Below are 72,089 nucleotides of genomic sequence, written 5' to 3'. Positions count from 1 at the left end.
CTACAGTTGGTAAGTTTTTTTCATCCATAGTTAAGTGTTAGTTTAGCATCCAGTGCGATCGGCCCTTTTTTCCTTTTGCTTGTTTTCTGTTTTTTGGTACTTGGCGTTATTTTTTGAGAAAAAAATCATGTTTTTACCTGAACGCTTTGTCCGGAGTGGTCCGTCTGCATTCCTGGGAGAACCACCTCGCATAAAGATCCGACCCAAACGTGACGATTACACCCTACTACATTTTTTGGAGGATGTAAGCTGATATGACAAATGTACATCCGACAAAAGACTTCGTTACACGAATTTTCGTCTCAATCCTTGACAAAAGACTGGGAATATTATCAGAGTTAATTTTTGTGGCGTAGCTGGGTTGGTAGAGCGGCCGTTCCGTCTGCATCCTGGGGAGACAATCCGCGCACAAAAATGCAATCCCTGAGATCCAGACAAACACCAAACCATAACAATAACTTCCATCCATCCATTTTTTACCACTTGTCTGTCCCTTTTGGGGTAGCAGGGGGTGCTGGAGCCTATCTCAGCTGCATTCGGGTGGAAGGTGGCGTACACCCCGGACAAGTCGCCACCTCATCGCAGGGCCAACACAGATACCCAGATAACGTTCACACTCACATTCACACACTAGGGACAATTTTAGTGTTGCCAATCAACCTATCCCCAGGTGCATGTTTTTGGAGTTGGGAGGAAGCCGCAGTACCCGGAAGGAACCCACGCAGTCACGGGGAGAACATGCAAACTCCACACAGAAAGATCCTAAACCCGGGATTGAACTCAGGACCTTCGTATTGTGAGGCACATGCACTAACCCTTTCCCCGCCGTGCTGCCCTTTAACAATAATGTATTTCTTTAAAATGTAAACTTTAAAAAAGCTTACTCCTTTAATGGCTGGTAACAAAAAAGTAGGTGATTTTTTTAACTTTATAAAGTTGAAAAAAACTGACTTTTTAGTTGTTGGTATAAACATACAGGAATTCTAGTCCAACCATCAAATGTGAGATAACAAAACAAAGGCATTTTGACTTTTGGCTCCAGAAAAGTTATAGGAATGCTGTCACAAAAATCTACAAACCCCGTTTCCATATGAGTAGGGAAATTGTGTTGGATGTAAATATAAACGGAGTACAATGATTTGCAAATCATTTTCAACCCATATTCAGTTGAAAGACAACATATTTGATGTTCAAACTCATAAACTTCATTTATTTTTGCAAATAATAATTAACAAATACCCGCACTCTTTTTTTTTAAACAAAGCCACGCTGTTGTAACACGTGCTGAATGTGGCTTGGCATTGTCTTGCTGAAATAAGCAGGGGCGTCCATGAAAAAGACGGCGCTTGGATGGCAGCATAGGTTGTTCCAAAACCTGTATGTACCTTTCAGCATTAATGTTGCCTTCGCAGATGTGTAAGTTACCCATGCCTTGGGCACTAATGCACCCCCATACCATCACAGATGCTGGCTTTTGAACTTTGCGTCGATAACAGTCTGGATGCTTCGCTTCCCCTTTCGTCCGGATGACACGATGTTGAATATTTCCCCTAAAAAATTGAAATGTGGACTCGTCAGAACACAGAACACTTTTCCACTTTGCATCAGTCCATCTTAGATGATCTCGGGCCCAGAGAAGCCGGTGGCGTTTCTGGATGTTGTTGATAAATGGCTTTCGCTTCGCACGGTAGAGCTTTAACTTGCACTTACAGATGTAGCGACGAACTGTATTTAGTGACAGTGGTTTTCTGAAGTGTTCCTGAGCCCATGTGGTGATATCCTTTAGAGATTGATGTCGGTTTTTGATACAGTGCCGTCTGAGGGATCGAAAGTCATGGTCATTCAACGTTGGTTTCCGGCCATGCCGCTTACGTGGAGTGATTTCTCCAGATTCTCTGAACCTTTTGATGATATTATGGACCTTAGATGTTAAAATACCTAAATTTCTTGCAATTGCACTTTGAGAAACGTTGTTTTTAAACTGTTTGACTATTTGCTCACGCAGTTGTGGACAAAGGGGTGTACCTCGCCCCATACTTTCTTGTGAAAGACTGAGCATTTTTTGGGAAGCTGTTTTTATACCTAATCATGGGACCCACCTGTTCCCAATTAGCCTGCACACCTGTGGGATGTACCAAATAAGTTTTTGATGAGCATTCCTCAACAGTATTTATTGCCACCTTTCCCAACTTCTTTGTTTCATGTTGCTGGCATCAAATTCCAAAGTTAATGATTGTTTGCACAAAAAAAAAATGTTTAACAGTTCGAACATCAAATATGTTGTCTTTTTAGCACATTCAACTGAATATGTGTCACGTTTGTAAATCTGATTTCATGTTTGATCATGTTTTGTTTTGTGCGGACTCTTGTTCTGTTTTTTCACTTCCTGGTTTGTTTTTGTTTGACAGAATGTTCCCAGCAAAAGCGCTCCTTCGCAGGAGATTTGGACGAGGCGTCTTTGGCGGTGCTGAGCGCGATGGAGGAAATGCTGCGCTACTCTTCCCTCGCGCAAAGAAAGTTGACGTTGGGGCCAAATAGTGAAGAGGTCCCCATGGACTTCATTTGGCCCGAAGACGACGACATGTTGCCGTCTTCCCGGAAGCGTCGCCCTCGACGGAGGATGTCGGGGAAGGCTTCCAGGTGCGGAAAGGAAGCGTCGCGCCAGCAAGCTCCTCCCACTCAGAGCGGAAGTGGACCGCGTGCTGCCCGGACTCTCCAGGACATCGTCACGCCACCGTCAACAGACATCACAGACAAGGATTTTTTTTTCTAACCAAACCAAGACAACCAAAGAAAAAACAAAAAATGGACAATGTAAAGAGGAAGATTCTGCCCTCCTCCTCACCGCCCAAGTCCACGTCGACCACCAAGCCCAAGTCCACGTCAACCGCCAAGTCCACGTCGACCGGCAAGCCCAAGTCCACGCAGACCTCCAAGCCCAAGTCCACGCCGACCACCAACACCTGCCACGATGACGACGCTCCCGCCTCTTTGTTGGCCACGGGTGTGACTGCTACGTGGGCATCCACCACGCCAAGGATGTCGACCTCCTCGTCGGCCACAGTGGTGGCCACAACGTGGTCGTCCGCCCACCTCGGTCCTCCACGCGTCGCCGCCACCTGACTCTGCCCCGTTGGATACAGGGACACGTGGTTTGTCGATCCTCCGCCATGTCCCTCTCCCGCCCTCCCATGACTCTAGATCATTGTGGGACATCTGGAAGCTGTCCTTAATGGGGGGGGCTCTGTCACGTTTGTAAATCTGATTTCATGTTTGATCATGTTTTGTTTTGTGTTCTGGATTCTTGTTCTGTTTTTTCACTTCCTGGTTTGTTTTTGTTTGACAATATGGGTTGAAAATGATTTGCAAATCATTGTATTCTGTTTATATTTACATCTAACACAATTCCCCAACTCAAATTGAAACGGGGGTTGTATATTTTAAATTCAAACTACAAGTTTTCCCTCTTTGAAGTAATCCCCGTCGAGTCTACAGCACTTTCCCCGCCATCTCTGCCTCACCTTCATCCTGGATAGATTTCCCGGGATCCTGCACAGCTTTGTTGTCACGGCCACCTTGATGTTACCCACGTCTTCACTAACGGGTCTCCTTTAGATTTAAAAAGACGAAGAATCCCACTGAGCCGGGTCGAGGATTCATCTCCAGACGTGCAGATTGATGGTCTGGCGCCATGGCAACAAGGATGTCCCTCACATCAAAGAATGTGGTCAACATCAACCGTCCTGTAACTTTTTTTCCAACACCTTTAACGAGTCCATAAAAATGTCTCCGACTGAGCTGCTTGGAATTTTTGCCTTACTGCGACGGTGATCTTGCAAGTGACGACATGGACACATTTAAGTTGGAACGAGGGTTGTATGGTATTCTGGTACTAGTAAAGTACAGCGATACTAATGGATCATAAATGGTACTATACTGCCTCTAAAAAGTAACGGTTACCCACCTTTTTCTTTTTTTTAACGGCCAATTGCAGCCCAAGAGACGTTATTTTGAACTCAGGACCTTCGTATTGTGAGGCACATGCACCAAACCCCTGACCCACCGTGCTGCCCCTTAACAATAACACATTTCTTTAAAATGTAAATTTAAAAAAAATATAGTCCTTTAATGGCTGGTAACAAAAAAGTAGGTGAATTTTTAACTTTGTAAAGTTGACAAAAACTGACTTTTTAATTGTTGAAAGTTCAATGTTGATCCGGTGGCCATGTACTGCTTGCCTGTGTATCGGCTGGGGACATCTCTGCGCTGCTGATCCGCCTCCGCTTGGGATGGTTTCCTGCTGGCTCCGCTGTGAACGGGACTCTCGCTGCTGTGTTGGATCCGCTTTGGACTGGACTCTCGCGACCTTGCTGGATCCATTATGGATTGAACTTTCACAGTATCATGTTAGACCCGCTCGACATCCATTGCTTTCCTCCTCTCCAAGGTTCTCATAGTCATCATTGTCACCGACGTCCCACTGGGTGTGAGTTTTCCTTGCCCTTATGTGGGCCTACCGAGGATGTCGTAGTGGTTTGTGCAGCCCTTTGAGACACTAGTGATTTAGGGCTATATAAGTAAACATTGATTGATTGATTGAATGTTAGTGCGGCCCGCAAGTTTTATATGAATGGCGCTTGGTAACGTTGTGTTATTTGGGTCCAAAATGGCTCTTTCAATGTTCTGGGTTGCCTACCCCTGCATTAGTGGGAAAGCGGCAAATGAGTGAAAGAGACAGAGACGTTCCCATGGAGACAAGCGTTTTCCTACGTGCTTGGCTGCAGTCACACCCAGACACCTGTCCGTCAGTAATAACAGTCTCCGATAACCTGGACCAATGTTCCATTAAAAATATAGAACATTACACACGGCGCTTAAAAATCTATCAAAATATTTTAGTCTGACTTTGGTAAGCTATGAAGCCGCTCCGCTTGGTGGATTGTACTGTGCTTCAACATACGAGTATTATTATGGTAAGATATATTATTTGCCATTTTGTTTGGCTGTATTATGCAAAAGTGACATTTCTTACCTTCTGGTACCCGCTGATCTCTATTTGGGATCTGCATAAATCCTGAAAAATTGCGCGTCGTCTGCCTTTGTAGTCCGTGGAAACACCGTAGTCCACAAGCTTCTTGTTATGGGGCATACATGCTCCGCGTTTCCATTTATAATATAATCAATCAATGTTTATTTATATAGCCCCAAATCACAAATGTCTCAAAGGACTGCACAAATCATTACGACTACAACATCCTCGGAAGAACCCACAACAGGGCAAGGAATACTCACAACCAGTGGGCAGGGAGAATTCACATCCAGTGGGACGCCAGTGACAATGCTGACTATGAGAAACCTTGGAGAGGACCTCAGATGTGGGCAACCCCCCCCCTCTAGGGGACCGAAAGCAATGGATGTCGAGCGGGTCCAACATGATACTGTGAAAGTTCAATCCATAGTGGCTCCAACACAGCCGCGAGAGTTCAGTTCAAAGCGGATCCAAGACAGCAGCGAGAGTCCCGTCCACAGGAAACCATCCCAAGCGGAGGCGGATCAGCAGCGTAGAGATGTCCCTAACCGATACACAGGCGAGCGGTCCATCCTGGGTCCCGACGAGCGGTCCATCCTGGGACTCGACTCTGGACAGCCAGTACTTCATCCATGGTCATCGGACCGGACCCCCTCCACAAGGGAAGGGGGGACATAGGAGAAAAAAGAAAAGAAGCGGCAGATAAACTGGTCTAAAAAGGAGGTCTATTTAAAGGCTAGAGTATACAGATGAGTTTTAAGGTGAGACTTAAATGTAGTGTAAAGTTCTTACTTATATCTGTCAGTAAACTCGCCATGAAAGCGCTAAAACATACCAATGTAGTGACTTTACATTATTCACCCAAGGAACTTCAGTTATTAGAGAGTTAATTCGGACAGTTTTTCACGGGACACATTTCAGGTGGATGAGGACATTGATAGATTTCACTAAAGTCTGAATGTCATTGATTGATTTCAGTAAAGTCTGAATGTCATTAAAACAGTTAGCTCCATTTTTCGACACTTCTTCCACTCCCGTCCTTGCACGCTACACGGCTACAACAAATATGACGGGAAGAAGACGCTGCGGAAGGTGAGCCACGTAAATAAGACCGGCCACAAAACGGCGCATCCTGAAGCGACTGTCAGAAGGCGGCTTGAAGATGATCTGTAAAACATAATATATGTAACATTTTGACCAAAGAACCACCATAACATGTTGTGTAGACCACAAGGAAGGGATTTCAATTTAGAGAAAAAAATAATAATATGACTCCTTTGATGCGCCCTATAATTCAGTGCACCTTATATATGAAAAAATATCTAAATTAGACCATTCATCGGCAGCGCGCCTTAAAATCCGGTGCGCCCTATGGTCCGGAAAATACGGTAATTGTGAATTAGCCTATGAGAAAAAAACCCCTATCTCTTTCAGTCGTTCACGTTAAAGGCCTACTGAAAGCCACTACTACCGACCACGCAGTCTGATAGTTTATATATCAATGATGAAATATTAACATTGCAACACATGCCAATACGGCCTTTTTAGTTTACTAAATTGCAATTTTTAATTTCCCACAAAGTGTCGTATAGAAAACGTCGCGGTATGATAACGCGTGCGTTTTTTGATGTCTCGGGTTGTAGCGGACATTATTTTCCAGCCCGATCCAAGCTATAAGTAGTCTGCTTTAATCGCAAAATTGCACAGTATTCTGGACATCTGTGTTGCTGAATCTTTTGCAATTTGTTCAATTAATAATGGGGAAGTCAAAGTAGAAAGATGGAGGTGGGAAACTTTTAGCCTTTGGCCACACAAACACATGGTGTTTCCTTTTTTGAAATTCCTGCAAGTGAAGCTTTACTATGGATCAGAGCGGTCAAGCGAACATAGATCCCGACTACATGTCAACCGCCAGTTTTCGGTGATAAAATTGTGGTAATAAGTCGGCTCTTACCGGAGATCAGCTGAGCTTCTGTCCTGCTGCAACTGCCGTGACTTCCCTCAGAGACTCTGGCGTCAACACACCCGTGGCCACACCCCTCCAACTTTCAGGTACTATTTAATCTCACTAAAAGACTAGCAACACAATAGGCAGATAAGGGATTTTCCTGAATTATCCTAGTAAATGTGTCTAATAACATCTGAATCACTCCCACTGCAATCGTCTTTTTTTTTAACTTTATTATTTTTTTTCTAGCCCTTCACTCTAAATTTCCTCATCCACGAATCTTTCCTCCTCGCTCAAATTAATGGGGGAAATTGTCGCTTTCTCGGTCCGAATAGCTCTAGCTGCTGCTGGCCATGATTATAAACAATGTGAGGATGTGAGGAGCCCTACAACCCGTGACGTCACGCGCACATCGTCTGCTACTTCCGGTACAGGCAAGGCTTTTTTTATTAGTGACCAAAAGTTGCGAACTTTATCGTCGATGTTCTCTACTAAATCCTTTTTAGCAAAAATATGGCAATATCGCAAAATGATCAAGTATGACACATAAAATGGACCTGCTATCCCCGTTTAAATAAGAAAATCTCATTTCAGTAGGCCTTTAAAGTTTGCATGAATGCTTGCGCTTTAATTCATATTTTTTTATTAAGTGGAAAACGCATACAGTTGAGCCTCAGTGAATTTACAGACTAAGTGCTTTGTGAAGCCGACATTCTTGTATATTTTAGCATTTCTTCTCGAATTGACTGCAGTCCGTCATGTCTGTGCTGCACACATGCATATTGTGACGCTGCACGGATGCTGATGTTCCCTGGTGGTGTGGTGGTGTGGTGGTGTGGTGGTGTGTGTGTTTCAAGGAGCAGCACTTTCTGCTCCAGTTGTCTTCGTCCTTGCCGGTCTGCTGCACTGCAGGTTCTCAAAAACACATTGAAGATAAAAAAAAAGAGACGGAGGCCACATCAACCACTGAGAGCAGTCCACTCATGTAGACTGGACCATTATTTTGCTCTCTTTAGCACTTTCAGTCCAACTCCGCAGATGCCAAAGAACTGTCAGGGAGAATTAAATTGTCCCCAGAAATGCCGCAAGATGAAACACCACGGCTTGTTTTTTGTTCATTATGATAAATGTTTCACTGGGATTCTGAACCTATGACTTTATGATCAATATTATCGGCTGATAAATGCTTTAAAATATATTATGGGAAATTATCGGTATCGGTTTCAAAAAGTAATATTTATGACTTTAAAAAGCCGCTGTAAGGAGCGGTACACAGACGTAGTGAGAAGTACAGAGCCAAACCTTAAAGGCACTGCCTTTGCGTGCCGGCCAAATCACATAATATCTGCGGCTTTTCACGTACACAAATAAATAGAAGGCATACTTGGTCAACAGCCATACAGGTCACACTGAGGGTGGCCGTATAAACCACTTTAACACTGTTACAAATATGCGCCACACTGTGAACCCACACCAAACAAGAATGACAAACACATTTCGGGAGAACATTCTCACCATAACCATAAGGGCTTCACGGTGGCAGAGGGGTTAGTGCGTCTGCCTCACAATATGAAGTTCCTGCAGTCCTGGGTTCAAATCCAGGCTCGGGATCTTTCTGTGTGGAGTTTGCATGTTCTCCCCGTGAATGCGTGGGTTCCCTCCGGGTACTCCGGCTTCCTCCCACTTCCAAAGACATGCACCTGGTGATAAGTTGATTGGCAACACTAAATTGGCCCTAGTGTGTGAATGTGAGTGTGAATGTTGTCTGTCTATCTGTGTTGACCCTGCGATGAGGTGGCGACTTGTCCAGGGTGTACCCTGCCTTCCACCCGATTGTAGCTGAGATAGGCGCCAGCGCCCCCCGCGACCCCGAAAGTGAATAAGCGGTAGAAAATGGATGGAAAATAGATTCTCAACACAACAGAACAAATATCCAGGACCCCTTGCAGCACTAACTCTCCCGGGACGCCACAATATACACCCCCAACCCCGCCCACTTCAACCTCCTCATGCTCTCTAAGGGAGAGCATGTCCCAAATTCCAAGATGCTGTTTTTGATGCATGTTAAAAAAATATAATTTGACTTGTGACTTTTTTTTCCATAACTTGAGTTGATTTATTTTGGAAAACCTTGTTGCATTTTTTTAGTGCATCCAGCGGGGCATCATAATAAAATTAGGTATAATAATGTGTTAATTCTACGACCGTTGATATCGGAATCGGTAATTAAGAGTTGGACAATATCGGATATCGGCAAAAAAGCCATTATCGGACATATGTAGTTATAATTATTGCATGATGTGTGTTCAAATGTTTCAGCATATTGCTCGCATGTCCTCTTCTTGATGAAATAGCGGACTTTTAATAATTTTTTTGATTTTTAAAATTCTGAGATGAGATGTCCAGGGTGTACCCTGCCTACCGCCTGAAAGCAGCTGAGATAGGCTCCAACGACCCCGAAAGGGACAAGCGGTAGGAAATGGATGGATGGATTTTTTAAATTGTTGCCATCTTTCCTTGTAAAATGTAGTCAACTGAAGAGTGCTTGTTGTGCCTGAGCCCCGCCATTTTGAGATCTGACGCCACGACGAGGAAGGACCGATAAGAAAACAGGCTTAAGCGGTTTCAAGGAACTTAGAACCGAGTCTGAACAAGAACATGTTTTAGATTCCCTTCCCTAACTTGAAGCATAGTGAAAGCTATGCAATCAAAACAATCGACTAAACAGACCATAATGTAAACTCGACATCACACTACAGTTGACTTATAAAAAGGCATACAAAATCAATGTTCCAGCACCAATGGCTTGAACCTAAATACAAACCCCGTTTGTGTTGGATGTAAATATAAACAGAATACAATGATTTGCAAATCATTTTCAACCCATATTTAGTTGAATGCACTACAAAGACAACATATTTGATGTTCAAACTCATAAACTTTATATTTTTTTGCAAATAATAATTAACTTAGAATTTCATGGCGGCAACACGAGCCAAAGTAGTTGGGAAAGGGCATGTTCACCAATGTGTTACATCACCTTTTCTGTTAACAACACTCAATAAACGTTTGGGAACTGAGGAATCTAATTGTTGAAGCTTTGAAAGTGGAATTCTTTCCCATTTTTGTTTCATGTAGAGCTTCAGTCGTTCAACAGTCCGGGGTCTCCGCTGTCGTATTTTACGCTTCATAATGCGCCAAACATTTTCGATGGGAGACAGGTCTGAACTGCAGGTGGGCTAGGAAAATACCCGCACTCTTTTTTTTACGAAGCCACGCTGTTGTAACACGTGCTGAATGTGGCTTGGCATTGTCTTGCTGAAATAAGCAGGGGCGTCCATGAAAAAAGACGGCGCTTAGATGGCAGCATATGTTGTTCCAAAACCTGTATGTACCTTTCAGCATTAATGGTGCCTTCACAGATGTGTAAGTTACCCATGCCTTGGGCACTAATGCACCCCCATACCATCACAGATGCTGGCTTTTGAACTTTGCGTGGATAACAGTCTGGATGGTTCTCTTCCCCTTTGGTCCGGATGACACGTTGTCGAATATTTCCAAAAGCAACTTGAAATGTGGACTCGTCAGACCACAAAACACTTTTCCACTTTGCATCAGTCCATCTTAGATGATCTTGGGCTCAGAGAAGCAGGCTGCGTTTCTGGATGTTGTTGATAAATGGCTTTCGCTTTGCATAGTAGAGCTTTAACTTGCACTTACAGATGTAGCGACAAACTGTATTTAGTGACAGTGGTTTTCTGAAGTGTTCCTGAGCCCATGTGGGGACGGCGTGGCGCAGTGGGAGAGTGGCCGTGCGTAACCCGAGGGTCCCTGGTTCAAATCCCACCTAGTCACGTCCGTTGTGTCCTGAGCAAGACACTTCACCCTTGCTCCTGATGGGTGCTGGTTGGCGCCTTGCATGGCAGCTCCCTCAGTCAGTGTGTGAATGTGTGTGTGAATGGGTAAATGTGGAAGTAGTGTCAAAGCGCTTTGAGTACCTTGAAGGTAGAAAAGCGCCATACAAGTACAACCCATTTATTTATTTATCATTTATGTGGTGATATCCTTTAGAGATTCATGTCGGTTTTTGATACAGTGCCGTCTGAGGGATCGAAGGTCACGGTCATTCAATGTTGGTTTCCGGCCATGCCGCTTACGTGGAGTGATTTCTCCGGATTCTCTGAACCTCTTGATGATATTATGGACCTTAGATGTTGAAATCCCTAAATTTCTTGCAATTGCACTTTGAGAAACGTTGTTCTTAAACAGTTTGACTATTTGCTCACGCAGTTGTGGACAAAGGGGTGTACCTCGCCCCATCCTTTCTTGTGAAAGACTGGGAAGCTGTTTTTATAGCCAATCATGGCACCCACCTGTTCCCAATTAGCCTGCACACCTGTGGGATGTTCCAAATAAGTGTTTGATGAGCATCCCTCGACTTTATCAGTATTTATTGCCACCTTTCCCAACTTCTTTGTTACGTGTTGCTGGCATCAAATTCTAAAGTTAATGATTATTTGCAAATAGAAAAAATGTTTATCAGTTTGAACATCAAATATGTTGTCTTTGTAGCATATTCAACTGAATATGGGTTGAAAATGATTTGCAAATCATTGTATTCCGTTTATATTTACATCTAACACAATTTCCCAGCTCATATGGAAACAGGGTTTGTACTTGGAAGAAGCTTAGTTTATTTTTCGCCACAATAGTGAGGATTAGGCTCTTAGAAGTTGCTTCGCACTGCGGACGACGAGTTTGTTGCAGCTCTACTCTCAAATTCGAGCCGGTGTTCCGGCATGACACGCAGCCTCCTGAAATTCATGCAACTTTTCCATGTGTGTAACAAGCAATATGGAAATGTAATTGTGACTCCCTGAGCATGCATCATTTTTGAAGGAATCGTTCTTGTGAGTACAACCATGAAATTATTTACGTGGACCCCGACTTAAACAAGTCGAAAAACTTATTGGGGTGTTACCATTTAGTGGTCAATTGCACGGAATATGTACTGTACTGTGCAATCTACTAATAAAAGTATCAATCAATCAATTAATGAAAACCTTTAGCTATGTAAAAACTGGGACACAACTCCGGTAAAGATCCTTAGACGATCGGCCATTGGTTAAAGCGGAACATTATCACAATTTCAGAAGGGTTAGAACCAATAAAAATCAGTTCCCAGTGGCCCATTTATTTTTCGAAGTTTTTTTCAAAATTTTACCCATCATGGAACATCCTGAAAAAAGGCATTAAAGTGCCTGATTTTCGCAATCTGTGTAGCCACCGTCCATCTTCCTGTGACATCATCCAGTGATGCCAACATGGCGGATAGCACAGCAAGATATAGCGACATTAGCTCGGATTCAGACTCGGATTTCAGCGGCTTAAGCGATTCAACAGATTACGCATGTATTGAAACGGATGGATGGAGTATGGATGTGACGTCTCGGTGGCATTGTGGTGACAAGTTGTTCTCTCGTGGGTGCAGCGGAAGATGGAACACAACGTGAGGGTGAGAATAAGAATTTATTTATATAATAAAACAAACTAAGAACAAAAAAACTTGCACAAAGGCACTAACCAAAAACCAACAGAACTAGCTTGGGAGCTAGAAAGAACAAAGGGCGCTAGCGTGGAAGCTAGGGACATAAACAAACAAAATAGCATATAAGCTAGCAAGTATACAAAAATAGATTTGCCACAATGTTGGAAGAGCGGCGTCAGCTGTTGCGTGTAGCAAGCAAGAGTCCAAGACTGAATGTCAAACAAAGGCGGGCATATATAGGGAGATAAATAATCAAGGGCAGGTGTGCGTGATCACACGGAAGGCAGGTGACACAAGTGCGTTGCTAGGACAACAGAAATAAACCAGGAAGTGCCACAAAGAACTGAGGAAGACAAACACTAGACAGAATGTGATATCAAACAGAACCAAAACCAAGAATATGCCATGATCCAAGACGTGGATCCTGACAATGGAGGCAGATAGCGAAAACAAAATTGGCTACGATTGAGTGTCGCAGAATATCCATACATCTCTGTGCCATGTCTGCCTTAGCATCGCCGGTAAAATGTGCAGGAGCAACTTAAATCCGTCGATTGGTAGGTGTTTGTTTGGCATTAAATGTGGGTGGAGGGAAAAGCTGGATGCAAATACAGCTAGCCTAAATAGCATGTTAGCATCGATTAGCTGGCAGTCATGCCGCGACCAAATATGTCTGATTAGCACATAAGTCAATAACATCAACAAAACTCACCTTTGTGATTTCATTGATTTTATCGTTGGAAATGCATCTGCAGGATATCCATACATCTCTGTGCCTATGTCTGCATTAGCATCGCCGGTAAAATGTGCAGGACCAACTTAATTCCGTCGATTGGTAAGTGTTTGTTTGGCATTAAATGTGGGTGGAGGGAGAAGCTGGATGCAAATACAGCTAGCCTAAATAGCATGTTAGCATCGATTAGCTGGCAGTCATGCCGCGACCAAATATGTCTGATTAGCACATAAGTCAATAACATCAACAAAACTCACCTTTGTGATTTCATTGATTTTATCGTTGGAAATGCATCTGCAGGATATCCATACATCTCTGTGCCTATGTCTGCCTTAGCATCGCCGGTAAAATGTGCAGGAGCAACTTAATTCCGTCGATTGGTAAGTGTTTGTTTGGCATTAAATGTGGGTGGAGGGAAAAGCTGGATGCAAATACAGCTAGCCTAAATAGTATGTTAGCATCGATTATCTGGCAGTCATGCCGCGACCAAATATGTCTGATTAGCACATAAGTCAATAACATCAACAAAACTCACCTTTGTGATTTCATTGACTTTATCGTTGCAAATGCATCTGCAGGATATCCATACATCTCTGTGCCATGTCTGCTTAGCATCGCCGGTAAAATGTGCAGGAGCAACTTAAATCTGTCGATTGGTAAGTGTTTGTTTGGCATTAAATGTGGGTGGAGGGAATAGCTGGATGCAAATACAGCTAGCCCAAATAGCATGTTAGCATCGATTAGCTGGCAGTCATGCCGCGACCAAATATGTCTGATTAGCACATAAGTCAATAACATCAACAAAACTCACCTTTGTGATTTCATTGACTTTATCGTTGTAAATGCATCTCAATCAATCAATCAATGTTTACTTATATAGCCCTAAATCACTAGTGTCTCAAAGGGCTGCACAAACCACTACGACATCCTCGGTAGGCCCACATAAGGGCAAGGAAAACTCACACCCAGTGGGACATCGGTGACAATGATGACTATGAGAACCTTGGAGAGGAGGAAAGCAATGGATGTCGAGCGGGTCTAACATGATCCTGTGAAAGTTCAATCCATAATGGATCCAACACAGTCGCGAGAGTCCAGTCCAAAGCGGATCCAACACAGGATATCCATACATCTCTGTGCCATGTCTGCCTTAGCATCGCCGGTAAAATGTGCAGACCAAACGATCGGGACTTTCGCATCTTGTGACACCGGAGCAACTTAAATCCGTTGATTGGTAAGTGTTTGTTTGGCATTAAATGTGGGTGGAGGGAAAGGCTGGATGAAAATATAACTACAAATGAACATACAACTAGCCTAAATAGCATGTTAGCATCGATTAGCATGCCGTGCTAATCAATGCACACTCCACGTAAGACAACTTGAATCCGTCCCTGATCGTGTTGTTACACCCTCCGGCAACACACCGACGAGGCATGATGACTCCAAGGTACGGAAAACAGTCGAAAAAACGGAAAATAATAGAGCTGATTTGACTTGGTGTGTGTAATGTGTTTGAGAAAATGGCGGATTGACTATCTATGTGACGTCACAACCGAGTGCGAATAACAGAAAGGCGTTTAATTCGCCAAAATTCACCCATTTAGAGTTCGGAAATCGGTTAAAAAAATATATGGTCTTTTTTCTGCACCATCAAGGTATATATTGACGCTTGCATAGGTCTGGTGATAATGTTCCCCTTTAAAAATATCATATAATATCATAATACAAAGGCGTTTAATTCGCCAAAATTCACCCATTTAGAGTTCGGAAATCGGTTAAAAAAATATATGGTCTTTTTTCTGCAACATCAAGGTATATATTGACGTTTACATAGGTCTGGTGATAATGTTCCCCTTTAAAAATATCATATCATAATAGAAAGGCGTTTAATTCGCCAAAATTCACCCATTTAGAGTTCGGAAATCGGTTAAAAAAAATATATGGTCTTTTTTCTGCAACATCAAGGTATATATTGACGTTTACATAGGTCTGGTGATAATGTTCCCCTTTAAAAATATCATATTACCGCAAAATTTCCAGAATACTCGTGAGATGGTGTTCCGTACATTGTGTTTGTTTCCACCCCCAGAAAATAGTGCACTCCAAATGGTTCTATTTTGAGGCAACTTGGAAGTCTTCTGTCATAACATAATTAGGGAATCGTTCATGATCGACTCCCAGTCAAAAAACAAAAACAAAGTGTTCCTAAAACATGTAAACGCAAGTTCAAGCTGCCTGTCATATTTTCTCTGCAAACATTGGCAAAAAAATAAATAAAACACCGTCCGATTGCGTTCAATCGGGCTTTGGGAAATATGATCGCCCCCGTTATGCTGGGATTAGGAATTTTAATAAAACAACCACGTCAAAAAATAGGAGCTTAAGAAAGGTCATGTTCGCAGTGAAATGAGAGTGCATGATTTGGAAGTTGGATAACGGGTTCCCTCGTGGCATTTTTTTTCACCTCTGACCTTTTTTAAAAGGCTTTCCCATGGTCATCTCTGTGTGGAAACCCTATCTGTGTCCTTTGGCATTCCTGATGCCATAAGTGCTCGTGGTAAAACGAGGCGCAGGCGGCACGCCACACCTGTTATTTGGATTAACGGCGCCCTGGAATAAAATCAAGTTTAAATAGACTGGCAGCTGTGTATACACCACCCAATTAAAATGTTTTTTTGGGGAAGACCGTTGAATGTCGGGGTTGTAGGAGCGTCGATGGAAAATGGTACCTAAAACTTATATCAAATCCTTTTTGAAAACTTTTTGCTTCAAATAATAATAATGGATTACATTTTCAATCGCGCTTTTCTATTATTAGATACTCAAAGCGCTCACAGAGAAGTGGGAACCCATCATTCATTCACACCTAGTGGTGGTAAGCTACATTTTTAGCCCCAGCCGCCCTTGCCAACCCTCCCGAATTTTCCGGGAATATCAGTGCCTCTCCCAAAAAATCTCCCGGGACATCCATTCTCCGGAATTTCTCCCGATAAGTGAGGACAGCCTGTCATCACGTCCGCTTTTCCTCCATATAACATCTACGGCTTTTGGAGAGTGCACAACTGCACACACAACAAGAAAGAAACCATTATATATGTCTCCGTTATCCATAGCTTTATCTATAACCCATAAAGTAGGCAGGCACGGAACTATCGCTCAGCGTGTGTTTATTCCAGCCGGCACGTTAATTCACTGACACACCATCCATCATCTTCCGTTTATCCGAGGTCGGGTCGCGGGGGCAACAGCCTAAGCAGGGAAACCCAGACTTCCCTCTCCCCAGCCACTTCGTCTAGCTCTTCCCGGGGGATCCCGAGGCGTTCCCAGGCCAGCCGGGAGACATAGTCTTCCCAACGTGTCCTGGGTCTTCCCCATGGCCTCCTACCGGTTGGACGTGCCCTAAACACCTCCCTAGGGAGGCGTTCGGGTGGCATCCTGACCAGATGCCCGAACCACCTCATCTGGCTCCTCTCAATGTGAAGGAGCAGCGGCTTTACTTTGAGTTCCTCCCGGATGGCAGAGCTTCTCACCCTATCTCTAAGAGAGAGCCCCCGCCACACGGCGGAGGAAACTCATTTCGGCCGCTTGTACCCGTGATCTTATCCTTTCGGTCATGACCCAAAGCTCATGACCATAGGTGAGGATGGGAACGTAGATCGACCGGTAAATTGAGAGCTTTGCCTTCCGGCTCAGCTCCTTCTTCACCACAACGGATCGGTACAACGTCCGCATTACTGAAGACGCCGCACCGATCCGCCTGTCGATCTCACGATCCACTCTTCCCTCACTCGTGAACAAGACTCCTAGGTATTTGAACTCCTCCACTTGGGGCAGGGTCTCCTCCCCAACCCGGAGATGGCATTCCACCCTTTTCCGGGCGAGAACCATGGACTCGGACTTGGAGGTGCTGATTTTCATTCCGGTCGCTTCACACTCGGCTGCGAACCGATCCAGCGAGAGCTGACACACAACATCCGGAATCCCATCGGCAAGTAGTAATGTCCAAAAAAAGACAGTGACAGAGAAAAAGACTAAGATGGACAATTCAACCCTATACTCACTCCTTTCCTGCAAATTAAATGTCACAGATGCTGCCCATACCTATGCTCCTTCAAAGGCTTTGCTACTGGATGCAAAGCATTGCACTTTCAAATACAACAATGAGTAGAGAATAGTGTTATGTGTGTATATATGTGTAAATAAATGAACACTGAAATTCAAGTATTTGTATTATATATATATATATATATATATATATATATATATATATATATATATATATATATGTATATATATATATATATATATATATACAAGAAATACTTGAATTTCAGTGAATTCTAGCTAGAAATATACTCTTCCCCCCTTAACCCCGCCCCACCCACCCCAACCCCACCCCGCCTCTTATGCAAACCTGATAATTTAACACTTTGTCATTGTTTAACACCAGCATCCAACACTGAAACAACATTTATAAGTAGGGATGTCCGATAATATCGGACTGCCAATATTATAAATGCTTTAAAATGTAACATCGGAAATTATCGGCATCGGTTTCAATAAGTAAAATGTATGACTTTTTAAAACGCCGCTGTGTACACGGACGTAGGGAGAAGTTCGGAGCGACATTAAACCTGAAAGGCACTGCCTTTGCGTACAGGCCCAGTCACATAATATCTACGGCTTTTCACAGTCACAAGTGAATGCAAGGCATAGTTGGCCAACAGCCATACATGTCACACTGAGGGTGTCTGTATAATCAACTTTAACACTGTTACAAATATGCGCCACACTGTGAACCCACACCAAACAAGAATGACAAATACATTTCGGGAGAACATCCGCACCGTAACACAACATAAACACAACAGAAAAAATACCCAGGTAACCTGTTACGTTTGGGCGGCATCGTGGATGCGCAGGGAGTGTCGCCTCTCGAAGCGCAGGATCACAGCAGGCAGGAATGAAGGTATGAACAGCTTTTTAATGTGAAGTTACAAAAGAACCCTTGTACCAAGAGCAAATCAAAGACGTGCCTGAGCACAGAAAACTAAATGCTAGTATAAACAGAAGACGAAGTTCGAAGTCCATAAAGCGCGAGCCAAGCGCGCGGAGGCAAGCTACATTTAGCAGGCAGCAAAATAAACATGGACTACTCACGTAACGGTTGCAGGTGCAAACAAACTGGCCAGAGCGAACTTAGGTAGCAGAAAACATAATTACAAACCGGTGTGTGAATGAGCCGTGCAGGAGGAGCAAATTAGGTAGTCATGGTGACGAATGTAAACAAGGAAGTGCGCTATGAAACGGGAGCGAATGAGTCCAAAACATGATCAAACGTAATAGGAAAATACAAAAAGGGGACAAAACCTACTAGATGTGTGATCCGGAAGCCGGATCACAACATAACCCTTGCAGCACTAACTCTAAATTCCAAGCTGCTGTTTTGAGACATGTTAAAAACAATAATGCACTTTGTGACTTCAATAAATGGCTTCACGGTGGCAGAGGGGTTAGTGCGTCTGCCTCACAATACGAAGGTCCTGCAGTCCTGGGTTCAAATCCAGGCTCGGGATCTTTCTGTGTGGAGTTTGCATGTTCTCCCCGTGAATGCGTGGGTTCCCTCCGGGTACTCCGGCTTCCTCCCACTTCCAAAGACATGCACCTGGGGATAGGTTGATTGGCAACACTAAATTGGCCCTAGTGTGTGAATGTGAGTGTGAATGTTGTCTGTCTATCTGTTTCGGCCCTGCGATGAGGTGGCGACTTGTCCAGGGTGTACCCCGCCTTCCGCCCGATTGTAGCTGAGTGAGGCGCCAGCGCCCCCCGCGACCCCGAAAGGGAATAAGCGGTAGAAAATGGATGGATGGATGGACTTCAATAATAAATGTGGCAGCGCCATGTTGGCATTTTTTTTTCAATAACTTGAGTTGATTTATTTTGGAAAACCCTGTTATATTGTTTAATGCATCCAGCGGGGCATCACAACAAAATTAACCAAAATAATGTGTTAATTCCACGACTGTATATACCGGTATCGGTAATTAAGAGATGGACAATATCGGCAAAAAAAGCCATAATCGGACATTTCTATTTATAAGTCATAAAAGACAAAAATCATCATCGGTCCCTATTTAGTGTTGGAACAGACATGATTATTTATTATTTTTCTCCAAAGTTGTTATTGCTGTAATTGTAATTTGTTACAAATGCTGAGTGGGACTGAATACTGTTTGTCTGCTTTCATCAACAAACCGCAAGGGAGACCACGGGCGGACAGTTCAGTTATTTCACCAGTCTCATCTGAAATCCGCTATAACGGAATCCATCTCAAAATAATTCAACCCATTTGACACAACTGATCTTTATCATGGATATTTCCTGCTCTTATCCGCCCCGCCTGCACCCGTGACACCTCCTGCTACGATTGTGACCCAAAGCCCGTGGGGACATGCAGAGAGAAACATTATATGCATGAGCACACATGGCGCGCTCAATCCAATGCACGAATCCATTTGGAGACTTTAGAGAGTTGAGTCGGTCGCAGAGACGCTCCCTGCTGTAAAATGCAACAGCGTAGACGTTCCTGTGTGCAAAGAGACTGGTTGCAGCCATCATGTCCATGCAATGCCTCGTTGCGCCTTCATTGTGGGTTCATTGTGTTGAATGCATAGTGCTGGAAATCATCCCGTTGCTAAAGATATTTTGTTTCTTCGCAGCACGAGGGCCAAATTTAAGGCCCGGGACGTCATTTTGTCTGGCCCGCAAACATCTAGAAATGTTATGTGTCAATAAGGTACTTAATATTTTCTCACTAAATGTAATTGACTTTTTTGTCTTTTTCATTTTGACAGAAAAAATATATGTACCGTGTTAAATTGCACCCTATTGTTACTATAACAATCTACAAGGTTAATATAGCTGGCTTCTCTTTCTTCCCCTCCATGTATCTGCGTTCTTTTGCACTTCAAGTTATCATTACGTGTATGTATTGTTGCATTTGAACAATTGTATTGATGATAATACAAGTAATTATTGTTGCTATTTCCTTTGGTATTTGTGTTTGTCAGATAGAGTTGCTGACGAACCCCAAGATGCAGAGAAGGAGGCAGGCATTGAGTAAGAAAACTTTAATTTAAACACTAAAACAAGAACAAACAAAAGGGTACTAACAAAAGGCGCGCACAAATAAAAAGGCCGTACAATCTTTCGCCAGAGCGTGCTGGAGACCGTACAAGAATACAGCCCATACGTTTCTCCTCAAATTGAGCCAAATTTAATTCTGTCTCTGTTTAATTCCTTGCCTTATGTCTTGTTTAATAGATATCATGAGTGTTTGAACCTGACAGGCGCTTTTCTAACTTCAAGGTACTCGAAGCGATTTGACACTATTTCCACATTCACCCATTCACACACCGATGGCGGGAGTTGCTGTACAAGGCTCTAAACACGACCCATCAGGAGCAAGGGTGAAGTGTCTTGCTCAAGGACACAACGGACGTGACGAGGTTGGTAGAAAGTGAGGATTGAACCAGGAACCCTCAGTTTGCTGGCACGGCCACTCTCCCAAATGCGCCACACCGTCTCTCGTACAAAAAATACACTTTTTTACCAAAACTTTTTTTTTAAAAGTAAAGTTTTTACTGTAAACTCAATAGTCTACTTAAAAATATAAATATTTTTAATTAATAATGAAATCCAGATGCAAATTCATACATTATTTACTGTTACAAGCGGCCCTCTGATGGCAGCCATAACTGCGATGTGGCCCTCAATGAAAAGGAGTTTGACATCCCTTACAGTCATTAGTGGAAAAACAACTTTTACATAATAATCTTTTTGATAAATGCTCAGCGATGTTTACTGGGGCCAGAACTAATCGCTGTATAAAAAAGATTCTCCAAACGATCGCACAAATGTACTTAAGGACATTGTCACATGTCTGTTTCAGCGGCGCAAGGGAACAACTAATCTGATTGTCTAAGAAAACGGATTAAAAAAAGTCTATAAAACTTTTACAAGGCCTGCTAATGCAGCCACAAAGGGGAAGATGGCTACTAGCATAATGTGTGGTTAGATCTCTGCCATGGTGTGCTTTGCATCAAAATGTTATTGTAGCCCCCCCCTGCTACAGCTGTTACATATACTGTAATATTGTACATGGGAATTGGGAATTGTCAAATATTGTATTTATTATTGTGGTCCAAAAGAGCGGCAGGGCACACTGGAGATGGCGGCGGGGAGGCGGAGATGGGGAGCGAGCGGCGAGGCGGGACATGCCGGGAGCGACGCCACGAGCCAGATCAGGTGCGTGGATCGTGCACCTGGACACAATTAATGAATCTTCTCGCACTGTTAAAAGGGGCGGCGGCTGTGAACGTGGGGAAGAGTGGTGGAGAAACGAGGAAAGAGCGAGAAGGAGACACGAGAGAACAAACAAGGCATGCGACGAGGGAGAGAGCGAGAGCAAGAGGCAGACAGAAGCGACGTGGACGGCTGAAAAGCTACACGGAGGAGCGAGCAGTGAGGGTGCGGACGGCTGCAGAGCAACCCGCAAAAGACTTGTTTACTTTGAAAAAATAAAGAAGTCTACACCTGCGATCGAATGGTCCATGGAACCCGCACGACGGCTTGAGTCCGTCACAATTATATAAGAATATAATATAATAATGTAAGATATCAGTATGTATTATATACTGTATATATATAATATGTAAATATAACATACATTCAATCAATCAATCAATGTTTACTTATATAGCCCTAAATCACTAGTGTCTCAAAGGGCTGCACAAACCACAACACAAACCACTACGACATCCTCGGTAGGCCCACATAAGGGCAAGGAAAACTCACACCCAGTGGGACGTCGGTGACAACGATGACTATGAGAACCTTGGAGAGGAGGAAAGCAATTGATGATACTAACATGATACTGTGAAAGTTCAATCCATAATGGATCCAACACAGTCGCAAGAGTCCAGTCCAAAGCGGATCCAACACAGCAGCGAGAGTCCCGTTCACAGCGGAGCCAGCAGGAAACCATCCCAAGCGGAGGCGGATCAGCAGCGCAGAGATGTCCCCAGCCGATACACATTGTTGTGGAAGTCGCTTTCTTCCGGGTTCTTTGGGCCACCAGTCACCAACATCACCACTCCTTCTCAGGGTCCACAATAATGTTTATTTTACAATAAACGCCAGATCGTACAAAGTCTTTATGTGCTTTTCAGCAATTGTGTTTCCTCGGTCGAGCACATGAATGGTTTCCCTACGAGTGGCCTGTCCTGCTCTCGCTCCCCTCGTGCTTCGCCAACCGCCATCAACAACTCCTCCGCTCCTTCCAGACTGCTGCCTTTAACCTTCGTCTTGTGTTAGGGTCGGCACCGACCCGTTTTAGTTTTTAAATGCATAAAAACACCACATACATTTATTTTTTTGCATCAAAGCTTTTTGACTTTGTCAGGAATCTCTTTGTCAACAAAATAAAATATTTTAATTTTTTTCACTAAGTTATAAAATGCTCTGGTAGAAATTATGACCTTGGTGTTGTTAGGGTCGGTTTCGATCCGGTTCTAAAAATAAGATGATAAAGCAATGATAAGAGCCAAAACTGAACACACTGACAGCCAGCTCCTCTCCCAATAATGTGAGCTTTAGTGGATTCTCATTTTACCTTGTTATCCTGTACAAAAACAAACAAAAGACGGACACTAAAAGTGTCACTTTTTGCCACTCTGATTTTGTTTTTTTTATTAGTTTTGGAAATAGTAATCTATTTCTCTTGGTTTCATTTGCTTGATTGGTTGTTTGTTTGATGTTGGATTTCTGTTGCTGAAAAAAATACTTTTTAGCCTTTTTCTTGAAGTAAATATATATGGGTCGAAATTGACCCGTAACACCATAAATGTTACTATAGTTAAAATTCTTAAAATGAAAAAATAAACAAAACACATTTATTTAAGAGATGTGTTCTGATATCCCTTAGTAATAGTTAGGTAACACAACAACCTTTTTTTTTATTTATATGATTCTCTTGAGGTTCGTTTTACCATTTTTAAAAATTGAAATTGAGGGGTATACTGACAAAATAAGGCCCAATGGCCCAAACCAAAAATATTAAAACCATTATTTTCAAGGATAAGGAAGCCTAACGAGGTAACCAAGAGATGAGAAACAAATTGGATGATAGATAATAGTTTTTAGTGTATTTTACAGCTGATTTAAAACATGGGTCAAAACCGACCCGTTAACATAAGAGATGGTAACAGAAAGCTAACACAAGAGGAAGGTTAACAGAGCGACAGGTGATTAGACAAACACTCTCAGCTGTGTCATCTACGCACCTGTCGGGTTCTGCCACACCCCGCTTTGCTGCAGGTCCGCAGGCCACGCCCAACACAATTGTATACAAAAATATGATATAATATAATAGATCAGTATATATAATATACTGTATATATAATATGTAAATATTACATATGTTATATTTTGTAATAAGTAATAAGTGCAACATGGGCTGTCACTCAAGAATTGGCTTGTACATGCCAGGCGTTGTCATGAATGTACCGTATCAACATAACATCAAGTTAAAATGTGAAAATTGTAATTAAATAAGTGCATTGTATTATTGTACAACACTCATAACGGAAAATATATAACTAATAATTGCCTAAAATACTCTCTGAGCACTCTGTGGGGAGTGCTCAGAGAGTATGGGGTATCGGACTGTCTTACTGTGGCGGTCCGATCCCTGTATGATCAGTGTCAGAGCTTGGTCCGCATTGCTGGCAGTAAGTCGGACACGTTTCCAGTGAGGGTTGGACTCCGCCAAGGCTGTCCTTTGTCACCGATTCTGTTCATAACTTTTATGGACAGAATTTCTAGGCGCAGTCAAGGCGTTGAGGGGTTCCGGTTTGGTGACCGCAGGATTAGGTCTCTGCTTTTTGCAGATGATGTGGTCCTGATGGCTTCATCTGACCGGGATCTTCAGCTCTCACTGGATCGGTTCGCAGCCGAGTGTGAAGCGACCGGAATGAGAATCAGCACCTCCAAGTCCGAGTCCATGGTTCTCACCCGGAAAAGGGTGGAGTGCCATCTCCGGGTTGGGGAGGAGACCCTGCCCCAAGTGGAGGAGTTCAAGTACCTAGGAGTCTTGTTCACGAGTGAGGGAAGAGTGGATCGTGAGATCGACAGGCGGATCGGTGCGGCGTCTTCAGTAATGCGGACGTTGTATCGATCCGTTGTGGTGAAGAAGGAGCTGAGCCGGAAGGCAAAGCTCTCAATTTACCGGTCGATCTACGTTCCCATCCTCACCTATGGTCATGAGCTTTGGGTCATGACCGAAAGGATAAGATCACGGGTACAAGCGGCCGAAATGAGTTTCCTCCGCCGTGTGGCGGGGCTCTCCCTTAGAGATAGGGTGAGAAGCTCTGCCATCCGGGAGGAACTCAAAGTAAAGCCGCTGCTCCTCCACATCGAGAGGAGCCAAATGAGGTGGTTCGGGCATCTGGTCAGGATGCCACCCGAACGCCTCCCTAGGGAGGTGTTTAGGGCACGTCCAACCGGTAGGAGGCCACGGGGAAGACCCAGGACACGTTGGGAAGACTATGTCTCCCGGCTGGCCTGGGAACGCCTCGGGATCCCCCGGGAAGAGCTAGACGAAGTGGCTGGGGAAAGGGAAGTCTGGGTTTTCCTGCTTAGGCTGTTGCCCCCGCGACCCGACCTCGGATAAGCGGAAGAAGATGGATGGATGGATGGAGGATGTCAAAACTATTTAAATAAAAACAATAAACTATTAATAATAATTAAAGTACCATTACAAAATTAAAAAATAAATAAATAAATAAAAAAATAAAATAAAATTTTTTTTGTCTACCTAATACCTGCATTATCCTTTCCATCCATACTCTTTCCATCCTTTGAAACTGAGCTACTGTCTGGAACTATTTCCCTTGTTGATCAATAAAGTTTGTCTAAGTCTAAGTTTTACTGATCAATAAAGTTTGTCTAAGTCTAAGTTCTACAAAGCTACATTTCCTGCATTGATGTTTCCACAGAGGATAACTGTTTCTTTCGTCCTTTTTGCCCATTAAAATGCATGCAAATGCACAATTTTCACAACAAAATATTATTCAAGTAAATGTAATATAATGTATGAATGTAACATTCGTAAAAACATAGATTATGTAATAGTATGTAACACTTATTTCTTTTTATATACAGTATGTTTCTGTATATTCATCTTTAAAGGGGCCCTATTATGCAACTTTTCTTACCTATTGGTACATGTTTTTGTTTATTTTGGACCTGCATAACTTGTAAAAACATGCACCTGGGGATAGGTTGATTGGCAACACTAAATTGGCCCTAGTGTGTGAATGTGAGTGTGAATGTTGTCTGTCTATCCGTGTTGGCCCTTCGATTAGGTGGCGACTTGTCCAGGGTGTACGCCACCATTACACCAGATTGTAGCTGAGATAGGCTCCAGCACCGCCGCAACCCTGAAGGGAATAAGCGGTAGAAAATGAATGGATGGATGGATAACTTGTAATCACACCATTGAGGCATGGCGGAGGTGTTTATAAAATACTCTCGTCTTCTTTTAAATTTCCTGCAAATAACGTTTTTCTTAAGTGTGTGGTCAGCGGATCGTTCCATATGTGGCAGAAATTCACCCGAAGAGCTTTGTACGAGTCTGCCATTGTTGTCAATAAGCTCCTTCTTTGTCTCCATCCTCTTGTTGTGGGGCAGACTGGCTCGTACATGCACATGCATCCTTTGTTTTTGCCATTTCTTGTATATATATATACATATATATGTATATATATATATAGAAAATGGATGTATATATATATATATATATATATATATATATATATATATATATATATACATATATATATGTCTATATATATATACATATATATCCATCCATTTTCTACCGCTTATTCCCTTTTGGGTTTGCGGGGGACGCTGGGGCCTATCTCAGCTACAATCGGGCAGGAGGCGGGGTACACCCTGGACAAGTCGCCACCTATATATATATATATATATATATATATATATATATATATATATATATATATATATATATATATTTATATACGGAAAAATCAAAGATTACACAGTCCTCTTACACTGACATCATTAAAAAATGTGAACATTCCACAAATCAACATGAAGTTGCATCATTCAGATTCTTTGCAAGTTCGCTTATGCCAAGTTCTGTGGTCACGTTTTGTTTAGTTATGTTCTTTTTGGGTTTTGGACTCTTTGTGCCCTCTTGTTTTTTTTGTCACCATGACGACCAATTAGTTCACCTGATTCATTTGGACTCACGCACCTGATTTGTTTAGGACTCACGCACCTGTGTTAATCATGTCAACATTATTTAAGCCCGTATTTGCCAGGTAGTCGACCTGGTGACATCACTCTTGATTCACCCCTGATACTCTAGACTCTGTTTATGCCGTAGCTCTTGATATGAAAGTTCATGCGGTCCTGCTCACGTCACCATAAGTGTAGTTTTGTTTGATGTCCATAGTTCTGCCTTTGTGTTATTTTTTGTTTTTCTTAGCCAAGTCTGTTCTCCGCTCTGTGCGCGCCTTTTTGTTTGTTCCTTTTTTAAGTAAAATGAAATCATGTCTTTACCTGCAAGCCTTGTCCAGTCCAGTCGCTTTGCACCACAGGAAAACAATCCTCGCAGGAAACTGCACGTTAGCCCAAGTCTTGAAAGTTTATCTATTTTTTTTTTTGCAAAATCAAATTTACGATATTATGATCTGTTGCCCGGATAACGTTTTGTAGGGTTAAAGACTTCCTTTGTTCTGTTTCAGCACACCTGGGTTTTGTGTTTTCTTGGTTGCCGTGGGTGCTGATTATTTTCACCTGCCGCTGATTAGTGTTGGAGACGCTCACCTGCTCCCGGGCACTAATCGGAGAGCTATTTATTCCTTCTTTTTGTCTGGCTGTTTTGTTTGCTTCATGCAACAAGTTACGTTGAATACCTTTTTGATTCCTCAGTTTAGCTTCGGCATTTCTTTGCCTGTTTCTATGTTGAGCTTTTGCTTTTTCCTTAGCTTGCAGTGCTATCGGCACGCTTTCCGGTACTTTTGTATTTCGACTGATTTATAGAGAATAAATCAGAAAACCTACCTGCACACTGCCTCCAGAGTTCCGTCTGCATCCTGGAAAAACCCATCTATCCATCCAGTTTCTACTGCTTGTCCCTTTTGGGGTTGCGGGGGGTGCTGGAGTCTATCTCAGCTGCATTTGGGTGGAGGGCGGAATACACCCTGGACAAGTCGCCATCTAATCGCAGTCCTGGAAAAACGATCGGCACATTGACATACGACCTCTCCGTAACAATTTGTGTTGTTAAAATGTCAGCACAGTCCTGTCACCAAATACATTTTTAATGTTTTTTTCTTTTTTTTTTTTTAAATGCCATTTTTTTGCTGAATAACTGTGACGTTCTTAGCGTGAACATGCAATTAGTATAAATGTCACATGGTGACATTTTAAGTGTTTGGTGACTCTTCGCTCAAAAATGATTCCTGTTACTTTCTGTCCTGTAATGTCGTGGTTAAAATAAACTTATTTAGATCAGGATTAAAATTGCCTGAGATGAATAAAAATACACATTTTGGGTAATTTAATAAGTGTATTACCAGATAGAGTTGAAAAAAAGAAAGAAAAAGTAGTTTATTTTCAACGTGGTATAAAAACAAAAAATATCCCAGATTATTTGAAATTGCCCATTGTGGAGGGGGGCGTGGCCTGCGGGGCTGCTGCGGAACAGGGTGTGCCAGACCTGCCTCTAAGACAGCTACAGGTGAGTAGATGGCCCAGGTGGACCTGTTATCTAATCACATGTCGCCTTTATTAGCAGCAGCCGGGATGAGACACACTCTTGGAGTTGGAGTGGGAGCCAGAGAGAGAGAGACACAAACAAAGACAAAGACATTTTGCTGGAAAGCAAAAGCCTCTCCACATTTATGAAAATAAAACAGTGTTGTACCCTGACGTCCAGGCTCTCCTGGAGGTGTTTTCCTTCACCGAGTCGAGTTCTTGCTGTCTTTGGAGCGGGGGGCTTCTGACCGAGGCTAGCTTAGCTCCATTAGCTTAGCAGCTAGCTAGCTGAAAGTGAATCAGCGAAACAAAGAGACAAACAAAGTGCGTTGTAAATTAGATAAATCTACAACATGTGTTGGAGAAGGGCTAAAGAAGGATATACAATTTTTTGAGGCACACAAAATGTAGAGAGAGCACTTAACTTTGACAACGAAGGAGTACAAAGGTGTAGAGCTGAACTAACAGCAGCATCAACATTTCGTCAACAACGAAAATGGAAGTTACTAAATAAATTGTTACAGAGCAAAAATAACAAAATATTTACCCAGTGATGTCCAAACCAAGTGGTGGGGTGTGTCCGCCATTCACATCACGTCTGTTTGCGGATAATTTTATTGTATTCTTTCAAAAATATATAAATGGTAAATGGGTTATTCTTGTATTACGCTTTTAGAATAATTATGTGTAAGTTATCACAATAGTTTCCGTTTTCGGAAACTTCCGGCGAGCAGACAGAGGCTTTCTTTGTTGTACCAAGCCAAAGCTTTGTGAAATTCCATTGAGTACGACGGGAGGAGACGGGAGGAGTTAACTATTGTGATCCAAGACCTGCCCAAGCTCGATCCAGGACCAGCACAAGCCCGAGGCATCTTTTTCTTTTGTGTTAATGTGACCGAAAACAATGGCTGTGTACATACCCCCCATTCCTTTAGAAAAAAGCTGTTGTTATATAAACAGGAAAAGTCCAAATAAAAAGAGGTGGCGTACAATCTTTCGCCAGAGCGTACTGGAGACTGTACAAAAGTACAGCCCAGACGTTTGTCCTCAAATTGAGCCAAATTTATTTCTGTCTCTGTTTAATTCCTTGCTTCTTGTCTCGTTTAATAGATGTAATCAGTGTTTGAACCTGACAAGCGCTTTTCTACCTTCAAGCTACTCAAAGCGCTTTGACAGTATTTCCACATTCACCCATTCACTCACACATTCACACACTGATGGCGGGGGCTGCCATGCGAGGCGCTAACCACGGCCCATCAGGATCAAGGTGAAGTGTCTTGCTCAAGGACACAACGGATGTGACTAGGTTGGCAGAAGGTGGGGATCGAACCAGGAACCCTCAGGTTGCTGGCACGGCCACTCTCCCCACCGCGCCACGCCGTCCCTAATAGGTTGTCAGGAACCCGCATGGAACCCCAAGATGCAGGAAACAGGAGAAGAGTCTTGAGGAGCAGTCATGCATCCAAAAGGTCTTCCACATAACTACAATCCTTGAGCCCTGAGGAACAGGCGAGGTTGATTGGCAACTGCAACCAGGTGTGCCGGGCTGGCAATCAGGGACAGGTGAGGGAAACGAGCGCTCAGTGGAGACATGCAGGAAATGGAAATCAAAAAAGTGAACTTATTTATATTTAAATAGCGCTTTTCTCTATAGTGACTCAAAGCGCTTTACATAGTGAAACCCAATAAATAAGTTACAGTTAAACCAGTGCGGGTGGGACTCGGAGCGTTTTGCCCGAGGACACAAAGGCAGTGACAAGGATGGCGGGAGTGGGGATCGAACCTGGAACCCTCCAGTTGCTGGCACGGCCACTCCACCAACCGAGCTATGCCACAAACCGAAGTGAAGTGACGGATTGTCACATAAGGACTTTAATACGGATTATTTCTATGACAACCATTAGACCAGGGGTCACCAACCTTTTTTGTAACCAAGAGCTACTTCTTGGGTACTGATTAATGCAAAGGGCTACCAGTTTGATACACACTTAAATAAATGGCCAGAAATAGCCAATTTGCTTAATTTACCTTTAACTCTATGTTATTATTAATAATTCATGATATTTATCTTTGTGGAAACACTGATCATCTTAATGATATGTCTTTGTTATGTCTATGTGATCATGTTTTGTTTTAGTCATGTTCTGTTTGTTTTTTAACACTCGGTTCCAGTTTTTGCACTTCCTGGTTTGTTTTGTCACCATGACTACCCATTAGTTTTCACCTGTCCTCATGTCTCACACCTGTTTTCACTAATCACCACAGTATTATTTAAGCCTGTCTGTTTCTGTTCTTCGTCCTGGCAACATCACCTCCTTCTCACCGTCTACCAGGGGCGTCACTAGACCTAATACTGTACTGGGGCACACCCGGGGCACAAATAATTCATGTGAGCGTGCAAAGCGCGCGAGCAAAAACCTTTTTAGCACTTATTTATCATAAAAAAATACATAAATAGTGCTTTAAACTATGAAATCATATCAGATTATGTTGTATGGATCTTTGATGAACCACCTGAAATTAACTAATGCATTTGACCTACTTCTGCACTTTTTTACTCCAGACTTCTAAACTGCTACTGGTAAAAGCAAAAAGGAAGAGCAATGAATCTTTTTGAAATATATATTGCAGTAATCATCTGCAAATTTAACATCTACAAAAGTAAAACAAAAAATAAAGCACCCCTACATCTCTGGGTTCTTTTATATGATTTAATTTCCATTTCTGGCAATGTGGCTAATCCTATTTCAGATACACAAAACTGTAAAATATACACAAAACAATTTCTGTGAAATAAACTTGAATGATTTCAAAATTTGGCTCACGACTTGATGATATGGAAAAAAATTTTTCTTCCTGAAGATAAAACCATTTGAGAAGCACTCAACACATACATGCTGACTCCAAATCATCATTGATGCAGAAGCAGCAGACAATAACCAACATTATGTTTCATGTTCATTGGAAATTCCCCCGACAGCTCGTACAGCAAATGAATATGTTTGTCTTGATACAAGGAATAATGTTAGCTAACTTAGCATCAACTTAAGACAATGATGTTGCCTAGCTAGCTAGGACTTCACTTACATCTCTCATTCCTCGCGTCTTCTTCATTGCTGCGGGCGAATAACTTTCTTAAATCCATACAGTTTGAGTCAAATCAAAATCAAAATATTGTAATTAACAAATTGTTGTTGGCTAACGTCACCTACCTCACCCAGTGATTCGAACCCCCCCCCCCCCTCTTTCTCAACCGAAGTCTCGATCCACACGTGAATAAATTACCATATTAAGTAGCCATGTGCTCACTGTTACGTGGAGTGAATACAGTAGCAATCAATTACAATATTAAGTAGTATGTGTGCTGTTGTCTATGTTATGTAGACTTAAAACTCTGAAGCGTTTTTTTTTATTGGTGAAATTTTTACTGGGGCACTGCAGATCAACAGTGGGGCACGTGCCCCAGTGAAATATGTCTGGCGATGCCCCTGCTGTTACCCCAGGTGGCCCTTGGCAAAGGCCTGGTACCTGACTGCCTTCCTAGCCAGGGATACGGTGAAGACCTCAACTACGGAGCAGGTGGAAGACGGTAGTTTTAAGAACTACCACAACAGTTGGGATGGCTGGACAAGGCTGCAGGAGAAAAGGGTCCCCAGTCGTCTTGGAATCCATGCCACTGGACCCTGACCTGATTCTGTCAAGGATCGTGTGGTGACTGTCAGTGCACCAGTTTCCCCACGTTAAACTCAGTCATCCTCCATAAAGGGATACCCCCCTACCACTCGTTTCGAGTGACCGGCGGTGATGATCATGGAGTGGTCTGCTGTTTCCTCACTTCCCTACTCCTTGGAAGTTTCTTTGTAGATCATAAATCATGTATATCATCCGAAAAGTAGATAATTGAGGATATAATCTGACAAGTTGGGACACTTTGACCGCCATTTCGGATCTGGAACTGGCGAGGACGACACAAAAGCGCTTGTCAATAGTCTGGAAAAGTTTTATTTCATTGTACTGTTCTTTGAGAAGATGGTTGTGGAAATGTGAGGGTTGTACTATTTTTTTTTTTTCAGACACCTGTTGCGTTTGAACCAGATGTTCCTCCGAGGAAATATAAATTGCTGGTCAATCCCAAGTTCTTTTTATGACACATAAGATGATTTTAAATGATAACCCAGAACAGAATAGGTATTTTACAATTTATTCCAAAGCTTCGGAGAGACCAACCTAAAAAAACAACACATTCAATTCGCTTTGCCTAGTTGATCTAAAAACCCTACGGATGCGCCGTCTTCTTCAATATCTACCCCGCCCACATCTACCGGAACGAATACACTTATCTGTTGTTCTGCTAAGCCTGGGACTGGAAGAGATAAGAAGAGAGTATGGCTACTTCTTTGACCCCCATTTCGGACCTGGAACTGGCGAGGACGACACAAAAGCGCTTGTCAATAGTCTGGAAAAGTTTTATTTCATTGTACTGTTCTTTGAGAAGATGGTTGTGGAAATGTGAGGGTTGTACTATTTTTTTTTTTTCAGACACCTGTTGCGTTTGAACCAGATGTTCCTCCGAGGAAATATAAATTGCTGGTCAATCCCAAGTTCTTTTTATGACACATAAGATGATTTTAAATGATAACCCAGAACAGAATAGGTATTTTACAATTTATTCCAAAGCTTCGGAGAGACCAACCTAAAAAAACAACACATTCAATTCGCTTTGCCTAGTTGATCTAAAAACCCTACGGATGCGCCGTCTTCTTCAATATCTACCCCGCCCACATCTACCGGAACGAATACACTTATCTGTTGTTCTGCTAAGCCTGGGACTGGAAGAGATAAGAAGAGAGTATGGCTACTTCTTTGACCCCCATTTCGGACCTGGAACTGGCGAGGACGACACAAAAGCGCTTGTCAATAGTCTGGAAAAGTTTTATTTCATTGTACTGTTCTTTGAGAAGATGGTTGTGGAAATGTGAGGGTTGTACTATTTTTTTTTTTGTCAGACACCTGTTGCGTTTGAACCAGATGTTCCTCCGAGGAAATTTAAATTGCTGGTCAATCCCAAGTTCTTTTTATGACACATAAGATGATTTTAAATGATAACCCAGAACAGAATAGGTATTTTGCAATTTATTCCAAAGCTTTGGAGAGACCAACCTAAAAAAACAACACATTCAATTCACGTTGCCTAGTTGATCTAAAAACCCTACGGATGCGCTGTCTTCTTCAAAATCTCCCCCGCCCACATCTACCGGAACGAATACACTTATCTGTTGTTCTGCTAAGCCTGGGACTGGAAGAGATAAGAAGGGAGTATGGCTACTTCTTACATTCCTAAAGCCTCAAGGGATACTTTGACCGCCATTTCGGACCTGGAAATGGCAAGGACGATACAAAAGCGCTTGTCAATGGTCCGGAAAATCTTAGCGCTGCTTTCGATACCATCGATCATAATATTTTATTAGAACGTATCAAAACACAAATTGGTATATCAGACTTAGCCCTGTCTTGATTTAACTCTTATCTTACTGATAGGATGCAGTGCGTTTCCCATAACAATGTGACCTCGGACTATGTTAAGGTAACGTGTGGAGTTCCCCAGGGTTCGGTCCTTGGCCCTGCACTCTTCAGCATCTACATGCCGCCGCTAGGTGACATCATACGCAAATACGGTGTTAGCTTTCACTGTTATGCTGATGACACCCAACTCTACATGCCCCTAAAGCTGACCAACACGCCGGATTGTAGTCAGCTGGAGGCGTGTCTTAATGAAATTAAACAATGGATGTCCGCTAACTTTTTGCAACTCAACGCCAAAAAAACAGAAATGCTGATTATCGGTCCTGCTAGACACTGACCTCTATTTAATAATACAACTCTAACATTTGACAACTAAATAATTAAACAAGGTGACTCGGTAAAGAATCTGGGTATTATCTTCGACCCAACTCTCTCCTTTGAGTCACACATTAAAAGTGTTACTAAAACAGCCTTCTTTCATCTCCGTAATATCGCTAAAATTCGCTCCATTTTGTCCACTAACGACGCTGAGATCATTATCCATGTGTTTGTTATGTCTCGCCTCGACTACTGTAACGTATTATTTTCGGGTCTCCCCATGTCTAGCATTAAAAGAGTACAGTTGGTACAAAATGCGGCTGCTAGACTTTTGACAAGAACAAGAAAGTTTGATCACATTACGCCTGTACTGGCTCACCTGCACTGGCTTCCTGTGCACTTAAGATGTGACTTTAAGGTTTTACTACTTACGTATAAAATACTACACGGTCTAGCTCCATCCTATCTTGTCGATTGTATTGTACCATATGTCCCGGCAAGAAATCTGCGTTCAAAGGACTCCGGCTTATTAGTGATTCCCAAAGCCCCAAAAAAGTCTGCGGGCTATAGAGCGTTTTCATTTCGGGCTCCAGTACTCTGGAATGCCCTCCCGGTAAAAGTTTGAGATGCCACCTCCGTAGAAGCATTTAAGTCTCACCTTAAAACTCATTTGTATACTCTAGCCTTTAAATAGACTCCCTTTTTACACCAGTTGATCTGCTGTTTCTTTTCTTTTTCTCCTATGTCCCACTCTCCCTTGTGGAGGGGGTCCGGTACGATCCGGTGGCCATGTACTGCTCGCCTGTGTATCGGCTGGGGACATCTCTGCGCTGCTGATCCGCCTCCGCTTGGGATGGTTTCCTGCTGGCTCCGCTGTGAACGGGACTCTCGCTGCTGTGTTGGATCCGCTTTGGACTGGACTTTCGCGACTGTGTTGGATCCAATATGGATTGAACTTTCACAGTATCATGTTAGACCCGCTCGACATCCATTGCTTTCCTCCTCTCCAAGGTTCTCATAGTCATCATTGTCACCGACGTCCCACTGGGTGTGAGTTTTCCTTGCCCTTATGTGGGCCGAACGAGGATGTGGTAGTGGTTTGTGCAGCCCTTTGAGACACTAGTGATTTAGGGCTATATAAGTAAACATTGATTGATTGATTGAATTTCATTGTACTGTTCTTTGAGAAGATGGTAGCGGAAATGTGAGGGTTGTACTACTTTTTTTTTGTCGGACACCGTATGTTTTTTGCATTTTTTATGAAAAGGTTTTTGGTAGTCTCTCGTATCGACTACACATTAAGCAAGCGGTAACGTTTTGTGTAAGTCAATTATATGTAAATTACTAAAAGAGTATTTCTGTAGAAGCTGCATATTTCCCATTGATAGTGTTTACTTCCATAAACCCCCCGAGACTTGGCAGAGCACCCACATCAATTTTTCTTAATGAATCCACTTTCACTGCCATACAGTCCATGCAACAATGTGAATGAAAACGTCCCCCGTCCAGCGTACTGTTCTTTGCCAGGAATCTTTAGCGTTGGTATGCAGACCACATCTTTTCACCTTGACGGAGGCCTGCACTCCACTGAGTGCCTTTGTAATGTTTCAAGGCAGTAATACATCTTTGGGCTTCTAAGAGAGGTGAACCGCAGATAAGATTGTTGGGAAGTTATGTTTCGGAGCAAAACAAGCCGAGGTGGCATGTGTTGTGATTTTGCATAATCATGCAATCACATCACTGGAGCCTGATGCATATCAGGCCCTTTGGGCTTCTGATACGGATAAATGTTTACTTTGTATTAGCTTCTGCTCCTTTCTTTGTTTTTCTTTTCTTATAAGAGTGTTTGTGGCAACACAGTCATGCATGCATCTGTTAAAAACCTGATAAAAGCAGCATACAAATCAATGAAGGATTTCAGTTTTTAGTTACAAGCCCTGCCTTATCACTTCAAATCCAAAGTCTAGCAATCCAACAGCAACAAAGTGATTAATAATGAAAGCTACAAGAAATCTGCATTCAAAAGACTCTGGCTTATTAGTGATTCCTAGAGCCCAAAAAAAGTCTGCGGGCTATAGAGCGTTTTCCGTTCGGGCTCCAGTATTCTGGAATGCCCTCCCGGTAACAGTTCGAGATGCTACCTCAGTAGAAGCATTTAAGTCTCACCTTAAAACTCATCTGTATACTCTAGCCTTTAAATAGACCTCCTTTTTAGACCAGTTGATCTGCCGCTTCTTTTCTTTCTCCTATATCCCCCCCTCCCTTGTGGAGGGGGTCCGGTCCGATGACCATGGATGAAGTACTGGCTGTCCAGAGTCGAGACCCAGGATGGACCGCTTGTCGGGACCCAGGATGGACCGCTCGCCTGTATCGGTTGGGGACATCTCTACGCTGCTGATCCGCTTGAGATGGTTTCCTGTGGACGGGACTCTCGCTGCTGTCTTGGAGCCACTATGGATTGAACTTTCACAGTATCATGTTGGACCCGCTCGACATCCATTGCTTTCGGTCCCCTGGGGGGGGGGGGGGTTGCCCACATCTGAGGTCCTCTCCAAGGTTTCTCATAGTCAGCATTGTCACTGGCGTCCCACTGGATGTGAATTCTCCCTGCCCACTGGGTGTGAGTTTTCCTTGCCCTTTTGTGGGTTCTTCCGAGGATGTTGTAGTCGTAATGATTTGTGCAGTCCTTTGAGACATTTGTGATTTGGGGCTATATAAATAAACATTGATTGATTGATTGACATTTTCTTGTGAACAAAGGCTTATACTTCATACTTATACACTTTGAAGATGAAACCATAGAGCGGTATTACAAAAGTACAATCAGTGATTCCAGACTTTCAATATTCTCCACAGACTTTCAAGTAAGCGTGTAATCCTTAGGATCTGATCTCAGTGTTGAGTGCAAAGCCTTGAGTTTGAGTTCGCTCATTGGTCGGCTGTCAAGGCGAGAGGACTTTGGTGTGGTTTGTTTTCCCGCAACTGGACCGGACACGACGTGAAGGTAATGACATATTTTGATCCTAACTCAAAAAAAAGGAACAAACGAAAGGCGCTCACGGAGGAGGTACAAAAACGTGGCTATGAAAACTTAAACTTGCACTAAGGCAAAACTGTGGACAACAAAAACGAAAACACTTACCGTGACTGAGAAAGAGCATGGATCATCGGCATGGATAACATGGGTGTGTCGGAGGTGATGTCGCCAGGCTGACTGCCTGGCAACTACAGGCTTAAATGATGCTGTGGTGATTAACAGGTGCATGAGTCCAAATGAACCAGATGCGTGACATGATAGGTGAAAACTAATTGTTGTCATGGAAACTAAAACAATCCAGGGTGCGCAAAAACAGGAACTAATGGAGTCAAAAGCAAAACAGATCATACTGTAACTAAACAGAACATGATCACAAAGACATGACATTTGGCGGATTGCACTGAAGCTTTTTTGTTATCTTCTAAAAGATCAAAACACAGTGACATAAAAAAACACACTTTTTTTATTGAGTTTATATTTGATCAGAACGTAAAAGACGAATGCAGTGACGGCGCAGGTGATGCAACCATGCCGGAAAACAGTCGTGTTGTGTCAAAGACTTTGCTCTTCTTAAACTGACACATTTTTTGGGCAAAATCAGGGTTTGTCTGTACATTTATTGTTCGGTGGAACACAACAGATGTGTATGGTGAGAAAATAAATATGGTGTGATTATTTTGTAATACCAAAGCACCTTGGGTGTTGCCGTGGTCCACCTAAGCTTGGCATGTGTCAAGGTGTAGTCGGGCTTCAGCTCCTGGTGTAAAACATACTTGCCGACCTTGAGACCTCGGAATTCGAGAGATAGGGGGCGGCGTGGTTTCGGTTGATGTATATTGTAGTGTCCCGGAAGAGTAAGTGCTGCAAGGGCTTCTGGGTATTTGTTATGTTGTGTGTATGTTGTGTTACGGTGCGGATGTTCTCCCGAAATGTGTTTGTCATTCTTGTTTGGTGTGGGTTCACAGTGTGGTGCATATTTGTAACAGTGTTAAAGTGGTTTATACGGCCACCCCTCAGTGTGACCTGTATGGCTGTTGACCAAGTATGCCTTGCATTTACTTGTGTGTGTGAAAAACCATAGATATTATGTGATTGGGCTGGCACGCAAAGGCAGTGCCTTCAAGGTTTATTGGCGCTCTGTACTTCTCCCTATGTCCGTGTACTACTCCGTACACGAAATTCGGGAGAGTGGTTGCCCCGGGAGATTTTCGGGAGGGGCACTGAAATTTGGGAGTCTCCCGGGAAAATCGGGAGGGTTGGCAAGTATGGTGTAAAACCAGAACAGAATAAGCAGCAAACAAAACGATGGCATGTCTGAAGGCAGCAGGTGAACCCGGATTCCCGAGAAATGCCCGTTGTTATACGTTTATCTCCGCTATGATATTGTTTGTCACAGCCGCTGAGGGTTTACTCTTCAGACCCTCTGTGGCACACCTTGAGGTTTCCACCAGGAGCAAGCGTGGGATGCACAGAGCGAGGACGATCGTCTTGTATTCTTTACGAAAGTTTTGGTTCAGCAGTCCGTATATGATGGCGTTGAGGCAGCTGTTGAAGTATGCCATGAAGTAGCTGGTGACAAACAGCCACTGCGGTATGTTCGGAGCAACTCTGGCCGGGTTGATCGCCACCGCCAGGCCGATCAGGTTCAACGGCGCCCAGCAGACAGCAAACAACACAAACACCATGAACATAGTCAGGAAGTTCCTTACGTCGCTGGGTTTTAGTTTGGCTCTTTGTTCTGGTTTCGCCCGATGTTTCACCTGGATCACCCTCACCCATATCCTCAAGTAGCAGTACGACACCACCAGCAGCGGGATCAGGAAATGGATGATGACCACGGAGATGGTGTAGTAAGAGCTAACTGTCTGGGCGAAAGTGCAGGAGTAAATGCGAGGATCGTACTGAAGCGAGCCCACAAAGAAGTTGGGCACGGTGGCGATGGCCGTGAAGATCCAGGTGAGGCCCAGGTAGCAGCAGGTGTTCCTGAGGCTGAACAGGCGGTCGTAGTTCAGGCTGTGGCAGATGTAGCAGTAGCGGTTGATGGCGATGGCCATGATGTTAAAGATGGAGCCGATGACGCTGATGCCCATGATGAAACCGCTCGCCTGGCAGTGCGTGTCCCCCATAGTCCAGTCGTCGTGGACGATGGCTGTCAGTACCAAAGGGTAGGGGTAGAGCGCCACCACCAGGTCTGCGACTGACAGACTCACCACAAAGATGTTGCCTGGAGAGAGAAAGGAAGTTCAAATACCAGACAAAGCATGACCACAAATAACTAAATCTACATGATGGAACCAGACAGCACCAAAAATAAATCATTCTCTTAATAACAGCCCAATTTGTGATGCCCTAAAGCAGTGGTTCTCAACATTTTTTCAGTGATGTACCCCCTGTGAACATTTGTTTTAATTCAAGTGCCCCCTAATCAGAGCAAAGCATATTTGGTTGGAAAAAAGAGATAAAGAAGTAAAATACAGCACTATGTCATCAGATTCTGAGTTATCAAATTGTATATCAGTGCAAAATATTGCTCATTTGTAGTTGTCTTTCTTGAACTATTTGGAAAATAAAACATTTTTGAAAATATAAACAAGCCTAGTCCGAGTCCATGATTCTCGCCCGGAAAAGGGTGGAATGCCATCTCCGGGTTGGGGAGGAGACCCTGCCCCAAGTGGAGGAGTTCAAGTACCTAGGAGTCTTGTTCACGAGTGAGGGAAGAGTGGATCGTGAGATCGACAGGCGGATCGGTGCGGCGTCTTAAGTAATGCGGACGTTGTATCGATCCGTTGTGGTGAAGAAGGAGCTGAGCCGGAAGGAAAAGCTCTCAATTTACCGGTCGATCTACGTTCCCATCCTCACCTATGGTCATGAGCTTTGGGTCATGACCGAAAGGATAAGATCACGGGTACAAGCGGCCGAAATGAGTTTCCTCCGCCGTGTGGCGGGGCTCTCCCTTAGAGATAGGGTGAGAAGCTCTGTCATCCGGGAGGAACTCAAAGTAAAGCCGCTGCTCCTTCACATCGAGAGGAGCCAGATGAGGTGGTTCGGGCATCTGGTCAGGATGCCACCCGAACGCCTCCCTAGGGAGGTGTTTAGGGCACGTCCAACTGGTAGGAGGCCACGGGGAAGACCCAGGACACGTTGGGAAGACTATGTCTCCCGGCTGGCCTGGGAACGCCTCGGGATCCCCCGGGAAGAGCTAGACGAAGTGGCTGGGGAGAGGGAAGTCTGGGTTTCCCTGCTTAGGCTGCTGCCCCCGCGACCCGACCTCGGATAAGCGGAAGATGATGGATGGATGGATGGATGGACGGATGGATAAACAAGTGATTCAATTATAAATAAAGATTTCTACACATAGAAGTAATCATCAACTTAAAGTGCCCTCTTTGGGGATTGAAATAGAGATCCATCTGGATTCATGAATTAATTCTAAACATTTCTACACAGAAAAATAAATCTTTAACATCAATATTTATGGAACATGTTCACAAAAAAAAAACTGTTAACACTGAATATTGCATTGTTGCATTTTTTTTTCTAAACAGTTTATTGTCACGCTTATGGTTCATGTTTTGTTTTGGTCATGCTATGTTTAGTTTTTTGGACATTTGGTTTTGTTTTGCATTTCCTTGTTTGTCTTACCATGCCAACTGATTTAGTTTTCTGTCATGTCTGATCATGAGTTTTGCATGGCCATATTATCCTGAGCATCCCCAATCTTATCTGTTCTCAAAGCCAAGCAGCGTCTGGCCTGGTTAGTACTTGGATGGGAGACTGCCTAGGAATACCAGGTGCTTTTGACCCTTTGGACTCTAAGTTCCTTTTTTTTTTCACTCCCTGTTTTGTTACCATGACAACCAACCAGTTCACCTGTCTTGTCTCACACCTGTTATCATGTTCATTATTTAAGCCACAGTTACCAGTTAGTCGGTCTGGCAACATCACCTCATTCACGCCCTCAATTATCTGCTTCATGCCTTGCAATGCTGTCCATTTTGTCCACGTAAGTTTTTGTTATTCATGCCACTGCGCAAGTGTTTTTGTTTCATGTTTGTAGTTTATAGTCTTTGTGCTAGTCTTTTGTTTCATAGCCCAGTTTTTTGTACCGCCATTGTGCGCGCTTTTTGTTGGTTCCTGTTTTTAGTTTTAGTGTTAAAATAAAGATGTCTTTACCTTCACGCCGTTTCCACTCCATTCGCTTTGCACCTCGGGAAAACAAACCAAGACCAAGTCCAAGCCTGACATTTATGAACTTACATGCATATTTTGTTGAAGTGTTATTCAATAAATATATTTATAAAGGATTTTTGAATTGTTGCTATTTTTAGAATATTTTTAAATAATCTCACGTACCCCTCGGCATACCTTCAAGTACCCCCAGGGGTATGCGTACCCCCATTTGAGAACCACTGCCCTAAAGCAGGGGTGCCCATTACGTCGATCGCGAGCTACCAGTCGACCGCGGGGGGTGTGTCAGTCGATCTCCAGCCAGGCTTTTAAAAAAAATAGACCTAAAAATTTGTGATCATCAATCTTCACCAAGACGTCACTTAAATGACATTCACGGTACCGGAGGGTCTTGTGAGATGACGCTGGCTGCTGCAAGATCATTATTATGAAAATATGACCGAGAGGAAGGCGAGAAACACTTTTTATTTCAACAGACTCTCGCGCCGTACCTTCCGTCAAAACTCTAAAGGCCGACTGCACATTTCCTATCTTCACAATAAAAGCCCTGCTTCATGCTGCCTGCGCTAACTAAATACAGAGTCTCGGAAAACTGGCGTGCACAAGCGATCCCTCAGAAAGCTGGCGTGCACATCACTTGTGCACGCCAGCTTTCTGAGACTCTTATTTTGTTAGCGCAGGCAGCATGAAGCAGGGCTTTTATTGTGAAGATAGGAAATGTGCAGTCGGCCTTTAGAGTTTTGACGGAAGGGACGGCGCGAAAGTCTGTTGAAATAAAAAGTGTTTCTCGCCTTGTCATTTTTTCATAATAATGAACTGGCAGCAGCCAGCGTCATCTCACAAGACCCTCGGGTGCCGTGAATGTCAATCAAGCAAGCTACGGAATTTGCCGCCAATGTTTTTCTTGTAAAGTGTATGGAAGCTGGATGAATTAGATGCCAAAAACCAACCACTTTCATGTGGTATTGTACAGAAAGGACAACTTTTTTTCTCCTCCATTTGAAAATGTGGGCGTTATCATCATTACTGTCTGATTCCAATCAATGCAAGTCATCAGAATCAGGTAATACACCAACTTATATTCTTGTCTTTGTGAAAGAAAGACATCTATATGTGTTACACATGCTTGTATTATCATTAAACACATTTAACTTGTTTACAAAAATGTCTCTTTCATAAATAAATAAATATAAATGATATATATAAATGAGGTAGATCCCCTCGAGTTGGTCAATTGAAAAGTAGCTCGCCTGCAGAAAAAGTGTGGGCACCCCTGCCCTAAAGTATCCGGGCCAGCAAGGCTTTTTTTCTGGCCTAAACTCAGTCAGAAACACTGACTTAAGTACGCAACCTAAATTGTAATATTTGTTCGTGAAATTCTACCAATTTATCCACAACAGGTTATTATCTTAATTTTTTTTGTCAGATTTCAGTGTCTGTGTGTTGCCTTGTTAATTCAATCTACCGAGGTCCTTTGGAATCAGGAGTACTGGACTATGTCACTTCAGGTTTTTTTTTTTTTTACTAACGAGGCTGTTTCTTTAACCAATCAGATTTCAGATTCGCTTCTGAGGGCCTGCATGCAAGCGTACAATAACTTTGGCATTTTTCTGTTCTCCAACTGGTTGATCAGTGCAAAACTACCCACAACGACTTAGAGCGTGTCAAAGTCGTTTTCACCGAGGGCCACTTCGCGGTTATGTTTGGCCCCAGAGGGCCTCTTCAAACAGTGAATACTATTTTTCACCATTTTTAAAAATCATTTTATTAGTAGATTTATTTTAAACTAAACTAAAAAAAAATATGGTAAGTTGCAATAATTTAACCCCAAAAATGTGTGTATATTACTCTGAATGAAAAAACAGTACCACTGTTTTAATGGAAAAAAAGGCAGCTTAGTTGCCAACATTTTACTGTAAAATAACAAAACATTTTTTTTACTGTAAATAAAATAAAATCTGCAATTTTACTGTAAAATTGACATAATTTTTTTTTTTACTTTTAATAAAAAAAATCACAGTCAAATTTTGGCACCTGAGCTGTCAGTTCATTTGTTTGTTTGTTGTTGTTTTGTTTTTGTTTTTTCACCCCGCAAATCAACAACTTTAGATTTTTCGGTGTATTACTGCAAATTCCAAAACTGCACCACAGTTTATCACAGTAATAAAAGTACTCTTTTTTTTTCATTTAGAGAAAAAATCTGTAAAAACCACAGTAAATTTCACAATTTTCCCATGTTGCTACTTTTGCATTGCACAATTTGATGGATAACTTGCTTTTGAAACTATTATTATTAGTATTTATTTCTATTTATAAAATGGTTTGATAAAAATTGATAAATAATATATTTTTGCGTAATAGCGACTTGTCTAGGGTGTACCCCGCCTTCCGCCCGAATGCAGTGGATATAGCCTCCAGCTCCCCCCGTGACCCCGAACGAGACAAGCGGTAGAAATGGATGGAAGGATGGATAGACAATATTTAAGTTAACATAATTTGCAATTACATGGAGTACATATTTTTTTCTTGTAAAATAGAAAGGAAGGAAATATTTAGTAAGAAAACTTACAGTACTTTATCGATACATATTATTTCCAGGCTTTTGAGGGCCAAATAAAATGAAGTGGCGGGCCACATCTGGGCCCGGGGCCTTTAGTTTGACACCTGTGACTTAGAGGGACTTGGTGTCGGAAAATTCTTAAAAATCTATTTTCAAACAGCCTTTTACAGAAAAGCTCAACATCGTAGGAACTTTTTTTTTTTTTTAGCTTTTTCCGACAGTCCTGAAGCTACAGTATCTAACTCAGGGGTGTCAAACGTACGGCCCGAGGGCCGGATCAGGCCCGAGGGCCGGATCAGGCCCGAGGGCTGGATCAGATTTCATAAGGCCCACGGGATGAATTTGCTAAGTATAAAAATTACCCTGAAATATTTGAATGAAAGAAACTGCTGTTCTAAATGTGTCCACTGGATGTCGCAATAGCAATTCTTTGTATCTTTGTAGATGATGCTACATATGTACAAAATAAACCACATGTTTGTCATGACCCGTGGTCCGGATCATGTTTTTTTTATATTCTGTTAGTTTTGGACTCTTTTAGTTCCTGTTTGACACCTTTTAGTTGCCATGTTTGCATATTAGTTTCACCTGGCTCCAATAATGAGATATTATTTAAGCCTGCGTTTGCCAGTCAGTCGGCCTGGCGTCATTTGCTTGTTTTCATGCAATACCATAGTTCATGCTGTTCCATTCAGGCCGTGTCCACGAAAGTAGTGTTTATTTCATGCCACAGTTTCGTGTTTGTTCCAAGTTATAGTTTATGTTGTTTGTTTCATGCCACAGTTTCGTGTTTGTTCCAAGCCATAGTTTATGTTGTTTGTTTCATGCAATGGTTTTGTGTTTGTTCCACGCCATAGTTTATTTTTGTTCACCTCATGCCCTGCCAAGATTTCTTGAGAAAATAAATATGTTCCTACCTTCACGCCTTGTCCGGAATAGTCCGATTGCTTCCCGAAAGAACAAACCTCGCAACAAAAACACCCCGCTATGACAATGTCAGTGCATCGGTCGAGGCGAAATGATCAAACTACATAAATATCATACTGTCATTAAATTTTGATATAATTTTTTTTATCTTGATAGATAGAAAATTGCCACCAAAGAGTTGACTGATGAACATTATCACATCATTTATTTAGAAAATATAAATAACTACAAATAAGAGTACAATACTATTAACCGCAACATGTAAATGTAAAAAAAAAAAAACCCAACAACATTATGATTTGTACATTTTCAGAATGTCTTTGTTCTATTTTTAAACAAAGAAAACAATATGAAGTTGTCTTTGTTTTTAAGTTATCGTGCCGTGATTTTACCAGTGCAAGTGACGCTGTGGTCAAAGTTGGAATTGCCATGCAACACATTTTAAGACATTCAATACTGGTGAATGTTCTACGTTAGCCCACTGGTGACTAAAGAGGATCATGCAACGCCCCCAATTCGTCACGTTTCATGTGTCAGGTAAACCATGACAAATTGGGCTATTTGAATCCCCTTCCTACTAAGGTTGTACGGTATACCGGTATCAGTTTAGTACCATGATACTAATTAATCATATTTTTTTAATTGAAATATTTATTTCAAACCTGCACAGTACAACTAAACACAGTTTTTTTTTTTTTTTACATGTTGGCAAAGATGCAAGGCTTGAAAAGGGGTTGGATGAAGCAGTTGCTTATAAAAGCCCAACCCCTCTCACTCATTCCACATTTAACATAAACAATATAATACAAGAACAATACTCTATAAACAAAACAAGAAAAACTCCTGGACACTAACAATACCATGAGACAAGAAGCATTTAAGTCTCACCTTAAAACTCATCTGTATACTCTAGCCTTTAAATAGACCTCCTTTTTAGACCAGTTGATCTGCCGCTTCTTTTCTCTCTCCTATGTCCCCCCCTCCCTTGTGGAGGGGGTCCGGTCCGATGACCATGGATGAAGTACTGGCTGTCCAGAGTCGAGACCCAGGATGGACCGCTCGTCGGGACCCAGGATGGACCGCTCGCCTGTATCGGTTGGGGACATCTCTACGCTGCTGATCCGCTTGAGATGGTTTCCTGTGGACGGGACTCTCGCTGCTGTCTTGGATCCGCTTGAACTGAACTCTCGCGGCTGTGTTGGAGCCACTATGGATTGAACTTTCACAGTATCATGTTAGACCCGCTCGACATCCATTGCTTTCGGTCCCCTAGAGGGGGGGGTTGCCCACATCTGAGGTCCTCTCCAAGGTTTCTCATAGTCAGCATTGTCACTGGCGTCCCACTGGATGTGAATTCTCCCTGCCCACTGGGTGTGAGTTTTCCTTGCCCTTTTGTGGGTTCTTCCGAGGATGTTGTAGTCGTAATGATTTGTGCAGTCCTTTGAGACATTTGTGATTTGGGGCTATATAAATAAACATTGATTGATTGATTGATTGACAAGACAAGACAAGACAAAACACACAAGCACACACACACACACACACGGGCCCAAACACTCTCCGATCATATTTGGTACTATACCGCCTCTGAAAAGTACCGGTCCAACAAATCTAGTCGATACTACTATGATTACGTCGATATTTGGGGCGGCATGGCGTAGTGGGTAGAGCGGCCGTGCCAGAAAACTTAGGGTTGCAGATTCGCTCCCCGCCTATTGACATCAAAATCGCTGCCAATTTTTCTCCATGTGGCCCCCCCATCTAAAATGAGTTTGACACCCCTGATTTAACTTGCCTCAGCAAGGTGTTAGTTCTCATACCATGTATTGATTAAAGTGGACCCCGACTTAAACAAATTAAATGGTAAATGTTTGTACTTGTATAGCGCTTTTCTACCCCTTTTTAAGGAGCCCAAAGCGCTTTGACAGTATTTCCACATTCACACACACATTCACACACTGATGGCAGGAGCTGCCATGCAAGGCGCTAACCAGGACCCCATCAGGAGCAAGGGTGAAGTGTCTTGCTCAAGGACACAACGGACGTGGCTAGGAGGGTAGAAGGTGGGGATTGAACCAGCAACCCTCAGATTGCTGGGAAGGCCACTCTCACAACTTCGCCACGCCGTCCCCAAGGTGAAAAACTTATTGGGGTGTTACCATTTAGTGGTCAATTGTACGGAATATGTACTGTACTGTGCAATCTTTTGCTATTAAACATCTCAATCAATGAATCATTCAATCAATCAAACTCAAAATCCAGACTACTACCTACCTGCCTATAAGTGCAAATTATACTGCTGGTAATGGAAATAATAGTAGTCATCCTTAATATATTAAATGCCACACCTTAACATTGATTTTTGCATTTTATTGATGTTTTAATGGGATAAAGGTAGTTATCAGGAGGTGGGTTAGGTCTGTTGAGTCCCAAGTGAAGGCCAGGATCAATCACCCTACACTGGATTTTCTACAAAGTCTACAAAAAAAGGTAACCCCAGTTTCCTTTATCTGTAAAAACCACAGTAAATTTCACAATTTTACCATGGAATCTATTGCTACTTTTGCATTGCACAATTTGATGGATAACTTGCTTTGAAACTATTATTATTAGTATTTATTTCTATTTATAAAATGGTTTGATAAAAATTGATTAATAATATATTTTTGCGTGATGGCGACTTGTCTAGGGTGTACCCCGCCTTCCGCCCGAATGCAGTGGATATAGGCTCCAGCACCCCCCGCGACCCCGGACGAGACAAGCGGTAGAAATGGATGGAAGGATGGATAGACAATATTTAAGTTAACATAATTTGCAATTACATGGAGTACATATTTTTTTCTTGTAAAATAGAAAGGAAGGAAATATTTAGTAAGAAAACTTACAGAGTGAAAATCTGTCTTGACCTTAATTTACTGGAAAAAGTCTTGGTGGCCTGGGTTTAATCCTACAAACAAGGGCCACTTTGACTCTAATAACTCATGAAAGAGACAGTTTGTTTGCCAAGACTTGTTTTGGCCTGAAAAAGGTCGTACTGTTCCATCAAAATATTTATTTCCCCAAACATTTCTAAAATGTTCAAGAACATTTCAACATGAATGCTGGGAACCCGAGGCCCAAACCCAACATTTTAGGGCTGAACATTGATCACTCTTACACCAATTAGCCTCAGAAAGGCAACTCACTATATCTACAATCACGAACTTATATCGAAAAAAGTGATCAATTCCCAGCTTTGATACTGACTGACAAGAGAAAAGTGTCGGGCACTGTTGCAAAGATTTATTTCCCCTAATACAGTATTAAAAAGACATCAAAATGAAAAAGGCCTTGGGCCTTTGAACTGCTTTAATCGGATTCCATCCATCCATCCATCCATCATCTTCCGCTTATCCGAGGTCGGGTCGCGGGGGCAGCAGCCTAAGCAGGGAAGCCCAGACTTCCCTATCTCCAGCCACTTCGTCTAGCTCTTCCCGGGGGATCCCGAGGCGTTCCCAGGCCAGCCGGGAGACATAGTCTTCCCAACGTGTCCTGGGTCTTCCCCGTGGCCTCCTGCCGACTGGACGTGCCCTAAACACCTCCCTAGGGAGGCGTTCGGGTGGCATCCTGACCAGATGCCCGAACCACCTCATCTGGCTCCTCTCGATGTGAAGGAGCAGCGGCTTTACTTTGAGTTCCTCCCGGATGGCAGAGCTTCTCACCCTATCTCTAAGGGAGAGCCCCGCCACCCGGCGGAGGAAACTCATTTCGGCCGCTTGTACCCGTGATCTTATCCTTTCGGTCATGACCCAAAGCTCATGACCATAGGTGAGGATGGGAACGTAGATCGACCGGTAAATTGAGAGCTTTGCCTTCCGGCTCAGCTCCTTCTTCACCACCACGGATCGATACAACGTCCGCATTACTGAAGACGCCGCACCGATCCGCCTGTTGATCTCACGATCCACTCTTCCCCCACTCGTGAACAAGACTCCTAGGTACTTGAACTCCTCCACTTGGGGCAGGGTCTCCTCCCCAACCCGGAGATGGCACTCCACCATTTTCCGGGCGAGAACCATGGACTCGGACTTGGAGGTGCTGATTCTCATTCCGGTCGCTTCACACTCGGCTGCGAACCGATCCAGTGAGAGCTGAAGATCCCGGTCAGATGAAGCCATCAGGACCACATCATCTGCAAAAAAGCAGAGACCTAATCCCGCGGCCACCAAACCGGAACCCCTCAACGCCTTGGCTGCGCCTAGAAATTCTGTCCATAAAAGTTATGAACAGAATCGGGGACAAAGGACAGCCTTGGCGGAGTCCAACCCTCACTGGAAATGTGTTCGACTTACTGCCGGCAATGCGGACCAAGCTCTGGCACTGATCATACAGGGAGCGGACCGCCACAATAAGACAGTCCGGTACCCCATACTCTCTGAGCACTCCCCACAGGACTCCCCGAGGGACACGGTTGAATGCCTTCTCCAAGTCCACAAAGCACATGTAGACTGGTTGGGCAAACTCCCATGCACCCTCAAGAACCCTGCCGAGAGTATAGAGCTGGTCCACAGTTCCACGACCAGGACGAAAACCACACTGTTCCTCTTTAATCGGATTGACCACAAAAAACAGTTTGCCACATGTCCTATGACCCTCTGACTGGCTGGCAGTCTACAGTCTCCTGGTCCACTATCAGAAAATGATGAGCTTCTTCCTGGAATTTTGCTTAAGGTGTTTTGGAGCAGTGTTGCGGTATCCGGTTTTAGCTCTGGTCTTAAGACCTGTCTCAGACCACCTGTGACAGGCCTCAGTCTACATCACTTGGACTTCCTGGATTGGAAAATGTATTCTTAAGACCAGCGAGTAGAGCTGCTCATAGCAGTGCTTTACCGTTTTATTGTATCGATGATCTATTTTCAATATTTATTTTGGGGTGAACCTTTTATACATGTGGATAAGTTGCTTGTTGCCGTGTCTGGAAATACATTTCATGCACCGTCATTTTTGGAAAGGGTTTAATCGTGAAACTGTTGAAGCTGATACTATTTGGTGATGATGAGGAATCCAGGGCACTGGTGGAGGACTTTGTTACATGGTGGGGAAAGAACCACCTCCAGCTCAATGTGACGAAGACCAAGGAGCTGGTTGTGGACCTGAGAAGGAGGAGGAGTACTCCGGCGACCCCTGTTTCCATCAAGGGGGTGGATGTGGACATAGTTGAGGATTATAAATACCTCGGAGTACACATCGACAACAAACTGAATGGGTCAAAATCTGCTGAGGCCCTCCTCAGGAGGCTAGGATCCTCCAACGTCTGTACAAAGATGTTGAAGATGTTCTACGAATCGGTGGTGGCGGGCGCCTTCTTATAGTCCGTGGCCTGCTGGGGCAGCGGGCTGAGAGTGAGGGACACAAACAGACTGGACAAGCTGGTAGAGAAGGCCAGTAACGTAGTGGGATTGGAGCTGGACTCTCTGGCGGTGGTGTCAGAGAGGAGAAGTCTAGCAAAACTCCTAGTCATTATGGATAACACCTCCCACCCACTACACTCGGACCTTGCGGAGAGAATGAGCACGTTCAGTGGAAGGCTCACACTCCCAAAATGCGACACGGAACGACACAGGAGGTCCTTCATACTGACAGCCATCAGACTGTATAATGGATAAGTTCCTTGACTGCACTTAAATGTAGAATATATGTAGAATATAGTTATATTATTCATCCATCCATCCATTTTCTACCGCTTATTCCCTTTCGGGGTCGCGGGGGGCGCTGGCGCCTATCTCAGCTACAATCGGGCGGAAGGCGGGGTACACCCTGGACAAGTCGCCACCTCATCGCAGGGCCAACACAGATAGACAGACAACATTCACACACTAGGGACCAATTTAGTGTTGCCAATCAACCTATCCCCAGGTGCATGTCTTTGGAGGTGGGAGGAAGCCGGAGTACCCGGAGGGAACCCACGCATTCACGGGGAGAACATGCAAACTCCACACAGAAAGATCCCGAGCCTGGATTTGAACCCAGGACTGCAGGACGTTCGTATTGTGAGGCAGACGCACTAACCCCTCTGCCACCGTGAAGCCCTTTAAATAAATGGGTTGTACTTGTATAGCGCTTTTCTACCTTCAAGGTACTCAAAGCGCTTTGACACTACTTCCACATTTACCCATTCACACACACATTCACACACTGATGGAGGGAGCTGCCATGCAAGGCGCTAACCAGCACCCATCAGGAGCAAGGGTGAAGTGTCTTGCTCAGGACACAACGGACGTGACGAGGTTGCTACTAGGTGGGATTTGAACCAGGGACACTCGGGTTGCGCACGGCCACTCTCCCACTGCGCCACGCCATCGTATATGTTAGATATTTTTTATTATTATTATTATTGTGCGCTAACTGTGTTGCTGAATTTCCCCCAAGGATCAGTAAAGTACTTTCTATTCTATTCTATTCTATTCTATTCTATTCTATTCTATTTTCCTCAGTGTTACAATGCAAGTTTCAACCCGTTCTCAGGTCTTGGTCTGGTTCTACATTTTGAACTTGGTTTATGTGGTTTTGGCTCTAGAATAAGCTGGAAGGAGGGACTGTGACGTCAAATGCATCATCAAAATCATCAAATACTGTGTATGTTAAAATATTTTGTGTCATTCGTAGGTGTCTGGAAGAGAATATTTGGATTTGCATTATTTCCTATTATGCAAAATCAACTTTTCTTACCTATTTGTACCTGCTTTTGTGTATTTGGGATCTGCATATCTCCCGAAAATTTTGAAATTGAACCTTTTTCTCTGGCACTCATTGAGGGTGTACGCTCCCCATCCCTCTCTCTTATCTCTCCTGCTTGCGTCTTTGACTCGTCTTAACTTTTTTGTTGCCTCTTTTTTGCACTGCTCTCCAGATCAACATTGGAACTATTTAACTGGCCTCAACGAAACGGACAAGATCTTGGGTTTGGGGGAACCTGCTGTCGTGACGTAGCGGTTGTTGCTGGGCACATGACGGACTCTTGGGAGAAGAAGGAGCGGCGACCCTTTTCAGTCGAGGACGTGATAGTATCTACCTAGTCGGAATTATGAGAACAGGACATCAGCTGATTGGAGTAAGCGTTGCTCTGGTTTGTCCACAAAGTGGAAGTTGCTGGCAGTCTTCAAAGTACCCCAAAGCTGCCACAAATGATTGGAGGATGCGGGAAGAACTGTGGACACTTGTGGTTTTGGATCACAAAGGACTGTCTGCCCCGCAGGTTTGAGGATCAGTCATAGACATTTTAGAGTGAAAAGCACATTTTATTTTCACTCGTATACAAAACATTGGATTGTTTCCCTGGCTTTGAGACTCTCCCGAAGGACAGTGCGGCGAAGACACAACAGACTTGTCCGTCATGGACACACACTTGTTGTCGTTGACTTTGGACTAGCGAATGCACGGCAACAAGGCCGCGGAACAGAGACACACTGCAAGCTTATACACAAACATCCATCCATCCATCCATTTTCTACCGCTTATTCCCTTTCGGGGTCGCGGGGGGCGCTGGCGCCTATCTCAACAACAATCGGGCGGAAGGCGGGGTACACCCTGGACAAGTCGCCAACTCATCGCAGGGCCAACACAGATAGACAGACAACATTCACACTCACATTCACACACTAGGGCCAATTTAGTGTTGCCAATCAACCTATCCCCAGGTGCATGTCTTTGGAAGTGGGAGGAAGCCGGAGTAACCGGAGGGAACCCACGCATTCACGGGGAGAACATGCAAACTCCACACAGAAAGATCCCGAGCCTGGATTTGAACCCAGGACTGCCGGAACTTCGTATTGTAAACATGCATCCACAAAAATGTACCCAACACCCCCCAATCCAACACTCTCCACACAAATCCCGTAGGTATGAAAAAAGGATGGTCATCGCCTAACAGCTGCGGCCTACCACCATGACCCCGCACTCCCTTCCCTATGTTGCAAGTCTCGAGATGTATGTTGTAATATGTATAATATGTGCTTCGCTATGGAGGGTTTTTTCCCACTCCAGACTGGGCCCCCTTAGAAGCCCAGTCGAGATTGTATTTTTTTACTCATCCTTCCTCAGCGTTTTACCTTTTTCCCCCATCTTTTACGGTTCTATAACCCTGTACACTGTTTGTTTGTCTAATCTTGAAGGGGTTTGTGCTGAAAACAAAGTTTCGTTGTACTTGTGCAATGACAAAAAAAAAGACTTATCCTATCCTGGAGGCATTGTGGAAATATTTAACAATCTTGTGTTCATTCATACTTCCTCCAAACGGTCTGTGTGGAATTATGTTCAAGTGTGACGTCAGCAGATTATCCATATATGGCAGAAATTTACCCAGAATCCTTCCGTGAGCCAGCCTCTTTTAATTCATGTAAATCCAACTGTCAACCATGAAACCCAATGAAGAAAAATGCTCTGTTTGTTTGCTTTAACCAGCGCAAGTAACCACACAAACTTTCAGCCTCATCTGCGTTAAAAAGGGCCTTACTTTTATCATTCTTGGCAATGATTCCCGGGCGCGGCAAGCGCTGCTGCTCACTGCTCCCCTCACCTCCCAGGAGGTGATCAAGGGTGTCAAATGCAGAGAATCATTTCGCCACACCTCGTGTGTGTGTGTGTGTGTGTGTGTGAGTGTGTGTGTGTGTGTGTGTGTGACAATCATTGGAGAGACCGAACTGTGCGGTCCTCTCCAAGGTTTCTAATAGTCATTCACATTGACGTCCCACTGGGGTGAGTTTTTCTTTGCCCTTATGTGGTTCTGTACTGCGGGTGTCATTGTGGCTTGTGCAGCCCTTTGAGACACTTGTGATTTAGGGCTATATAAATCAATCAATCAATCAATCAATGTTTACTTATATAGCCCTAAATCACTAGTGTCTCAAAGGGCTGCACAAACCACTACGACATCCTCGGTAGAGCCCACATAAGGGCAAGGAAAAACTCACACCCAGTGGGACGTCGGTGACAATGATGACTATGAGAACCTTGGAGAGGAGGAAAGCAATGGATGTCGAGCGGGTCTAACATGATACTGTGAAAGTTCAATCCATAATGGATCCAACACAGTCGCAAGAGTCCAGGCCAAAGCGGATCCAACACAGCACATTGATTGATGAGTCCTGTGTCATGAAATAGTAAAAAATAATAGTAAGTTTGAAATGTGTGTGTGATATTTTGGCAATGTAAGATTTAGTTGTTGTGTAGCTAGCTTGGCCTTCTAATGTAAAACCCATCCATCCATTTACTACCGCTTATTCCCTTTGGGCTGGCGGGGGGAACTGGTGCCTATCTCAACTACAATCGGGCGGAAGGCGGGCTACACCCTGGACAAGTCGCCACCTCATTGCAGTCTAATGTAAGACGATAGTGTAAATTAAAGAATGAGGAACTACTTTTGATCGGATCATTGCCTACTGTTTTTGGGCAAAAGGGCCAGTTCGGAATATAATCTATTTTGTTCGCGAGCTGTGCGAACAATGAAGAAGCCCATAGCATTGCCAACTGTATAGCCAGCCTGGGCCTCTATTGTTTACAAGTAGAGATGTCCGATAATGGCTTTTTTGCCGATATCCGAAATTCCGATATTGTCCAACACTTAATTAACGATTCCGATATCAACCGATACCAAAACACCCAGTCGTGGATTAACACATCATTATGCCTAATTTTGTTGTGATGACCCGCTGGATGCGTTAAACAATCTAACATCCATCCATCCATCTTACTCCGCTTATCCGAGGTCGGGTCGCGGGGGCAGCAGCCTAAGCAGGGAAGCCCAGACTTCCCTCTCCCCAGCCACTTCGTCTAGCTCTTCCCGGGGGATCCCGAGGCGTTCCCAGGCCAGCCGGGAGACATAGTCTTCCCAACGTGTCCTGGGTCTTCCCCGTGGCCTCCTACCGGTTGGACGTGCCCTAAACACCTCCCTAGGGAGGCGTTCGGATGGCATCCTGACCAGATGCCCGAACCACCTCATCTAGCTCCTCTCGATGTGAAGGAGCAGCGGCTTTACTTTGAGTTCCTCCCGGATGGCAGAGCTTCTCACCCTATCTCTAAGGGAGAGCCCCGCCACACGGCGGAGGAAACTCATTTGGGCCGCTTGTACCCGTGATCTTATCCTTTCGGTCATGACCCAAAGCTCATGACCATAGGTGAGGATGGGAACGTAGATCGACCGGTAATTGAGAGCTTTGCCTTCCGGCTCAGCTCCTTCTTCACCACAACGGATCGGTACAACGTCCGCATGACTGAAGACGCCGCACCGATCCGCCTGTCGATCTCACGATCCACTCTTCCCCCAATCGTGAACAAGACTCCTAGGTACTTGAACTCAACCACTTGGGGCAGGGTCTCCTCCCCAACCAGGAGATGGCACTCCACCCTTTTCCGGGAGAGAACCATGGACTCGGATTTGGAGGTGCTGATTCTCATTCCGGCCGCTTCACACTCGGCTGCGAACCGATCCAATCTAACAAGGTTTTCCAAAATAAATAAACTCAAAATATGGAAAAAAAAATGCCAACATGGCACTGCCATATTTATTATAGAAGTCACAGAGTGCATTATTTTTTTTTAACATTCCTCAAAATAGCAGCTTGGAATTTGAGACATGAGGAGGTTGAGGTGGGGGGGGGACGGAGTTGAGGTGGGAAGTTAGGAGGTAGCGGGGGCGGGGGGGGGGGGTGTATTGTAGCATCCTGGAAGAGTTAGTGCTGCAAGGGTTATTCTGTTGTGTTTATGTTGTGTTACAGTGCAGATGTTCTCCCGAAATGTGGTTGTCATTCTTGTTTGGTGTGGGTTCACAGTGTGGCGCATATTTTAAAGTTAAATTTGTCCATACGGCCACCCTCAGTGTGACCTGTATGGCAGTTGACCAAGTATGTATTATACTCACTCGTATGTGTGAAAAAGCTGCAGATATTATGTGATTGGGCCAGCACGCAAAGGCAGTGCCTTCAAGGTTTATTTATATTTAAGAAGTCATAAATTTCACTTTTTGAAACCGACACCGATAATCGGTTATCGGCAACTAATATCGGCAGTCCAATATTAGCAAACATCTTTTTTTTACAAGTGTTTGAAGCATCAGTGCATATAAAAGCATTATATGGTCAATACACACATGCATATGAACAAGATTTAGCATCGGAGAGATAATGACTCTGTAGAAGTTTAGTACCAGATTTTCAGCCGGGCTTTCTTACTCTCTGTCCCCGGCGTCTTCTCCTCCTTGAGCTAACAACAAACCACTGTGAGAACACTGGTCTAACTACATCATCTGGGATGTTGTGTCGTGGTGAAAGTCAAGTAAAAATAATATGACTGGTGTCCATATTCCATACGGTCTTAGCAAAACAAAACAAAAAACAAAGTGTGTCGTAAACCTAAGGCACAAAAGGCTAGTCAGCGTCAGGTGGCTTACTCTCTGCAGCAACACGCGTCCATCTAAACTTTACTAAACACTTATTTCTTGTATGGTTTTGAGCTAGTTTAGCACCTAGCTTAGCGACGACCTTGCCTGCTCCTGCTTGATTTGATTTTTATTAAGGATCCCCATTAGCTGGTTGCCACAACAACCCACTAGTCTTCTTGGGGTCTACAAACTCAATACAATTACAAGTAAAAGCATATAATTATGACTACACAGTAAAGAAAATAAATAAAAGCATCAATAAGAGAACGAGCAAACAATTTACAGTCGCAGAATAATAATTAATAAATATTTATAAATTAAAAAAATATTTTTAAAAACCTGTTTACTTTCAATGCCGGTGAGAATTTGAGGCAGGTTATTCCAGGGCGATACAGTTCTATGAATAAAAGGTTTCCGCAGGGCATTCTTTCTGGGATGAGGGAGTACAAAATGCCCCTCACTAGACGCCCTGGTATTATGATTATGTATATTATGTATAGTGCGACTGTGAACTATTTGAGCCATTAGAAAAGCAGGAGTTACTGATTTGAACAATACAAGAGTATTAGCTGACAACCAGTTCTGCACTGTTAGCCAGGAAAGAGAAGCAAACATTCGAACCTCTGATTCAGGAGGAACAGTGTGGTTTTCGTCCTGGTCGTGGAACTGTGGACCAGCTCTATACTCTTGGCAGGGTTCTTGAGGGTGCATGGGAGTTTGCCCAACCAGTCTACATGTGCTTTGTGGACTTGGAGAAGGCATCCAACCGTGTCCCTCGGGAAGTCCTGTGGGGAGTGCTCAGAGAGTATGGGGTACCGGACTGTCTTATTGTGGCAGTCCGCTCCCTGTATGATCAGTGCCAGAGCTTGGTCCGCATTGCCGGCAGTAAGTCGGACACATTTCCAGTGAGGGTTGGACTTCGCCTAGGCTGTCCTTTGTCACCGATTCTGTTCATAACTTTTATGGACAGAATTTCTAGGCGCAGTCAAGGCGTTGAGGGGTTCCGGTTTGGTGGCCACGGGATTAGGTCTCTGCTTTTTGCAGATGATGTAGTCCTGATGGCTTCATCTGGCCGGGATCTTCAGCTCTCACTGGATCGGTTCGCAGCCGAGTGTGAAGCGACCGGAATGAGAATCAACACCTCCAAGTCCGAGTCCATGGTACTCGCCCGGAAAAGGGAGGAGTGCCATCTCCGGGTTGGGGAGGAGACCCTGCCCCAAGTGGAGGAGTTCAAGTACCTAGGAGTCTTGTTCACGAGTGGGGGAAGAGTGGATCGTGAGATCGACAGGCGGATCGGTGCGGCGTCTTCAGTAATGCGGACGTTGTACCGATCCGTTGTGGTGAAGAAGGAGCTGAGCCGGAAGGCAAAGCTCTCAATTTACCGGTCGATCTACGTTCCCATCCTCACCTATGGTCATGAGCTTTGGGTCATGACCGAAAGGATAAGATCACGGGTACAAGCGGCCGAAATGAGTTTCCTCCGCCGTGTGGCGGGGCTCTCCCTTAGAGATAGGGTGAGAAGCTCTGCCATCCGGGAGGAACTCAAAGTAAAGCCGCTGCTCCTCCACATCGAGAGGAGACAGATGATGTGGTTCGGGCATCTGGTCAGGATGCCACCCGAACGCCTCCCTAGGGAGGTGTTTAGGGCACGTCCAGCTGGTAGGAGGCCAGGGGAAGACCCAGGACACGTTGGGAAGACTATGTCTCCCGGCTGGCCTGGGAACGCCTCGGGTTCCCCCGGGAAGAGCTAGACGAAGTGGCTGGGGAGAGGGAAGTCTGGGCTTCCCTGGTTAGGCTGCTGCCCCCGCGACCCGACCTCGGATAAGCGGAAGATGATGGATGGATGGATGGATGGCATTCGGTTAACATTGGTTGTTAGTGAACATACCCAGAACCAGCCTGGCTGCCCTATTCCGGACAATCTGGATCTTACAGATCTCCCCACTTGCAGCAGACGCCCAGATGACACAAGACTAATCTCTTAACAATCTGACAAAGAAGAGTTGGATCAACAAAAGCAGCACATTTCCTGTGGGTGTAAAATGTTTAACCTCATCCTCCAGTGATAATACTACTAGTAAGAAATGTAGTTCATTTGCCGCAATGGAACAATTATTGACTTAGGGGAGCTGCTCAATTAGATGCTTACTGCCTCTTTTGCAGCTCTTTTGTCACGATCCGTGACTCGGATCGTTAATGGTTTTGCCCTTTTTATGTCTTTGTTCATGATCCTTGTTTGAGCACTTCCTTGTTTGTGCTAGTCACCACGGTAACGTATTGTGTTCCTCCTCACGGGCTCCTGTCACACACCCGTTTCTAATAATTATTTGTGTATTTAAGCCCACCTGACTCCTTAGTTCGTCCTCGGTCCATTGTTTGCTTTTCGCAACACGTCATGGTTTGTATTTTGTATCATAGATTAGTTTGTGCTAAGTTCCACCTTAGCTTCACGTGCGTTCGGCACGTCGTTTAGTTTTACTTCTGTTTCCTGCTAAGTTTTAGCATTAGCTTCCCGCTTTGTTTTTCCCTTTTTGCACCAATGTTGTTTTGTTTTATTATATTAAAGACACCTCTTACATGCAATCCTGCTGACTGGTAGTGTGTGCATCCACAAAGTGGCAACTCCGCGCAACAAGTGCGCCGAACGCGTGACATCTTTCATATAGCATCAAAATAAGTATCAACGTTTAAAAATGTGGACGTCTCTACGAGAATGGGAATGTAAGTTGATGGCCAACCCTACTGTAGATTCAATGATATTGCAGTATTTGACAGACTGACTTTCAAGCAGCCGTCTAGATTACTCAACATTATGTATGTCTTTACAACCAGAACTAACACAATTTATCGTTTGACCACACACAGCACACACATCTGTTTAGTCCAGTAATTGCAGAGTAAGGGCAGTCCTTCTCCATCCCTCGTGTTCATGTTTGCACGCTGCGGGGACAGACAGACCATGGATTGTGATTTTAGAGCAGGAGCAAGAGCGTTTATTTTCCCGTCCTCCTCAGGTCAAAGCTGACATTTGCGTGACACTGGGTCTTCTCAGAGGGCATGCATCATAAAAAATGACGTTTGATGTTGTTAGTGCAACTGTCCCGGGCCGGGAAGACGGCACATAAATCAAATTGTGATGTGTCGGATAAAATATCAGATAGGATGCTCATGCAGTGGCGCCTCAATTCAATCTACTTGCAAAAGCATGAGCCTCCCTTTTTAAAACAAAAAAATATCCCTGTATTTATTTGGTCTAGGACAGGGGTGCCCATTACGTCGATCGCGAGCTACCAGTCGACCGCGGGGGGTGTGTCAGTCGATCTCCAGCCAGGCTTTTAAAAAAAATAGACCTAAATATTAGTGATCATCAATCTTCACCAAGACGTCACTTAAATGACATTCACGGTACCGGAGGGTCTTGTGAGATGACGCTGGCTGCTGCAAGATCATTATTATGAAAATATGACCGAGAGGAAGGCGAGAAACACTTTTTATTTCAACAGACTCTCGCGCCGTACCTTCCGTCAAAACTCTAAAGGCCGACTGCACATTTCCTATCTTCACAATAAAAGCCCTGCTTCATGCTGCCTGCGCTAACTAAATACAGAGTCTCGGAAAACTGGCGTGCACAAGCGATCCCTCAGAAAGCTGGCGTGCACATCGCTTGTGCACGCCAGCTTTCCGAGACTCTTATTTTGTTAGCGCAGGCAACATGAAGCAGGGCTTTTATTGTGAAGATAGGAAATGTGCAGTCGGCCTTTAGAGATTTGACGGAAGGGACGACACGAAAGTCTGTTGAAATAAAAAGTGTTTCTCGCCTTCCTCTCTGTCATTTTTTCATAATAATGAACTGGCAGCAGCCAGCGTCATCTCACAAGACCCTCGGGTGCCGTGAATGTCAATCAAGCAAGCTACGGAATTTGCTGCCAATGTTTTTCTTGTAAAGTGTATGGAAGCTGGATGAATTAGATGCCAAAAACCAACCACTTTCATGTGGTATTGTACAGAAAGGACAACTTTTTTTCTCCTCCATTTGAAAATGTGGGCGTTATCATCATTACTGTCTGATTCCAATCAATGCAAGTCATCAGAATCAGGTAATACACCAACTTATATTCTTGTCTTTGTGAAAGAAAGACATCTATATGTGTTACACATGCTTGTATTATCATTAAACACATTTAACTTGTTTACAAAAATGTCTCTTTCATAAATAAATAAATATAAATGATATATATAACTGAGGTAGATCCCCTCGAGTTGGTCAATTGAAAAGTAGCTCGCCTGCAGAAAAAGTGTGGGCACCCCTGGTTTAGTATAATTTGAGGAGAGTCCGCTGCTCCTCTGCTAAAGACCTATCTGCTCGACGCTGAGGTACTGACCACATGCGCTCTGAATATGCACTGCTGATTGGCTTGTCACCGCTACGGTTGTAACCAATCAGATGGTTGTGTGGGAGGTACCTTGCTGGGTGCTGTGTACAGACAGAGACGAGGCAGAACGGAGCAGAGCAGCTTGTTAAGACTTTAGCATAGGTGGCTACTTCATATGTTCGTGTAGAACATATGAAGTAGCCGCACCAAACTGGAACCCCTGTACCGAAACGGTTCAATAACAATACACGTACCGTTACACCCCTAATATATATGTATTGTAATGTCTACCAAACCGCCCTCCGCCCGACGGAACAATCCATATAACACTTCAGAGGCAACGCCATGCTAACATCACGTGACACCTGTGATGAAGGCTGCAGAAGCAAGGTAGCCGAAACTTGTCAGGTACAAAACTTAACCTTACTAGCCTGTATAAATCATCATCATCATCATCATTTATTTTTATTCCTTTCATGAAAATGCATATTTACAAGCCACGTACAATTGACACTGTCATTGTTTTTTTTGTTTTCCTTTCTTATACATTTCCATGATCAGAAAGGAGGAGATGGAAGAATTATATTCTTATATTTATCTGCCCCTTTTTTTTAACACAAATTACGGTATTTTAGATGAATTGTAACTGTTCCCTCCACCAACACCCAAACTCCAACATACTTTTCCATTGCCCTTTAAGCACTTTCACAATGACACGTCCAATCTAAATCAAAACTCAGTTTGATATAATTTCAGTTTTCTCTTTTTCTAACTTTTTTTTTGATACAAATATATTCTTACAGCGGCTTCACGGTGGAAGAGGGGTTAGTGCATCTGCCTCACAATACGAAGTTCCTGCAGTCCTGGGTTCAAATCCAGGCTCGGGATCTTTCTGTGTGGAGTTTGCATGTTCTCCCCGTGAATGCGTGGGTTCCCTCCGGGTACTCCGGCTTCCTCCCACTTCCAAAGACATGCACCTGGGGATAGGTTGATTGGCAACACTAAATTGGCCCTAGTGTGTGAATGTGAGTGTGAATGTTGTCTGTCTATCTGTGTTGGCCCTGTGATGAGGTGGCGACTTGTTCAGGGTGTACCCCGCCTTCCGCCCGATTGTAGCTGAGATAGGCGCCAGCGCCCCCCGCGACCCCTAAAAGGGAATAAGCGGTAGAAAATGGATGGATGGATATTCTTACAGCTTTTTAAGTCTTTGTTTAGAGAATTCCATGCTTTCACACCAACAACAGACAAGCACATTTGTTTCAAATTTGTTCGCACTCTTGGATGTTTAAAGTCATACGGCCTTCTGTGGTTCTCATCTTCCGATGTGAACACAAATAACTTTTGTATGTCCTTCGGAAGAACTTTATTTCTCGCTTTGAACATCATTAATAGTGTATTCAATTCTACAATGTCTTTTAGTTTTAGTAATCCCGACCTAATGAAGAGTGGATTTGTATGGTCTCTATATCCTAAAAATGATTCAAATTGCTCTTTTCTGTGAAAGAAATAAAGGCATTATGTTGCTATGATATGTATTTCCCCATATTTCTGCACAATAATTGAAATAAGGTAGAATAATTGAGCAATATAACATTCTCATTGTGTTGTATGGAAAACTATATTTAACCTTGTTCAAAATAAATAAGCTTTTAGATACCTTATTTTTCACATGCATTATATGAGCTTTCCATGTCAACTTTTCATCTAAGATGACCCCAAGAAATCTGATTTCAGACACCTTCTCAATTTTCACATTGTTTATGGATAAACTAACTTCTATCTTTCTTTTATTACCGAATACCATATACTTAGTCTTTTCCAAATTTAAAGATAATTTATTTATATCAAACCACAATTTTAGTTTAACCATTTCCTCTTTAATATTATTGGCTCAAATTTTCAAGTCATCTCCTGAACAGTATAAATTTGTATCGTCTGCGAATAATACGCACTGTAAAATTTTCGAAACCTCACAAATATCATTTATATATAAAGTAAAAAGTTTGGGTCCTAAAATTGAACCTTGTGGAATTCCACATTCAATATTCATACATTCTGACCTATGATCATCGATCTCAACATATTGCTGTCGTTGATGTAAATAACTGGTTAACCATTCCAGTGCAACTCCTCTGACTCCATAAGTATATAATTTAGAAATGAGAATTTGATGATCTACAGTGTCAAATGCCTTCTTTAAATCAATGAACACTCCTATTGTGTATTTATTTTGATCAACTGCAGTTGTAATCTCTTCAATAATGTTCATGATGGCCAAGCTCGTAGACCTGTTTGATCGAAATCCATACTGATTTTCATTTAATATTTTATGTTTTTCAATAACACAGTCTAATTTATTAACAGTTTTTCAAGCACTTTTGAAAATTGGGATAAGAGAGATACTGGTCTATAATTACCAAATGTATGTTTATCTCCGGTTTTAAATATAGTTATAACCTTAGCAGTTTTCATACTGTCTGGGAAAACCCCTACTTTTAAAGAACAATTAATTATATAATGCAATGGTTTAATGATGCAATCAATTGTGTTTTTTATTATACTCATGTCAATGCCCTCATTGTCTATTGAGGTCAACCATTTATAAATTCACATCAGTAGGCTCAATGAAACTCTTCAACATATTACGCAATATTAACTGTTAGAGTTTTAAAATTATTATTAATTAACGTTTATTATTTACCTTTATTTGACGGTATGGGAATTGTCACTTCCATGGAAGATAAGGTTGGAATGCGAAACCGCATCATATGAGCAGGTATTTTTTTCATGTCCTTTTATTTTTGGCACAGTATCAATCAATAATGCAGTGCATTTAGAGGCGGAACTAACTGTTTCCGAGTTGTTTCCACAGTCACTTTATGACGTCGCACCAACTTAAAAAAACAGTGCAAAAGCAGACAATCACAGTGGATCGGGCAAGTTAGAGTAAGAAGGTAGAAGACACAAGGCATGTTTAGGCACTTTTATGAGGTACAAGCATTGTGGAGCTGTTTGTTCGGAGTGAAGGTCTGAAGAATAAATACAAAAAAAAGTCTTTAATTAGCTCAAATAGTTGTCTTTGGGAATCTTGCATACATTTTTGTGCAGTCTGAGAATTTTTTTCCACAGAGCTTTTTTCTCACTTACGAGTAAAAACATCAGCGGCCGTTGCTCAGGCTTGTTCAAACAAAAATAAAAGCGTTCTCCCTCCATTCTCAAGTCTGTCACTTTGTATTTGCGATGGTCAGCTCATTGTGTGCTCTTGCCGTCATGCAGAGGTTTGATTTCAGCCCGACACAGCCCAGCGTGTGCATCTGCACAGGCTGGCCAGCCTGAACTCTTGCCGGCTCAACCATCTCTCCTCCTTATCGTCAAGAGGATGAGGTAAGCACTAAAAACGCGGCTCGGAGGACGGCGACGAAGCGGCAAGGCGACTGGCTGTCTTTGTTTGGTTGTTATGCATTATTGAAAGACAAAGAATGAACAATTACTTTGGGTGTTGTTTTAAGTAACCACTTGCGGTTGATGTGATTTCATTCATTCTCATGTTTACACAACAGAGCCATCCCACGTGCTATTTTAGAAGCTGTATTAATATTACATGAGGCAATGTAAGCCTTTAAAAAATGTGTGAATTCATTTTAATTGAGTACCCGTTGCAGTAATTGGACCATTGAAATTAATGACAACTTTAATGTCATGTTTAAACTGACTAATATTTTCCGTACTACAAGGCGCACTCGAATTCATTTTTGTTTTCTTAAAACTCGACGGTGCGCCTTATAACCCGGTGAATGATTCTGGTTATGCTTACCGACCTCGAAGCAATTTAATTTGGTACATGGTGTAATGATAAGTGTGACCAGTAGATGGCAGTCAAAAAAAAAGAGATACGTGTTAACTGCAATATGATTGAAATATCCATCCATCCATTTCCCACCGCTTATTCCCTTTTGGGGTGGCGGGGGGCGCTGGCGCCTATCTCAGCTACAATCGGGCGGAAGGCGGGGTACACCCTGGACAAGTCGCCACCTCATCGCAGGGCCAACACAGATAGACGGACAACATTCACACACTAGGGCCAATTTAGTGTTGCTAATCAACCTATCCCCAGGTCCATGTCTTTGGAAGTGGGAGGAACCCACGCATTCACGGGGAGAACATGCAAACTCCACACAGAAAGATCCCGAGCCTGGATTTGAACCCAGGACTGCAGGACCTTCGTATTGTGAGGCAGACGCACTAACCCCTCTGCCGCCGTGAAGCCATGATAGAAATATGACTCAAGTAAATAACGGCAACATTTTATATTTTCCATTAAAAATATAGGACATTACACACGGCGCTCAAAAATCCATCAAAATATTTTAGTACGACTTTGGTAAGATATGAAATCGCACCACTTGATTGTCAGCGCATTAAACATAGGAGTATTATGGTGCGTGTGTGTAAGGTAAGACATATTATCTGGCGTTTTGTTTCGCAATTTATGCAAATTCAACTTTGCTCACCTTCTGGTACCAGCTGATCTGTATTTGGGCTCTGCATAAATGCTGAAAAATTGCGTGAGTCCACCTTTGTAGTCCGTGTCGACACCGTAGTCGATAAGCAAGCTTCTTCTTTTTGTCTATCTTCTTGTTATGGGAATATTCATCCCCCACTGTTGCCATTTCTAATATAAAGTAGTGTAGAGTTCTTTCTTTTATCTGTCAGTAAACTCGCCATGAAAGTGCTAAAACGTACTGGTGTAGTGAGTTTACATTATTCACCCAAGGAACTTTAGTTATTAGAGAGTTCCGGTCGGACGGTTTTTCATGGGACACATTTCCGACCTTGTCGTTGTTTCCGGATGAGATGATGCTGCTCTGTTATTGATTTAAGTAAAGTCTGAATGTAATTAAAACAATTTGCTCCATCTTTTGACAATTCTTCCACCCCTGTCCTTGCACGCTACACCGCTACAACAAAAATGACGGGGAGAAGACGCTGCCGAAGGTGAGCCACGTAAATAAGACCGCCCACAAAACGGCGCATCCGCAAGAGACTTTCAGAAAGCGGCTTAAAGAAGAAAACTACTCATTCTGTATACTCTCGCCTTTAAATAGACTCCCTTTTTAGACCAGTTGATCTGCCGTTTCTTTTCTTTTTCTCCTATGTCCCACTCTCCCTTGTGGAGGGGGTCCGGTCCGATCCGGTGGCCATGTACTGCTTGCCTGTGTATCGGCTGGGGACATCTCTGCGCTGCTGATCCGCCTCCGCTTGGGATGGTTTCCTGCTGGCTCCGCTGTGAACGGGACTCTCGCTGCTGTGTTGGATCCGCTTTGGACTGGACTCTCGCGACTGTGTTGGATCCATTATGGATTGAACTTTCACAGTATCATGTTAGACCCGCTCGACATCCATTGCTTTCCTCCTCTCCAAGGTTCTCATAGTCATCATTGTCACCGACGTCCCACTGGGTGTGAGTTTTCCTTGCCCTTATGTGGGCCTACCGAGGATGTCATAGTGGTTTGTGCAGCCCTTTGAGACACTAGTGATTTAGGGCTATATAAGTAAACATTGATTGATTGATTGATTCAATCCTGGAAAAGAAATCTTAATAAATTGCGAAAATCCGACTTTTTACAAAAACTGGACCACAAAGTATGATCAAGTGCTCGAGTTGTTGTTCCCTGGCGGGTCTTTTAAGCGACGGACACATTGATCCCGAAAAGCAGTAACAATAGTAGAAATCCCAGAGTGTAAGCTTCATTACAAAATCTTGTTTAGTGCATGTAGTGCTAAATCTGACTATTAGAGAGCGACAACGCTAATAATACAATGTTTGGTGTGGGAATGTAGGTTGATTGGCAACACTAAATTGACCCTAGTGTGTGAATGTGAGTGTGAATGTTGTCTGTCTATCTGTGTTGGCCCTGCGATGAGGTGGCGACTTGTCCAGGGTGTACCCCGCCTTCCGCCCGATTGTAGCTGAGATAGGCGCCAGCGCCCCCCGCGACCCCAAAAGGCAATAAGCGGTAGAAAATGGATGGATGAGTAAACTTTTGTAGTTTATCGTGTGACTATATTAACACTAAACCTTCTATTTTATTCATGTAAAATACACAATGGATGTTAAACTTTTGTTATGTTTGTTTTACGTTTATGTTTTCAGCCTTACAAACCTAAATGAAGGAAGAAGTGTAAATAAATAAATTACAGATGGAAAACATCGCAAAAGTAGGAACATCAATTCCCCCCCCAAAAATTAGATCTTCTTTTTCTTCATACTGTTAACTAGCTGCACACGCTGGAAACGAGTAGCGAGGGCAGAATAATGAATTTATTGACATTGCAGTGTGAAAGTCGATGGGTTTACTTTGAAATTAAGTAAACGTAGTCTCAAAGAAATATAACCTGCGGACGCACTTTGTGACGAAACATCTACATTTCGATGTTCGGCCCTTGAAAATGTGGCCCTCTTCATTATGTCGTTGAATAGCCCTGACATAGAATAAGCTAAAAATAACAAAAACATTCTGATAGTGAAGCTGCAAACTTTAAAACGCGATGTGAGGAGAGACAACTATTTACTGTAGTCCATGTTCTCATAGCAATTATAGTTAAGCTATACTTTTCAGTCTCTTTTAGTCAGACAAGCTTCTAGGCCAGTGGTTCTCAAATGGGGGTACGCGTACCCCCGGGGGTACTTAAAGGTATGCCAAGGGGTACATGAGATTTTTTTAAATATTCTAAAAATAGCAACAAGGCAAAAATAATTTATAAATATATGTATTGAATAATACTTCAACAAAATATGAATGTAAGTTCATAATTTGCTGCTTTAATGTCTTTAATGTCCTCTGTGTTCTTTGATGTTTGATGTTTCCCTCTTACACACATGGAATAGGGATGTGTACTATGGCTATGAGTTGTTGTTGTTTTTTTTGTTGTTGTTTTTTTTTTCCCTTGGCCTCAGTCTGCACCCCCTCTCCAAGGCCCAGGCTAAGACCGATTTTTTTTTTCATTTTAATCTTCTATTCCCCCCCCCTTGTTTACCTGTATCTCATCTTTTTTTGTAAGGGGCGCTGGAAGCCGGCAGACCCGTCAGCGATCCTGTTCTGTCTCCCTGTAATGTTTGTCTGATCTTGAATGGGATTGTGCTGAAAATTGTAATTTTTCTGAAGGAACTCTCCTGACGGAATGAATAAAGTACTATCTAATCTGATCTAAAAAAAGAAATGCAACAATGCAATATTCAGTGTTGACAGCTAGATTTTTTGTGGACATGTTCCATAAATATTGATGTTAAAGATTTCTTCTTTTGTGAAGAAATGTTTAGAATTAAGTTGATGAATCCAGATGGATCTCTATTACAATCCCCAAAGAGGGCACTTTAAGTTGATGATTACTTCAATGTGTAGACATCTTTATTTATAATTGAATCACTTGTTTATTTTTCAACACATTTTTAGTTACTTTTTATATATATTTTTTTCCAAATAGTTCAAGAAAGACCACTACAAATGAGCAATATTTTGCACTGTTATACAATTTAATAAATCAGAAACTGATGACATTGTGCTGTATTTTACTTCTTTATCTCTTTTTTTCAAACAAAAATGCTTTGCTCTGATTAGGGGGTACTTGAATTAAAAAAATGTTCACAGGGGGTACATCACTGAAAAAAGGTTGAGAACCACTGTTCTAGGCAATAGATGTAACATTTTACCTTGACATTTTTCGACTGCCGTCTGCAGTTGAAACATGCAGGTGTTGCTCATCAGTTGTCATCAGCAAGACTGATAGTCGACATGGTTTGTAAACCTTCACCTAAATACCAAGGCCAAGGCTGGTACTGCTGCGCTGGTGGAAGATCTTAAAGGCCTACTGAAACCCACTACTACCGACCACGCAGTCTGGATAGTTTATATATCAATGATGAAATATTAACATTGCAACACATGCCAATACGGCCTTTTTAGTTTACTAAATTACATTTTTAAATTTCCCGGGAGTTTCTTCTGAAAACGTTGTGGACTGTTAGGAAATATGAGCGCTGCACACACACACGGCTAAAAGTCGTCTGCTTTAATCGCATAATTACACAGTATTTTGGAGATCTGTGTTGCTGAATCTTTTGCAATTTGTTCAATTAATAACGGAGAAGTCAAAGTAAAAGATGGAGTTGGGAAGCTTTAGCCTTTAGCCACACAAACACACGGTGATTCCTGTTTTAAAATTACCGGATGTGAAACTTCACTATAGATCAGAGCGGTCAAGCGAACATGGATCCCGACCGAATGTCAACCAGCAGGTTTCGGTGAGAAAATTATGGTAAAAAGTCGCTTCTTACCGTGAATTGATTAACGTGGACCCCAACTTAAACAAGTTGAAAAACTTATTCGGGTGTTACCATTTAGTGGTCAATTGTACGGAATATGTACTGTACTGTGCAATCTACTAATACAAGTATAAATCAATCAGATCAGCTGAGCTTGCGCCGTCCATAAAGCTGCCGTTGACTTCCCTCAGAGACTGGGGTCAAGACACCCGTGGACACACACCTCCGACTATCAGGTACTGTTAAACTCACTAAAACACTAGCAACACAATAGAAAGATAAGGGATTTCCCAGAATTATCCTAGTAAATGTGTCTAAAAACATCTGAATCCGTCCCAATGCAATCGCGTTTTTTTTTTTAAACTTTTTTTTATTTTTTATAGTCCGCTAGCCAACGCTTCTTTAATGTGAACTCCTTTACACCGTTCTCTCCACAACCACACACCCTACGTCACAGCCCCACGGCAACGCTGAAAGGACAAAACTCCTCCTCCTCCTCACACTCTCTGTTAACTTGGGACACCCTGAACTGTTTGTTACACTAGAATATCCATCCATCCATTTTCTACCGCTTATTCCCTTTTGGGGTCGCGGGGGGGCGCTGGCGCCTATCTCAACTACAATCGGGCGGAAGGCGGGGTACACCCTGGACAAGTCGCCACCTCATCGCAGGGCCAACACAGATGGACAGACAACATTCACACACTAGGGCCAATTTAGTGTTGCCAATCAACCTATCCCCAGGTGCATGTCTTTGGAAGTGGGAGGAAGCCGGAGTACCCGGAGGGAACCCACGCATTCACGGGGAGAACATGCAAACTCCACACAGAAAGATCCCGAGCCTGGATTTGAACCCAGGACTGCAGGAACTTCGTATTGTGAGGCAGACGCACTAACCCCTCTGCCACCGTGAAGCCACTAGGATAATTCTGGAAAATCCCTTATCTGCTTATTGTGATACTAGTGTTGTAGTGAGATTATATGGTGGTACCTGGAAGTAGGAGGGGTGTGGCCACGGGTGGGGTGACCACCAGTGTCTCCGTGGGAAGTAACGTTTCTCGACAAGGCAAGGAAGCCTGGCTGAGATTTTTTTCCCCTCCTCCACGGTGTAAGCATCCGACGGTCCGAGGCGGCCGCTGGGAGGAGGCAAGAGAATCTGCAGGAAGAACGACGCAAACTCTCCGCTCATGTCTACGGAAAGAGCCGACTTATTGCCACCATTTTCTCACCGAAACCTGCTGATTGACATGTGGTAGGGGACCGTGTTTGCTTGACCGCTCTGTTCCATAGTATAGCTTCACCGTCATCTTTAGGGAATGTAAACAAAGAAACACCGGCTGTGTTTGTGTTGCTACAGCCGGCCGCAATACACCGCTTCACACCTACATCTTTCTTCTTTGACGTCTCCATTATTAATTGAACAAATTGCAAAAGATTCAGCAACACAGATGTCCAGAATACTGTGTAATCATGCGATTAAAGCAGACGACTTATAGCTGGGATCGGTACTGGTTCAAAATGTCCGCTACAATCCGTGACGTCACGTGCACGCGTCATCATACCGCAACGTTTTCAGCAGGATAATTCGAGCGGAATTGAAAATTGCAATTTAGTAAACTAAAAAGGCCGTATTGGCATGTGTTGCGATGTTATTATTTCATCATTGATATATAAACTATCAGACTGCGTGGTCGGTAGTAGTGGGTTTCAGTAGGCCTTTAAAAGCCTACTGGCTGGAAACCAAAACTCAGCCTGCCACATTCCTCAGTGACTGCAAGCAAATAGTTCCTCACCTCTCTCTAGCACTCAGCCTTATAACTAGTGGCAATGAGATGACAGTGGTCGGAGTAATCACGGGGGGAGATAAGACTGCATACAGAGACGAGGTGGAGACACTTTTCTTGTGGTGCAGCGACAATAACCTGGTCCTCAACACCACAATGGTGCCCTTACATATCAACAGGATTTGTGTGGAGAAGTTCTCTGACTTTAAAGGGGAACATTATCACAATTTCAAAAGGGTTAAAAACAATAAAAATCAGTTCGCAGTGGCTTGTTTTATTTTTAGAAGTTATTTTCAAAATTTTACACCTCCCGGAATATCCTGAAAAACTGCTTCAAAGTGCCTGATTTTCACCATCGCAATATCCACCCGTCCATTTCCCTGTGACGTCATACAGGGCTGCCAATACAAACAACATGGCGGTTACCACAGCAAGATATAGCGACATTAGCTCGGATTCAGACCCGGATTTCAGCGGCTTAAGCGAGTCAACAGATTACGCATGTATTGAAACAGATGGTTGGAGTATGGAGGCAGATAGCGAAAACGGAATTAAAGAAGAAATTGAAGCCATTGAGCGAATAGCTATTGACGCTATTCGGCCTTAGCATGTTTGTACCTAATGAAGTGGCCCATAGCAGGGCTGCCTTATTAGCATCGCCGGTAAAATGTGCGGACCAAACGATCAGGACTTTCGCATATTGTGACACTGGAGCAACTTAAATCCGTCGATTGGTAAGTGTTTGTTTCGCATTAAATGTGGGTATCTAGTTTCAAATGTGCATACAGCTAGCGTAAATAGCATGTTAGCATCTATTAGCATAGCATGTTAGCATCGATTAGCTGGCAGTCATGCCGTGACCAAATATGTCTGATTAGCACATAAGTCAACAACATCAACAAAACTCACCTTTGTGATTTCGTTGTCTTAATCGTTGCAAATGCATCTGCAGGTTATCCATACATCTCTGTGCCATGTCCGTCTTAGCATCGCCGGTAAAATGTGAAGACACTTTGCCACATTCAATGGGGGTCTGGCGGCAGATTTCTTGCCAGTGGTGCAACTTGAATCCCTCCCTGTTAGTGTTGTTACACCCTCCGACAACACACCGACGAGGCATGATGTCTCCAAGGTTCCAAAAAATAGTCGAAAAAACGGAAAATAACAGAGCCGAGACCCGGTGTTTGTAATGTGAAAATGAAAATGGCGGGTGTGTTACCTCGGTGACGTCACGTTCTGACGTCATCGCTAAAAGACCGATAAACAGAAAGGCGTTTAATTTGCCAAAATTCACCCATTTAGAGTTCGGAAATCGGTTAAAAAAATAAATGGTCTTTTTTCTGCAACATCAAGGGGATATATTGACGCTTGCATAGGTTTGGTGATAATGTTCCCCTTTAAATTCCTAGAATGGTAAATGGGTTACACTTGTATAGCGTTTTTTTACCTTCAAGGTACTCAAAGCGCTTTGAAACTATTTCCGCATTCACCCATTCACACACAAATTCACAGAGTGATGGCGGGAGCTGCCATGC

The 72,089-nt window shown here is 43.3% G+C and overlaps 1 protein-coding gene across 1 annotated transcript; it reads right to left on the bottom strand.

Annotated features, from left to right (window-relative positions):
• Positions 1 to 37,426: 37,426 nt before the first annotated feature.
• On the bottom strand, positions 37,427 to 64,995 carry LOC133553705 (melatonin receptor type 1C-like). The gene is made up of 2 exons (XM_061902177.1): positions 64,959 to 64,995; positions 37,427 to 39,210 (listed from the first exon to the last, which is right to left on the bottom strand). The coding sequence occupies exons 1-2, from the start codon at positions 64,993 to 64,995 to the stop codon at positions 38,345 to 38,347; spliced, it is 903 nt and encodes a 300-aa protein (XP_061758161.1). The 3' UTR covers positions 37,427 to 38,344.
• Between the last annotated feature and the right edge of the window lie 7,094 nt (positions 64,996 to 72,089).

Source organism: Nerophis ophidion, linkage group LG05 (assembly GCF_033978795.1).
Source record: "Nerophis ophidion isolate RoL-2023_Sa linkage group LG05, RoL_Noph_v1.0, whole genome shotgun sequence".
Lineage (NCBI taxonomy): Eukaryota > Metazoa > Chordata > Actinopteri > Syngnathiformes > Syngnathidae > Nerophis > Nerophis ophidion.
This window is presented reverse-complemented; position numbering and strand designations above follow the sequence as displayed.

Bases quoted from the DNA above. Each gene is read 5' to 3' on its own strand.
- LOC133553705 (XM_061902177.1), bottom strand. From the start codon at position 64,995: ATGCAGAGCCCAAATACAGATCAGCTGGTACCAGAAG. The intron at 39,211-64,958 runs GTGAGCAAAGTT...TTCTCTCTCCAG, and splicing joins AGATCAGCTGGTACCAGAAG to GCAACATCTTTGTGGTGAGT.